Source organism: Coffea arabica, chromosome 11e, assembly GCF_036785885.1.
Source record: "Coffea arabica cultivar ET-39 chromosome 11e, Coffea Arabica ET-39 HiFi, whole genome shotgun sequence".
Lineage (NCBI taxonomy): Eukaryota > Viridiplantae > Streptophyta > Magnoliopsida > Gentianales > Rubiaceae > Coffea > Coffea arabica.
Window position 1 is genome coordinate 28,503,355 of NC_092331.1, and position 72,089 is coordinate 28,575,443.

At 38.1% G+C, this 72,089-nt stretch overlaps 4 protein-coding genes across 4 annotated transcripts; 1 reads left to right on the forward strand and 3 right to left on the reverse strand.

Annotated features, from left to right (window-relative positions):
- The first annotated feature begins 28,553 nt into the window (after nt 1-28,553).
- LOC140021253 (protein FAR1-RELATED SEQUENCE 12-like) lies at nt 28,554-28,904 on the forward strand. The gene has a single exon (XM_072072018.1). The coding sequence runs from the start codon at nt 28,554-28,556 to the stop codon at nt 28,902-28,904; it is 351 nt and encodes a 116-aa protein (XP_071928119.1).
- Nucleotides 28,905-33,481: 4,577 nt separating this feature from the next.
- Nucleotides 33,482-36,338, reverse strand: LOC140021254 (protein FAR1-RELATED SEQUENCE 5-like). The gene is made up of 6 exons (XM_072072019.1): nt 36,137-36,338; nt 35,526-36,025; nt 35,142-35,411; nt 34,383-34,457; nt 34,138-34,209; nt 33,482-33,553 (listed from the first exon to the last, which is right to left on the reverse strand). Exons 1-6 carry the CDS (start codon nt 36,336-36,338, stop codon nt 33,482-33,484), a joined length of 1,191 nt encoding a protein of 396 aa, XP_071928120.1.
- Nucleotides 36,339-36,347: 9 nt separating this feature from the next.
- On the reverse strand, nt 36,348-36,698 carry LOC140021255 (protein FAR1-RELATED SEQUENCE 12-like). Its single transcript, XM_072072020.1, has one exon. It carries the CDS (start codon nt 36,696-36,698, stop codon nt 36,348-36,350), a length of 351 nt encoding a protein of 116 aa, XP_071928121.1.
- A 32,985-nt stretch (nt 36,699-69,683) lies between these two features.
- LOC113718188 (uncharacterized) lies at nt 69,684-70,262 on the reverse strand. The gene has a single exon (XM_072072021.1). The coding sequence runs from the start codon at nt 70,260-70,262 to the stop codon at nt 69,684-69,686; it is 579 nt and encodes a 192-aa protein (XP_071928122.1).
- Between the last annotated feature and the right edge of the window lie 1,827 nt (nt 70,263-72,089).

A 72,089-nucleotide genomic window follows, 5' to 3' on the forward strand; every position in this document is an offset into this window, starting at 1 on the left:
CTTGACTGTTTTTCGGACGATGAGTTCGGACGATGACTAAGCCGTCGGACGTCCGACAGCCCCAACGGCTAGCTGACTTTTCATATGCCTTCTATCCGTTGGAAGTATTAATGAAGTCCATCTTTGGTTCCCTTCAAATACAAACGACTCTGAATCAGAAAGGAACTTTTGCACACTTTGTTTACAAGATCTCATGAGATATTTTAGCTAGAAAATAGTCTCCAAAGCTAGATTTGTTCTCCAAGTGGTGTGAATTTCTTGTGAGCTTTTCTCTTGTGGTTGAAAGTTTCATTAGTGTAGCTTTGTTGAGGGTTATCTGAGTGATTGTAAAACTTCTTAGCTTGACTAAGTGAGGCTTAGGGCAAGGAGGAAGTGCTCCCTCCATTGTACATCTAGTTGATCATCTTTCATCAAAGAGAAGTTGCTCAACCTAGTGATTGGTCTTCAAGTTTGAGGAAAGCTTGGTAGACAATCGGTTTGATATTCTATCTTATTCTTTTTGTTTAATAAAATTCTCATTGCTTATCTATACTTGTTTTTCGAATCAATATTGCTCTCTTCTTCTAATCTACTTGATTGATTATTACTAGAAAAGAAGGTAAATTTTTATTAAGCAAAAATTGCATAAATTTGATTAAGATTTTAATCAACCTAATTCACCCCCCCTCTTAGGTTGTCTTTGGGCCTTACAATTGGTATCAGAGCTTGGTCTCCTAGAGATTAAGCTCAAACGGCTTGGAGTAAAGATGACAACCTGTCATGCTATGTTTGTTGAGGGGTAATCTGTTACTAGGCCTCCCATGTTTAGTGGCTCCAATTATGTTAGTTGGAAAGAAAGGATGATTATCTTTATGCAATCTATTGATATTGAGCTATGGTTTATTGTGAGTGAAGGACCGCATGAAGCTAACTTTCTTGATACAGATACAGGGTTGCTTCGGCCAAAAATGAGAGCTGAAATGAATGCTCAAGATAGGACTAACCTCACATTGAATGCCAAGGCCATGAATGTTCTTTATAGTGCCTTAGATTCAAATGAATCAATTAGAGTGAAAGGCTGTAAATCGGCCAAAGAAATGTGGGATAAGCTAAGAGAAATCCATGAGGGTGGTGACAACGTGAGAGAACAGAAAAAGGCTATCTTGGTCACAAAATATGAATCATTTAAAATTGAACCTGTGACGGCCCCACCTCCCCCTAAGGCGAACCAGAGGGTTCGGCGGGCCGCCTGCCCAACTCTCGCCGGGACTCAGTCGTTCACAAATATACATCCAAGTCTCCAATAATTACATGCCACAAAAGCAGCGGAAACAATTCTCAACTATACATAAAATGATTCCAAATCAAAACTGTACAAAACATAGGCCATCCAATCACGTGCACAAGTACTATAAGTCCTTCCTTCGCCTTGAGCCCTGTGGAGGGGAATAAAATATTTTTGGGGTGAGCTAGAAGCTCAGCGAGTAACCAGCAAAATCATTAAGCAAATATATTTCACAATGTTGCATTTCGATGATGTCATGATTCAGAGATCAAATGTCCGTTTAGTGCTCTCGTGAGCCGGTGAAATCATAGCACTTGAACACCCAACGCTCAAATATTTCATTTAACATTAACTCACGAACTCACGAAAGTGGGAGCAACATCGGTGCTCCAGATAACCATGAACATGAACCATAAACAAGGTGGAGACGTTGGTGTCCAGCACAAGACTTTTCCAGAACTCATTGAAGCCAAATCATGTCATGAATTCACATGCAAGCACGCATGATATGCAATCGAATAATTAATGCAAGAAACATTTCACAAGTACTTTGGAAATAGTTTAGGGTCACTCACCTCCACGGCTCTGAAACCATCCATCATATAGCATTGCCTTGCTCAAATCCAAATCTTAGATCACAAACCCAATGCAACAAGTCCCTTCAAAGTTCGGACAGCATTTCCCCATAAATTCATCCTTTCCATCCTACAATCAAACCCAATCACATAGCAATTAACCACAATTGCTCAAAACCAGAAAACAGTTTTGACTTCCCTTTTGCGGTAATGGCACCAAAGGCGCTACGATTATCGGATGGAGGTCCAAGACCCATCGTTTCGAAGCTAAGAACCAGGGCTACAACAATGTAGAAGGTCACTCAGTCCAAATCCTAGCACAACTAGGTCAAATATGCAGAATACCAAACCAGAATCGTAATTGCAGGTTCCCAAATCACACAAAACTGTAATACGTCTATCTCAGCCAACACAGGTCCAAATGCCGAAATTCCAAAGGCATAAGTTAGCTAAGACATCCAGCTACATTTCCTCAGAAGACACCATCATCAAAATCCAAAGAAATTCCAGTCAAAAAGGCCAATTACAAGTGCAGTTCGTACATTCTGATCACCCAGAACAGCAACAGTAAAAACGGCATAACTCACTCTACACTACTCCAAATGCCCTGAAATTTTGCAGACACTTCAAACTCATCAATACCTACAACTTTCATGTTTTGAGCAAAGTCCAATTCGGCCTCTATCTATGACCTAAAATTTCGGACAGAATGTTCAACCAAGAACCCTAATTTTCCAGAAATTCTTCCAAATTCAAAATTGATTGCAATTTCCTATCATATGCACCTACTAGAGCTAAAGCCCCTTATTACCAACCATCAAAAACAACCACACCATCAAGATCATATGAAACCAGAAAATTCATCATAAAATGGAAAACTTCACCAAATCAAGCCAAACCAAGAAATAAATCATATATTCCAACACTCAAGCCACTTCTAAGCATACTATAACCATCATTAGGTGTAGTAGGGGGGGTTCAAGCATCACTTACCAAGTAACAAGAGAGAGAGAGCTATTGGTCACCTTAACCTTCCAAATAACTTCACCAAACAACTCACAAACACTACTTGAAGGTGTTTTATGGAGTACTTTCAAATTTAACCGGTTGAAGTTGAAGATTGAGCAAGATTATGAGGTAGAAAGTTGAAGGATTTTGTTCTTTTCTTGAACAAGAAATTCGGCCAAGAAGGAGGAATAAATGGTGAGTTTTTGTGGTAATTTTAAGATATTTAATCAATGGGTCAAATAAGTCCAAAAGGTGAATAGTTGTCATAAGTCATATCCAATATAATGGTGACACTTGTCACCTCATTAAATGCATTTCTATCCTTTTGTCTCTCCAATACAAATATCTTAACACTTTGTAAAATAATATCACTAAATACAAAATTCCAAGAAGTTGTCAAAAATATAATGCATTTACCGCACTTGCGGGTCCCACGTCCAAAATACGCTTTTAATTTCTCAAATACTAACCGATACTAGAAAAATCATTTGAAAACTATATTTGCTCATAAACTTGATCTGGGGAATTTTTCTAATCAAGAAAATATAGAAAAGGCGGGTTTTAGAAAATTAGAAAATTTCCGGGTTCTCAAACTCTTTTTTTTTTCGGGGCGTCACAATCTCCCCTCCTTAAAAGAATGTCGTCCTCGACATTCCCTCTTGTAATAATCAAGTCAAGACATCCCGCAAAAATCTCTCAAGAGTCAAATCAAACCCACAGTCCGGCATCCTAAACTTCAAGCCTAGGATACACTACAGAGATCTGAAGACTAAGCTCTGATACCAACTGTGACGGCCCCACCTCCCCCTAAGGCGAACCAGAGGGTTCGGCGGGCCGCCTGCCCAGCTCTCGCCGGGACTCAGTCGTTCACAAATATACATCCAAGTCTCCAATAATTACATGCCACAAAAGCAGCGGAAACAATTCTCAACTATACATAAAATGATTCCAAATCAAAACTGTACAAAACATAGGCCATCCAATCACGTGCACAAGTACTATAAGTCCTTCCTTCGCCTTGAGCCCTGTGGAGGGGAATAAAATATTTTTGGGGTGAGCTAGAAGCTCAGCGAGTAACCAGCAAAATCATTAAGCAAATATATTTCACAATGTTGCATTTCGATGATGTCATGATTCAGAGATCAAATGTCCGTTTAGTGCTCTCGTGAGCCGGTGAAATCATAGCACTTGAACACCCAACGCTCAAATATTTCATTTAACATTAACTCACGAACTCACGAAAGTGGGAGCAACATCGGTGCTCCAGATAACCATGAACATGAACCATAAACAAGGTGGAGACGTTGGTGTCCAGCACAAGACTTTTCCAGAACTCATTGAAGCCAAATCATGTCATGAATTCACATGCAAGCACGCATGATATGCAATCGAATAATTAATGCAAGAAACATTTCACAAGTACTTTGGAAATAGTTTAGGGTCACTCACCTCCACGGCTCTGAAACCATCCATCATATAGCATTGCCTTGCTCAAATCCAAATCTTAGATCACAAACCCAATGCAACAAGTCCCTTCAAAGTTCGGACAGCATTTCCCCATAAATTCATCCTTTCCATCCTACAATCAAACCCAATCACATAGCAATTAACCACAATTGCTCAAAACCAGAAAACAGTTTTGACTTCCCTTTTGCGGTAATGGCACCAAAGGCGCTACGATTATCGGATGGAGGTCCAAGACCCATCGTTTCGAAGCTAAGAACCAGGGCTACAACAATGTAGAAGGTCACTCAGTCCAAATCCTAGCACAACTAGGTCAAATATGCAGAATACCAAACCAGAATCGTAATTGCAGGTTCCCAAATCACACAAAACTGTAATACGTCTATCTCAGCCAACACAGGTCCAAATGCCGAAATTCCAAAGGCATAAGTTAGCTAAGACATCCAGCTACATTTCCTCAGAAGACACCATCATCAAAATCCAAAGAAATTCCAGTCAAAAAGGCCAATTACAAGTGCAGTTCGTACATTCTGATCACCCAGAACAGCAACAGTAAAAACGGCATAACTCACTCTACACTACTCCAAATGCCCTGAAATTTTGCAGACACTTCAAACTCATCAATACCTACAACTTTCATGTTTTGAGCAAAGTCCAATTCGGCCTCTATCTATGACCTAAAATTTCGGACAGAATGTTCAACCAAGAACCCTAATTTTCCAGAAATTCTTCCAAATTCAAAATTGATTGCAATTTCCTATCATATGCACCTACTAGAGCTAAAGCCCCTTATTACCAACCATCAAAAACAACCACACCATCAAGATCATATGAAACCAGAAAATTCATCATAAAATGGAAAACTTCACCAAATCAAGCCAAACCAAGAAATAAATCATATATTCCAACACTCAAGCCACTTCTAAGCATACTATAACCATCATTAGGTGTAGTAGGGGGGGTTCAAGCATCACTTACCAAGTAACAAGAGAGAGAGAGCTATTGGTCACCTTAACCTTCCAAATAACTTCACCAAACAACTCACAAACACTACTTGAAGGTGTTTTATGGAGTACTTTCAAATTTAACCGGTTGAAGTTGAAGATTGAGCAAGATTATGAGGTAGAAAGTTGAAGGATTTTGTTCTTTTCTTGAACAAGAAATTCGGCCAAGAAGGAGGAATAAATGGTGAGTTTTTGTGGTAATTTTAAGATATTTAATCAATGGGTCAAATAAGTCCAAAAGGTGAATAGTTGTCATAAGTCATATCCAATATAATGGTGACACTTGTCACCTCATTAAATGCATTTCTATCCTTTTGTCTCTCCAATACAAATATCTTAACACTTTGTAAAATAATATCACTAAATACAAAATTCCAAGAAGTTGTCAAAAATATAATGCATTTACCGCACTTGCGGGTCCCACGTCCAAAATACGCTTTTAATTTCTCAAATACTAACCGATACTAGAAAAATCATTTGAAAACTATATTTGCTCATAAACTTGATCTGGGGAATTTTTCTAATCAAGAAAATATAGAAAAGGCGGGTTTTAGAAAATTAGAAAATTTCCGGGTTCTCAAACTCTTTTTTTTTTCGGGGCGTCACAGAACCTCTTGAGGATATTGACAAAATGTATTGTAGGTTCAATGACTTGATCAAAGATCTCGAGGTGTTGGGCAAAGAGTATACCTTGGGAGAGAAGAACAGAAAAATTCTCAATGCATTGGGGAAAGAATGGAAAGTAAAGTGACTGCAATTGAGGAAGCTAAGGATTTAAATTCTGTGCCTATTGAATCTCTCATTAACTCACTAACCTCTTATGAGTTGAAACTGAAATCTAAAGTGCAGGAGGAAGAGGATGCTAGAGCAAAGAGAAATATTGCTCTAAAGACTACTCAAAGTGAAGATGATCCAGCTCACTTGGATGATGAAGACTCGGATGGTGATGATAATGATCTTGCTCTCATCACAAGAGGTTTCAAGAGAATCCTGAATAAAAGGAAGTTTAGAAAGGAAGGACCTAGCAATCAATTTGAAAATTATTCATCAAATGCAAGGAACAAAGGAAAACAAGAATTCAACAAGAAGCTAGTGGACAAATGCTATGAATGTGGACAGCCTGGACACTATGCAAACGAATGCCCCATAAAGAAAATGAAAGATGGGAAAGCTGATCGAAAGCCAAGATTCAACAACTTCCAGATTACTTGGAATGAATGCAACTCTGAAGGGGAAGTTGAAGAAGAGGAAGAATCAGCTCAAATGGCCTTCATGGCTATTGGAGATAATGAGGTAACTTCCATACACTCTCAATCTGAAAGTGATGATGAAGAAGATGATGATCTTGAATCCTTTGTTGAAAAGCTGCATAATGCCTTGAAGGAATCTTATGATAAAAACAAGCAGCTAAAACAGAAAATTACTTTTCTCATTCATGAAAATACAAGTCTTCTTCAACAAAATAAGCAACTAAAGATTGACAATGATTGTCTTGTAAGAGCCGGATTTAATGTTCAAAATGAGCTTGATAGAAAGACAAATATTTGTAGAATGCTGAAGGAAAGACATGGTGATTTGAAGAAAAGAATGGACAACTTGGATGAGACTTTGAAAGCAAGAAAACAAGATTTTCTCAAAAAGAACATGTCATCTACCTTTCTTACTGCTCATCAAAGAACATTAGCACGCAACAAAAATGCACATGGTTTCATTACATATAGAAGAAATGGATTGAGATATGTCAAACCAGTACATGTTAAGGACTCTTCCATTATGTGTGATTTTTGTTGTCAAAAAGGGCATTTGAAAGGAGATTGCTATGTGAAAAGAAATCTGAACAGAGGGATGAAATGCATGTGGTTAGTGAGATACAATGCTAACTATTGTAGACCCAAAAATTAAAAAGGGTACCAAACATTTTTCTCTTTTCAGGAAAAAGGCTCAATCAAGTCCAAATGGTTTATTGATAGCGGCTGCTCAAGGCATATGACCGGTGATCCCTCCTTGTTCATAAAGCTAAAATCAAAATCAAGTGGAAAGGTGACATTCGGTGATGATGTGAAAGCTAAGACAATTGGAATAGGTGATGTTGGTAAGAATGGTGAAACTTTTGTTCATAATGTGCTCTTAGTTGATAACTTAGGTTATAACTTGCTTAGTGTTAGTCAATTGTGTGATAAAGACTTGAATGTGTTGTTCAAAAAGCATGAATGCATTGTGCTTGATTCCAAATATAATGTTATGTTTAAAGGTAAGAGGTTTAACGACATATATATTGTGGTTCTTGATAAAATTGATTCTTCTAGCTTCAAATGTCTTAAAGCTTCAAATGAAGACCCTTGGTTGTGGCATAGGAGACTTTGTCATTTTAACATGGAATTACTAAAGGAAATTTCGAAAAAGGAGCTGGTTAGAGGCTTGCCTAAAATCAGTTTTGAAAAGGATAAAATTTGTGATGCATGTCAATTTGGAAAGCAAACAAAAGTTTCTTTTAAACCAAAGAAATGTGTATCTACTTCCAAACCATTAGAACTCTTGCATCTTGACTTATTTGGTCCTACTCAAATCACTAGCTTGGGAGGTAAGAAATACTGCTTTGTGATTGTGGATGATTATTCTAGATATACTTGGGTGATATTTCTTGCTCATAAGGATGATGCCTTCAAAAATTTCACTTCATTGTTTGCTAAAGTACAAAATCTGCTTGGCTTAAAAATTGTTAGGATTAGAAGTGATAATGGAACGGAATTCAAGTATTGTGGTTTTCCAGATTTCTGTGATCATAATGGCATAACACATAAGTTTTCAATTGCAAGAACTCCACAACAAAATGGTGTTGTAGAAAGGAAAAATAGGACACTACAAGAGACTGCTAGAACTATGTTAAGTGAATGTAGTTTGCCAAAATACCTTTGGGCTGAAGCGGTAAACACTGCATGTTATGTGATGAACAGAATCCTTTTGAGACCCATTTTGAATAAAACATCTTATGAACTTATTTTTGATAAGAAACCTACGGTTGGATATTTCAAAGTCTTTGGTTGTAAATGTTTTATTTTAAATTTAAAGGAGCATCTTGGTAAGTTTGAGAAAAAATCTGACGAAGGAATATTTTTGGGATATTGTGAGAACAAAAGAGGATATAGAGTCTTTAATAGAAGGACTCTTGTGATTGAAGAAGCCATACACATAACATTTGATGAAACTAATGATGATAATTCCAAAAGTTCGTGTGAGGATGATGATGTAGGTGTTCGTGAAGGAATGGAAAAGCTGAAAATTGGTGATGAAGGAATATCTAAACCAGCAGCAATGGAAATGATGGATGAAGCTCATAATGATCAAGAAAAGGGTGATGAAGATGAGAATGATGATTCAGTCAAAGACCTTCCCAAGGCTTGGAAATTTAGCCAAAATCATCCAAAAGATCTTATTATTGGTGATCCATCCGAGAAGGTAAACACTTGTTCCTCATCTAAGAAATTGTTGAACAATTTTGCTTTAGTTTCTCTTTTTGAACCCAAAAACATCAATGATGCTTTAAAGGATGATAACTGGATTTTGGCTATGCAAGAGGAGCTTAATCAATTTGAGAGAAATAAAGTTTGGACACTTGTTGATAGACCTCAAAATCAACCTATCATTGGTACAAAGTGGATATTCAGAAATAAATTGGATGATAAAGGTGCTGTTGTAAGAAATAAAGCCAGATTAGTTGCTAAAGGATATGCACAAGAAGAAGGAATTGATTTTGATGAAACATTTGCTCCCGTAGCAAGATTAGAATCTATTAGAATGCTTCTTGCTTTTGCTTGTTTCAAGGGTTTCAAATTGTTTCAAATGGATGTGAAAAATGCCTTTTTAAATGGTTTTATTGATCAAGAAGTATATGTGGATCAACCCCCCGGTTTTGAAAATACAAAATTTCCAAGTCATGTGTTTAAACTATCTAAAGCATTATATGGTTTAAAACAGGCTCCAAGAGCTTGGTATGAAAGATTAAGTGGTTTCTTGATTGAAAATGGTTTCAAAAGAGGTATTGTGGAACACCACACTTTTTACTAAGCAAGTGTTAAATGACCTTCTTATTGTGCAAATATATGTTGATGATATTATTTTTGGTGCTACTAATGAGTATCTATGCAAGGATTTTTCCACCACTATGCAAAGTGAATTTGAAATGAGTATGATGGGAGAATTAAATTTCTTCCTTGGACTTCAAATACATCAAGCCCTTGAGGGAATTTTTATAAATCAAGCAAAGTATACCAAGGAATTGCTGAAAAAGTTTGGCATGGAGGACTCAAAGCAAGTTGGAACTCCTATGTGCACTTCTACAAAACTTGACAAAGATGAAGAAGGTAATCATGTGGATGAAAAGTACTATAGAGGTATGATCGGAAGCTTACTCTATTTGACCGCAAGCAGACCTGATATTATGTTTGCTGTTTGCTTGTGTGCTAGATTTCAATCGTGTCCAAAAGAATCACATTTAAATGCTGTTAAATGAATTTTTAGGTATTTGAAAGGTACATTAGATTATGGTATTTGGTATGCTAGATCTTGTGAATTTGCTTTATATGGATATTCGGATGCGGATTTTGGTGGTTGTCGTGTTGACAGAAAAAGTACTAGTGGAACTTGTCACTTTCTTGGTAACTGCTTAGTCTCTTGGTTTAGCAAAAAGCAAAATGCAATATCTTTGTCTACAACCGAAGCAGAATATATTGCCGCTAGTGCATGTTGTGCTCAACTTTTATGGATGAAGCATACCTTGAATGATTTTGGATTGTTATATGACTGCATGCCTATATTCTGTGATAACACTAGTGCTATTAATTTGACCAAAAATCCAATTCAACATTCTAGGACAAAGCATATAGATATAAAGCACCATTTTATTCAAGACCTTGTTCAAAAAGGTGAAATTTGTGTAAATTATGTTTGTTCTAAAGATCAATATGCTGATATTTTTACCAAAGCTTTGCCATTAGATCAGTTCACTCATCTAAGATCAAAATTGGGAATAATCGAAAAATCATCTTAAAATTTCTCAAAATCTTCGGACGTCCGAAAGAAGATGAACGGACGTCCGATAATGTTCTTCAGCTATTTTTTCCAGAAAACACCTGTTCGGACGAAGCTGTCGGACATACGACTTCGTTCGGCCGTCCGACAGTGCAACGGATCACTTTTTAAAACAACTTTCTCCCTCATTTGCTTCAAACTCTTTTTTCTTCTATTTCCTCTCGGACGAAAAGTCTCTTATTTCTCACTCTCAAATTCATACCATTCTGACGCTCTCATTCCCAAATTGACTCAAGCAAAACTTTTCCTGATTGATTGCGATTCATTTCTCCTGATTATTTCATCGAATCGCACAATATTTCGTAAATTCCCAAATTTCCCTCAAAACCCTACTTTCTCATAACCGCTCTGTCAAATCTTGTTCAAGGATTTTTTGTCCCAAAATTTCTGTGCGACTCACTTCCCTACTACTGTGTGCATCATTTGCATCCTTCATTCCACACATTTCGCACAATGGTAAATCTAAGAGGAGGAAAGGTTACTGCCGAACGCAAGCATCCACTCAGGGATGAGGATGAGGATCTTCCTACGGTCAAACGCTCATCCAAACGCTTCAAAAGAGGAGCCATAAAGGGTCAAATGTCACGGCCTACTCCACAACCCACCTCTCAGCCTGCATCTGGACAGGGAACCTCTTCTCAACCGCCTCCAAAATCAGCCCCACTCCCTACATTTTTTGATGATGCTGCAAAAGACAAACACTCCTGGATATCCCAGAAAGGTGTCATCCCTCAACGAACTGTAAACTCTTCTGAATTTCGCCACATAGGTTTAGAATCTATTCTGAGTCTATTTGCTTTCCAGAAATGGTCACATCTCGTTTCTATGCCCAATGTCTATTATCCTGAAATGCTGCATCAATTTTTTGCCAATCTTAGGAAAGGCACTGACCAAACTGAGATCATGTCTAGGGTTAATGGGGTAGACTTAATCTTTGATTCTGAAATTGTGAATTCCATTTTAAAAACTACTATTGAACCCGGATGCAAGGATAAAATTGCAAACTTCTTTTCCTATGAGGAGCACCCTACTGCTGATAATCATTTTGATGGGGCTAAAATGTTGACTTATTTTAAAAGAAGTTTTTCCTCCCCTGCTGATGCTAAACTGAATGATCTTGCTCCTGTGAATCTAATTGCCTTTTCAATCATTTCAAACCTGCTTGTACCCACTGATGGTCATAGAACTGATGCAAACAAAATGGAGTTGTATCTCTTTTACTGTTTTCGAGAAAAAATTCGTATTGATTTTGGTTTTGTCATGTGCAAGTTTTTACTTCGCTATGCCACTGATTCTCGCAGAAAACTATCTTATGGAAAGTTTCTTCAAAAGATTTTTGAGTTTTACAAAGTCCCAATTCTAGGTGTTTGTCCCAAAGAAGCATCTTCTTATGCCTTTACCAAAGGATATTTTGAAAGGAAAAATCTTGTTTTTAAAGATAATCTGTGGGCTTATAAGGGGGCATCATCTAGTGATCAGAGGTCTAAGTCTGCACATGATCCTTCATCTGTTTCACTCACTTCCATTCATCCCAGGAAGTCTGCCACTAAGGCATCTTCCTCCTCCAATGATGAAGTGATTGAGCTCCTTCGTGAACTCAAACAACATGTTCTTCTTCTAGAACATGGTCTAATGCTCACCATGTCCTCTGAGCAACAAACAGCCTTCCTAGACAAAAAGAACCTTCTTTTTCCCCCACCTGTGGTTGAGGAAGTGTCCCATGACAAAGAGCCACACCCCACTGATCCCAGCTCATCAATTCCAGACCCTGGTTCATCAACTCCTGTGACTCCTCATGGCCCTTCCACAGCAGATAAAGGCAAGGCACCAGTTGAAGAGGCTGCTGAAGCTGATGAAGAAACTGAAGAGGAGGACCTCTCCCAATATCAGCTCTCTCGAAGAACTCCTGGATCCACATAGTTCACCATTTAGGACATTTGCATTTTGTTTGTCTATTTCATGTGTTTGTGGTGGTCAACAATGGATATGTGGATGACTTCAACATTTGGTTTTGATTATGTTTATGTTTCTTTTGGTACTATTTAATAGATGCTTAAGTATTTTGGAATGATGATTGTGTGGATGTAATGAAGTTTTTTGGTTTGCATTGATGAATGTGTGTGGATGAGATTGTTTGCCCTTTTGTGATGACAAAAAGGGGGAGATGACTTGATTGGTTGATGATGTTGGATTGATTAAATTTGGATTGGCTGATGGATTGAATTTGTAAAATGTTGGTTTTTGGCTGCTTTATTGTCATATTGTGGATAATTGTTTAATTCGGTTGGGCAGCCAAGTGAGGGGGAGCTTTTTCAAAATTTTTATGATTCACTAAGTAAGGGGGAGTTCTTATCTATTAAGAAAGGGGGAGTTTTTATTGCAATCATCAAATCTCATTTCAAACCTTTGTTTTGTCATCATCAAAAAGGGGGAGAATGTTATTCTTGGTTTTGATGATCACAAAGGTCTTTGAAATATTTATCTAACTCTCTTCAAATATAAGTGTTTTGCCTATCAAAGAATCAGGTACGAATATGTCATGAAATGAAAATCAACCAAAAGGAGAAGCAAAAACAGGACACCCATGTCGGACGTCCAATGGAATCTGTCGGACGTCCGAAAGGATGAAGAACATCAGGAAGGAGTTTCTGTCGGACGCACATCGATTGTGTCGGACGTCCTAAAAATTCCACAAAGTTTTGATGACTCTCTGCCAAGACTCTGTCGGACGCTCGCTAGGAAGCATCGGACGTCCTGAAGGATCGGACGCATGCTTCGGACGAACATCAATCTCATCGGACGTCCTAAAAATTCCTCGAAGATTTGATAACTCTCTGGACGGCGTTCGGACACTGAAGCTCGGACGATAAAATTCCATCGGACGTCCGAACAACAACTTGACTGTTTTTCGGACGATGAGTTCGGACGATGACTAAGCCGTCGGACGTCCGACAGCCCCAACGGCTAGCTGACTCTTCATATGCCTTCTATCCGTTGGAAGTATTAATGAAGCCCATCTTTGGTTCCCTTCAAATACAAACGACTCTGAATCAGAAAGGAACTTTTGCACACTTTGTTTACAAGATCTCATGAGATATTTTAGCTAGAAAATAGTCTCCAAAGCTAGATTTGTTCTCCAAGTGGTGTGAATTTCTTGTGAGCTTTTCTCTTGTGGTTGAAAGTTTCATTAGTGTAGCTTTGTTGAGGGTTATCTGAGTGATTGTAAAACTTCTTAGCTTGACTAAGTGAGGCTTAGGGCAAGGAGGAAGTGCTCCCTCCATTGTACATCTAGTTGATCATCTTTCATCAAAGAGAAGTTGCTCAACCTAGTGATTGGTCTTCAAGTTTGAGGAAAGCTTGGTAGACAATCGGTTTGATATTCTATCTTATTCTTTTTGTTTAATAAAATTCTCATTGCTTATCTATACTTGTTTTTCGAATCAATATTGCTCTCTTCTTCTAATCTACTTGATTGATTATTACTAGAAAAGAAGGTAAATTTTTATTAAGCAAAAATTGCATAAATTTGATTAAGATTTTAATCAACCTAATTCACCCCCCCTCTTAGGTTGTCTTTGGGCCTTACACTCTCTCTCTCTCTCATTCCAGCCGGCCACCAAGGAGAAGAAAACAACCAAAGCTCTTCAATTTTCTCACACCATTTCATCACTAAATTTCCACCAAACCACTTCAACTTTAACCACACTTTGCAATCTATTTGGAGAGCAACTCAAGCTACAAAAAGAGCTTCAAATCCACGGTTTTTCTTGAGCAAGGAGGACCGAAATTTCTGCCTTAATCATCTAAGAAAGTAAGTGACGATCAACCTTGCAAATCTTGACTTATGGAAGTTGTTTAGCATTTATGAGTTCCTAATTTCTTATGGGCAGCTTTAAATTGTTGGAAAATTAGTGAGTGGGCTCTATGAAGTCCCACTATGGCTTGATGGACTAATTTTGTGAGTTTTGATGTTAATACTATTGGATTAGTGCTTAAATTAGTAGAAATGAGTGATATTATGGATGAAAGCTCAAAGGAAGTGAAAGGGAGAATTTTTCCATTTTTGCCCCTGTGAATGCCGTGACCTTTAGAGCATTTTTTTGAAATTCTATTGACTTTTTTATGATGTATATATGTTGTATGGGTTGTGTGGAAGGTTTCCACAAAAAATTAAGTGATTTGGTTGGCCAAATATGGTGATTTCGAAAGTTCATTCAAAACTGGAATTTTTCCCGTATTGCACTGGCAGCTATAACTTTTTGCTCCGATGTCAAAATTGTGTGCTATTTTTGGTAATGGAAACTAGACATTCCCATATTTCCAATGGTATAAAATTCACATCCTGATTCCACCTGAATGATCCGAACTAACCTTGTAAATTTGCCTGTTCTGTTTCTCGTTTTACTGGAAGCTCTGTTTTGAGTAGCGAATTGATGCTCAAATGTGATCTAGTTGTGGACAAATTTTGAAAATGATTTCTTCTGAAAAATTGTAGCTTTATGAATCTAGTTTTCAATGCCACCAACCACACTCAATTCCAATTTGAATTGAGTGAGTTGTGGCCGAAGTTCGAAACTGATTCAGGGATTGAAAACCCCTTTTCGCTAGTTGATGCCTTAACCTTGATTGTGACTTGTTGTTTCGAAATTCTTGGTGTTAATCACCTACCAAACACATCTTAGATGTTTCTTAGACATTTTTTACCCAAATGAACCAGATTTGAGATGTTTTCATTGGCCGAATATTTAGAAAAGGAAAATTTGCATACAAAGACAGATTTGTCTTGGAAATTCGTGGGACTTTAGTGATTTTGTTAACCGACTTTCCGTACGTATTTTTCTATGAAATTTGACAGAGGAATAGCCCTTATATGGTAGTGTAATGCTACTAATTTTGGTGCCATTCCGAGTCCGTTTCAATGATCAACCAAAGTCCCAACTTTCGTGAATTGAATCTGGAATTTGGCCTAACGGTCTCATTTTTCAGTAAATTTGAGCCGCCATATCTTGGTGCTCAAAACTCCAATTCTTGTTCCGCTTGTTTTGTTTTAAACTATGATTGTAACTCTAATTGATTTTCAAATTTAAGAGGCTAGTTCAAATTCTGTGAATTTTTCCGAATTTCCAAAGTTGGCCAAAAACCAACTCCGAAACTGCCTTGATAGCCTAAAACAGTAACATTGAGCCAAATTTTGAATGACTTTCATTTGGAATCATGGAAAAGTGTCTTCTAGGAACTTTTAGTACTTTGGAAGAAGTTTCCAACGGTACCAAGTTTTTCAATTTTGGACTTGTAAAAAGTGAGATACAATTTTTCAAAAATCTCGTATCAAAGCTGAAATTTTCAAAACTTAAGGAAATGGAGTTTTTCAAATTCTCCTTTTCCCTTCGATATCACATGATTGTTTTACACTTGAATTTAGAGATGAAAACCAGATTTCTCTTGTGCTTTAAAACCCCGCATTTGAGCCTCGATTTACGAGTAAATAGGGCTCATTTTCATGAGATTTTCTTAGATTGTACTCTAGTACAATCTTCTTTGATAATTGGGGTTATGAGTGATAGATTATTATTAATTGCTCAGGCACTCAAGAGGACCTTCAAGAGGATCTCATAGGAGACCCCTAGCTTATCGCTTGTACTTGCTACTTGAATCACTATGTGAGTGCCAAGTGTGTAAAAACGTGTTAATTGCTTTGATAATAGAATATTTTGAAAATGCTGAGTCGAGTATGTACTTTATCACACTCGTTCTCATTTAAGTGAAGTGTACTTGAATTTTGTGACATGAAATACTTGAATTGCTTGAAGTGACTTGTTAAGTGAATTTAAATGAAGTGTTTAAGTGATTAATTATGCTATGGCTGCATAAGTCGATGGGAGTGAATCTCCTCGACTCTTAAGTGTCAAGTGGGGGATGCCCAAATCTCACTGGCTAACCCTGGACTCGAGCCGGCATGGGTTTGGTCGGGCTCCTTGGCGAACCATGAGAAAATAAAAAATTGACCTATTAAGAGGTCTTGCTGGCATACTGGAGCAGTATCGCCTCAAACAAAAGACAGGCGGGCCCGATACAGGGGTATGTAAGGTGAAAGGGGACATGATAAGTGAAGTTTTACGGACTAAACCTACCCAATTGACGGAGTGTCAACTCGTGGAGGTTTGTGATCGCGCAAGTGGAAAATAGCTCCTGAGAGCCCCTATATCCTTGAATTGTTTTTGTTTACTTTTCTCGCTCGAATTGTTATTTATTGAAATATTATTGCTCTATGTGTTATATTGGGATTTTTACTTGAACAACATGTCTGCATGTGTGTTCTTGGCCTCACGAGCGTTTCACTCACCCTGTAGTTTTGTTTTCCTTAACAGGAAAGGATCGGAAGTGAACCTCGGAGAAATCCCTTTTGAATGTACTTTTGTATTAGGGTTTTCAATGTACTTGGCTAGACTCTGGATTATTGCATATTTTGGGATTTGAAGTATCCTTTGTGAACTTGATGTAAGGATTGGATACTTGATGTATTTTGGAACTCGTGATGTAAGTTTGAATGTTATTTATGCGAGTGACCTTCCTTTCTTACTTTTTTCATCGTGATGGCTGGGATTTCATTAAGCTTGAACGGGATTTGTCTTGAGTCCTGGCGAGAGCTGGGCAGGCGTCCCGCGGATACCCTTTGGTTCGCCTTAGGGAGAAGTGGGGGCGTCACAATTGGTATCAGAGCGCTAGGTTAGAGATCTATTTGGGAGTTATACTAGAAACCTTATCTTTAGGACTTGAGATAGAATGACTAAGTCATACTTGAGGTGATACTTGGGCAAGTTAGTGACTAAGTTAGACATGCCGTAAATGACATCCGTGCGAGTTAGCGATTAAGTTTCTAACCCAAAAAGTGTAATTATTTTGCAGGGATGGAAAATGGAAACGGGACTCCGGCAGCTAATGGGAATGGCCATGCTAATGGTCATGTAGAGCCTCCTAGACCTATTTACTACCGAGCTCTAGGTGGGGGAGCTCGTGTACGCTACTCGCCTGCTAATAGGTACCCTCGATTTTCGTGCAAGTTGACCTTTGCCTACCCGAACCACTTTGTGCTAGCCTTGGACTACGAGCATCGTCAGTTGGTGAACGCCAACTTAGATTTACAGGCGGAAGTAGAGGAGCTGAGACAAATGGTTAGTGCTCAGGGCGAGAGGATCACTGAGCTTAAGGAGGTAGTGAAGGGCGAGATGGCTACTGCTGCGGTTACTGTGAGGTGCTCCAGAGGACTAGGGCTCGACTCACTAGGTTAGGTGAGGAGATCCGTGATCAGGCTTCCGGGATCCTGGCTGATGCTACTAAGCTGGTAGATGAGATGATGGATGTAGTCCAGAGCCCTGATCAGGAGGAGGATCAGGAGGAGGATCCTGAGGAGGAGATTCCGCCAGGTAGTCCTACTGTGGACTAGGTCCCTAGTGATCGAATCTTTTGACCCTTTTGACTGGTGTAGATAGGATTAGCAGGGGTGATGCTAAGTGCTGAGACAATTGTATTTTGCATGACTGTGTGGCCAACTTTTATGGCACTTGCTTTTACTATAGTCTTCTGTGACTAAAAGTACTCTTGTAGCACTTGTGTGCTATATTTTTGTGATTTCCCCCATGACTTGCTAATTGTATGGATCTTGACATGTTAATGAATGTAAATTATTGTTATTTCCGATGTTTTCGTGATTGGTTCTTGTTTTTCACTTTTTCTTGCATAATTGATTTATTTTTTGCACTAGGCACGCCTAGGATAATGGAAGGACTAAGAAGTGGTCGAGGCCATAGGCGAGGGACTGGACAGGCCCAACCTCATGGGGATGACCAAGGATCGGCAATTGGACCGACCCAGAAACAGAAAAATGTAGAGAAAAATCAAGTGGCTACTGCCATTAATAGGATGACTGATATCCTAGAACATTTAACGGAAAAACAAGGTCCTGGACCACTTAACCATCCTGGGGGACAGGATAGAGGAGAGGATAGAGCCTTTGAAAGGTTTTTGAAGTTTAATCCACCTAAATTTATTGGTGAATCCGATCCTGAGATAGCAGAGAATTGGTTGGAGAGAATGACCAATATATTCGCCGCCTTAGACTATACCAAGGATATACGAGTGAATTTTGTTGCATTCCAATTTGAGGGAGTGGCACGTGCGTGGTGGGATCTGATAAGGGGAAAGTGGGAGAGAGCTCAAACCCCTTGGACTTGGGAGAATTTCACGAGGGAATTTAATGAGAAATTTCTTCCGCCCTTAATCCAAGAGAAAAGGGAGGATGAATTCATCAAGTTGAAACAAGGGACCCTTAGTGTAGCGGAATATGAAGGGAAGTTCACTAAGCTTTCCAAGTATGCCCTTGAGTTGGTAATTAATGAGCGAAAACGGATAAGACGGTTTGTACAGGGACTTAATGTGGAAATCCAGGAGGGCTTAGCTGTAGCCCAAATCTCTACTTTTACTGAGACCCTCGAGAAAGCTCAAAGGGTTGAGAGTGCAAGAATGCAAGTAAGGGACTTTCACAATAGGAAGAGGAATGGAAGGAATAAGGACTGTTGGAGCTAGGGGAGCTTTATCCAGAGGAGGTCGTAGTGGTCCGATTCAAGCTAAGGGAGTGCCTTCTAGTGGTTCAGCCGTGACTCCTCAAGTTACTTGTGGGTACTGTGGTAAACCCAACCACTCTGAGAATGACTGCTGGAGGAAATCGGAGAAATGTCTGTTTTGTGGGAATGCCGAACACCAACTCGCAGGTTGTCCAAAGGCACCAAAATTGGGAGGTAACCCTCAGAGGTCAGAAAAGTCAACTTCTAAGCAGACCAGTGCTGGAGGGAGCCGACCTAAGGTACCGGTTAGGATTTATGCACTGGATCATCAACAGATACCTGATGCGACTGAGGTGGTTGAAGGTACAATTCCTATTTGCCACAGCTTAGCTAAGATTTTAATTGATCCGGGTGCGACTCATACTTTTGTAAACCCTAATTTCATGAGTGGAATAGACTTGAAACCAATTAAGTTACCTTATGACTTGGAGGTTAAAATGCCTACTGGGGATCAAGGTCTAATTGCTAATTTGGGGTATAGAGATTGTGAGATCTGGGTTGGAGAACGAAAATTATTGGCCGATCTGATAGGTTTAGCGATTAAGGGATATGATGTGATCCTAGGAATGGACTGGTTAGCCCGTTACAATGCCCAATTGAATTGTAAGATAAAAATAGTAGAATTGTGCATTCCGGGAGAGGCAGCCTTGAAACTGGACGTAAGGGGTAGATTAGCATCGTCTGCACTTATCTCAGGAATCCGAGCTAGGAAAATGTTAAGTAAAGGGGCTCGGGGATATTTGACTTTTCTAATCAATACTCCTAGTGACAAAGTGAGATTGGAAGACATGCCTGTAGTGAAGGATTACCCAGATGTCTTTCCTGAAGAGTTAGAGTCCTTACCCCCAGAAAGGGAAATAACTTTCAAGATTGATGTGACTTCGGGAGTAGCACCTATCTCTAAGACGCTATATCGGATGGTTCCAGCCGAATTGAAGGAATTGAAATTGCAATTACAGGACTTGTTGGAACGGGATTTTATAAAAGAGAGTGACTCACCGTGAGGAGCATCGGTCTTATTTGTTAAGAAGAAAGATGGGAGTTTAAGGTTGTGTATAGACTACCGAGACTTGAATGATGTTACTATCAAGAACAAGTACCCGTTGCCCCACATCGATGAATTGTTTGACCAATTGCAAGGGACGGTAGTATTTTCGAAGTTGGATTTGAGACAGGGTTACTATCAATTGAGAATTTTGGAGAAAGATATACCCAAAACTGCTTTCAACTCGAGGTATGGACTCTTTAAATTTGCCGTGATGTCATTTAGGTTAACAAATGCACCTGCTGCTTTTATGGATTTGATGCACAGGATCTTTAAGCCTTATCTGGACCAATTTGTGGTGGTGTTTATTAAAGATATTTTGGTGTACTATAAGAATGTGAAAGATCACGAGAAACACTTGAGAATTGTTTTGCAAACTGTGAGAGAACACCAATTGTATGCTAAGTTTAGCAAGTGTGAGTTTTGGTTAAAAGAAGTGACTTTCTTGGGACACATAATTTCTAAGGATGGGATTAAAGTAGATCCAAGTAAAGTAGAAACTGTTTCAAAGTGGAAATGACCGAAAAACCCTACTGAGGTTCAAAGTTTCATAGGACTAGCAGGGTATTACCAGAGATTTATTCAATTTTTTTTTAGAATTGCTGGACCCATGACTGAGTTGACCTAGAAAAGTGGGAAGTTTATTTGGAGTTCCAAGTGTGAAGAGAGTTTCCAATAGTTGAAAAGACGTTTGACAAGAGCGCCTGTGTTAACTTTACCAAATGGAAAAGACAGCTTTGTGATCTACACAGATGCTTCTAAGAAAGGATTGGGATGTGTTTTAATGCAAAATGACAAGATGATAGCATCTGCCTCTAGGAAATTGAAACCGCATGAAGAAAACTACCCGACTCATGATTTGGAATTGGCAGCTGTAGTGTTTGCTTTAAAGAAATGGAGGCATTACCTGTATGGAGTGACATTCGAGGTTTTTACTGACCACAAAAGTCTTAAGTATTTGTTTTCTCAAAAAGAGCTGAATTTGAGGCAACGTAGGTGGATGGAATTTTTAGAAGACTATGATTGCACGATAAAGTACCATCCACGAAAGGCCAATGTGGTGGCCGATGCTTTGAGTCGTCAAGTACAAGTGGCCGGATTGATGATTAAGGAATTACACTTGTTGGAAGAGGTTAGTTATTGGAATCCTCAACTTGAGCCGAGGAAAGTAATCCTTGGGAATATTGTAATGAATTCCACTTTGTTGGAATGTATTAAAAAGACATAAGAAAATGACCTTGAAATGCAAAAGTGGGTGGAGAAAGTCAAAAAGGGAGAAAAGTCGGATTTTACCTTGGGATTGAATAGTATATTGAGGTTTCGGAATCAGATAGTAGTGCTAAAGGATGAAGGGTTTAAGAAGGAAATTTTAGCAGAGGTACACCGATCGAAGTTTACGGTACACCCGGGAGGGAATAAAATGTACCAAGACTTGAAGAGTTTGTATTGGTAGGAGAGCATGAAAAAGGAAATTGTTCAATTTGTCCAGACTTGTTTGACTTGTCAACAAGTAAAAGCCGAACATCAGAAACCATCGGGACTTTTGCAACCTTTGGAGATACCGGAGTGGAAATGGGAAAATATCACTATGGATTTTGTATCAGGTTTACCAAGGACACAAAAAGGCCATGATGCTATTTGGGTGATAGTGGATAGACTGACCAAATCGGCTCATTTTCTGCCGATCAATATGAAATACCCATTGGAGAAGTTAGCTAAGTTGTATTTGGATGAGATTATCAAGTTACATGGAATACCTGTAAGCATTGTGTCCGATAGAGATCCAAGATTTGTTTCGAGGTTCTGGCAAAAGATGTAAGAGGTGTTGGGGACTAAATTGAATTTTACTACTACTTACCATCCTCAGTGTGAGAACCCGTGGATTTTCTTATTTTCTAGACTTTATTTTATTTAATTGCACGCTTTTCTGCATTTTCTTTATTAGAAAACTTTTCTAGATAATTTTTATGAGTAAATATAGTTTTTAGATTATTTTCTAGTATCGGTTAGTTTTTGAGAAATTAAGAGCGTATACCGGACGTGGGACCCGCTAGTGCGGTAAGTTTGATAAAATTCGGCCAACTAGGTTAAGTTTTGTATACTGGGTTTAATTTATTAGGTGTTAAGAGATAATTAGAGGTTACTTAAATGGATTGGTCTTGGAGAGACAAGAAGATAATCTCAAGCTTAAAGGGTGACAAGTGTCACCTTGTGATTGAAGGTTGGACTTTGACATTTGACCATCTTACTACCTTTACCAAATAAGTACCAAATTGATCCAAAATTACCTTCATTCTTCATCATCTTGGCTGAGCTTCACAAGGAGAAAAGAAAGGAAAGCTTTCATCTTGCTTCTTCATTTCTTTCTCCAATCAAACAATTTAACCGATTAAACTTGGATTTCTTCCATAAAACCTCTTAGTTTAGTGCTTGTAAGGTGATTAGTGAAGTGGTTTGGAAGGCTAAAGAGCTAAGTGGTCTCTTTTCTTGAGGTGATAAGGTGAGTAACTAAGAAACCTCTCTTTTCTACCTAATGATGTTTAATTGATGGCTTGTGGTAGTTTAAGAGGTGAAATTGTGGGCTAGTTCATGATTTTGGTTGCAATTGTTGAATTTTTCTATTTAATCATGATTTTTCTGTTTTCATATGATTAATATTGTGTGGCTATGTATGATGGTTGGAAATGATCTAGAATGAAGCTAGAATGCGTAAATTGTGGTTGTTTGCGGAAAATTTCGGCATTGAACGGAAAATTTCGGATTTAGGGTTTCAATTCAACCATTTTGCCCGGTACTGTTACTCATAGTTAGAGGCCGAATTAGCCTTGGGTTAAAACATGAAACTTGTAGATAATGATATTTTACAGTTGTCTACAAAATTTCAGCTCAATCGGAGCAACGTAACCTGTGAAAAGACCGAAATACCCCTACTGCCCTGTTTCTATCCGAAACTGATAATCAGCTTCTGTAATTGGTTATTTTGACTGGGAATACTTCTGATTTGATTGTTGATGTCTTCTTAAGAATTATATCCTTGTATCTTATATTTCAAATGGCTTTGGAATCACTTGAATTGGAGTTGTATGTGCTGAGATATGACTGAATGAATCAGGACTGCCACAGTAAACTTTGAACTGGAAAATCTGGGGTTGTTTTGGTAAATTTGACCTAGTTAGGGTGAGAACTGGACTAAGTAGTCTTCATCAAAGTTACATATCCCTGTCTCAGCTTCGAAATTCCATAAGATTCGTCTTAATCTGATAAGCGTAACTTAAGTTGCGATCGAAACACCGAGACACGTCAAACCTGCTTTTAGGCCTATTGTCTTTCAAATTGGTTTTCGGTTGCATTATTAACCTTGTGTTGTAATTGACTATATATGAAGGGTATTGTGACCCTAATTAGATGTTTTGAGAGGAGTGAGGGGTTTTGGAGTCATGTATGTCCTTAGGACCAACTGTTTTCTTTTATTCTTAAGCCGTCTTTTATTTTTCGTACTAGTATATAACTTGGAGAGGTATCTGACTAGTAATCGAACCTCATTTGTGCATCCTATTTACTCGGTTTTGGATGAAGAAATGTCAACTGTTTTACCTTTGTTATTCTTAGGGTTTCACGGTGATTAGGCCACTTTGGGTGGAAATTTTTGGAAGTACCTGTACTTGAACTGGTGAGTGTACCACTCCCCTCACTTGTTGCTTAACTTGATTTCTGCACTTGAAATCTGTGATCTGAATGATTGTACTATCTGTTTAATCTGTTTGAGACGAGGGTGTACTTTATCACACTCGTTCTCTTGTCTGTCTGTATGCCTCTTGACTATATGTAATCTGTTATCTGTATCTGAATCTGTTATCTGTATTTGAGTCTGTTCGGACGTCGTTTGGAGACTGGTATCCAACGACCTTTCTGTGACCTCTGAGCTCAACACCTGTGGCTAGTTACTCAAGTCGGGCCGGCAAGGGCTTGGTCGATTAGATAACGAACCACGGTAGTCTGTTTCAGGAATCTTTGGGTATTGAGACCCTTAATTCCGGTATACTCGAGTATTACCACTTCTGTTCTGTTCGGCGTTCGGGCCCGGTAGGGGTATGTTTGGTGGACGGAAATTGGTGTAAAGTGGGGTCTACGGATATGTTGGTTCTATGTACGTCAAGGGGTTCGGATCAAGTAATGCAAATGGAAATCTGGCTCCTGAGAGCCACCTGTATCCTTCCTATTTGAATCATTGTGTCTAACTACTTTACTTTACATCTGGCATGTGTACCTGATTTGTTTAATGTGAAATGTCATGATTTTACTGCTATATGTCTGGTACCTCATTGAGCGCAAGCTCACCCCTTTTTGTTACCTTTGTTTTCCTTACAGGGTTCCATGTTTTGAAACCAAGATTTTTGGAAGAAAAGAGTTGAGCTAGTTGTAGAACTTCTTTTGTTTATGCTCCTCTGTAACTGAAACCCTAATTGTAGTTTGTGCAGCGTGAATACTCTGGCGTGTATTTAGTTCATTGGTTCAAGACTCCGATGTAAATATATATGTATAAGTGTTTAATCGACGTCCCGTACTTTCGTATGGTTTGGTAAGCTCTGTTTAACCATTGGTGGTCTCCAATTGTTCGTTTTCGTTGAGTTTTCACGCGTACTACATAGGGTTTGTGTGAATTGACTCCGTAGTCCTGGCGAGAGTTGGGCAGGCAGTCCATCGAACCCTTTGGTTCGCCTTAGGGTGAGGTGGGGCTGTCACACTCAGACCGATGGACAGTCTGAGAGGACGATTCAAACCCTTGAGGATATGTTGAGGACTTGTATTTTTGATTTTGGGGAGAGTTGGAGTAAATTTTTAACACTGGTAGAATTTGCATATAACAATAGCTTTCACTCTTCTGTTCGAATGGCTCCTTATGAAGCACTTTATGGTCGGAAATGTAGATCTCTGATTTGTTGGGATGAAGTAGGTGAACGAAAGGTGTTAGACCCAACTACAATGCCTTGGATTGAGAAGGCTAATGAATAGTTAAATCAAGGTTGCCTTTTCTTGTCTTTGTTTGTCCGAATTGCTCTCCTGAAAAGGGATGACAAGTGGCGGCCTAACTCCCTAAAATATAGGAAGAGATGGCCGAATGTGTGGATAAGATGAATGGGCTAAGGACAACCCTAAAAAGTAGGAGAAGTGGTGGCTAAAATGTAGGGCTAGGTCTTTGTAGCGGGTTAGGAAACTGGGTTGGGAGTGTTTTGGGAATGGTTAGATCGGTAGGTTCTTTGGAAGTCAACCAATATTTGGAAATCAACCAAGATTTGGCAATCAATCAAGATATCATTCAAGATGTGGAAATCAATCAAGATATCAATCAAGATTTGGAAACCAATCAAGACACAACTCACTTTGGAAACAAACACAAGGAAAAAAAAAATTCTTTTTTTCGGATGAACAGTTCTGCTACAGTACTATGAAACAGTGTTGCTACAGTAGCAGCGGATGAACAGTACTACTACAGGCGTGAATAGTGCCGATGAACAGTATTCCGTGAACAGTCATTTTTTTTTTTTTTGCTTTTGATGACTCGACACAAGGTTACGACTTCACTTGGAAAAAAAATTTAATCGGAGTTAAATCCTTGAAAAACCTGTTTTCAAGAACGTAATCACACCAAAAAATTTCAACCTCGATCAATCACAGGATAGGTTAGACTCAAGTGATAAAATCAAGAAAACAAGAATCAAAATTTTTTTTTGTTTCTTTTAAATCAAAAGGTGGCTAGGGTTTTGTTAGAAAAATAAATAGAAAACAAAAGAAAACAAAAGGATATTAACCTGAAACAAGAGCCGAAACTCTGATACCAGATGATACGAACTTGACCCAACAAGAACCTGTCTTGAAGAACCAAGTCGATCAGGCAGCGGAAGGATCGATTTTGACCAGGTTATGGAACAATAACTACCTTGCTAGACCTAACGAGAACCCGTCTCTAGAAACCTAGTGGATTGGCTATTGGCTTGAAAGAACAAGATGATGTAATCATCTTGCCTTGAACACCACAAGTATCCAAGCTAAATACTTGATACAGTTCAAGAAGAAACTCAAGTTCCATCAAGGAACTCCATAAAAGGAGACAACTCTCTTTTTATTAATTCATCTTCAATATCATGTCCCTGAATAGTTAAATAAAGTTGGCTATTTATAGCCTTACAAGACTCAAAACCCTAATCTAAATTGGAAATAATACAAACTTCCTTATTTGACTTGACACAACTTCCTAAATAAATTTGGAAACAATTAACTACTTTCCTAAAACTATAATTCAATTAGAATAAGAAACTAATTGACTCAATTGGCTTAACTATGGTCAACATGACCTTAGCCTTTATTTCCCTTAATAACTCAAGACTAACTAACAAGTATTGCTGGAAACTTACTTAAATAAATAACAAGAAATAAGCATGACAAATCTTCAATGATTCTTGAACCCGATTGCACCATCAACCATCAATCGAATTTTCTTGAATTTGAAGGGAATCCAAATCTTCATGTTCTCATCAAAAGGATTTAGAGTTTGTGGTTGGAGATCTCGTATTTCTTAAGATTACACCTCTGAAAGCAAGTTTAATGTCTGGGAAAGGAAAAAAGTTACAATCGAGGTTTGTAGGACCTTATAAAGTTATCCAATGCGTGGGAAAGGTAGCGTATAAGTTGGAATTGCCACCGAGTTTGTCTCAGATTCATAATGTTTTCCACGTGTCCATGCTTAAGAAGTATCATCCAGAGCCTTCACATATTTTGCGACCGGAAAGTATTGATATTGATGAGACCTTGACCTATGAGGAGAAACCGGTAAAAGGATACGGGGCAGGAGCGGTCGTCAGGCCGACCGCTCCTGAACGGTCCTCTCACAAGCAAAAACATGAGGAGAAAAATGATCCACGTCAAGAAGGCTTAAGAAGGGGCAAAAACGACGCCGTTCCAAATTAAAAAATTTGGACCTCCAAACGGAATCAGACGGAGCAAACGGTAGAGTTGAAATTTTGAAAAGCAAATTGAAATTTTGAATTAGCCGCACAAAACGAAATTGAGGGAAGAGGCTTGGCGTACTCCGTCTGAAGATAGGGAGCTCAGTTTTCTTTTTTCAGAAACCTCGTATCTCAGTTTTCTTTCTTAGAAAACTGTAGCACAAAATTCAGAGAGCTGAAGGAAGAGGCTTGGCGTGCTCCGTCTGAAGATAGGGAGTTGACAGAAAACTCTTATCTTAGTTTTCTTTTCTCAGAAAACTCGACACAATTTCCGTCCGAGAGTGTTACCGAGAAACTGAGAAGAGACTTTGGTGACTGGGTCAGCAAATGTTGTATCCATTTTAAATGCTTACAAGGCTTGCAGGAAGGTAGAAGCAAACAGAGGAAATTCAACATGTCATAAAACACCAGATTCTGTCCTTCAACTTAATAGCAGAAGCAGCTGCACTCTCTGAATTTGGTGAAATGTAGAGTGTATTAGCAGACGAAGGTAACGTGACTGAACCATATAACTAACTGTGGCCAATTATTTGTCATCCAAATGCACATCTGTTAAATGAAAGATGAAATTAGATTCACTGAAGACATCATATGAAGATGATAGAAGAATAGTAAAATTGTACCGTATCTGTGTGTGTGTGTGAGCATTTAGCTTTTCAGTGATGAACTATAATGGGATAGTAGTCATCGGAAGACCCAGGGGTATGTATTGAAATCAAGCGGAATTAGTGAAAGATGAGAGAAATAAAGTCACATTTAACAAGTGAACGAATGTACATCCTGTTGTAAATTAGTTACAGGTTATAGGTACTGTATTACAATTGATATGAATCATTGTGCATCTAATAGTTGGTCCATACTCATGACACAATCTTAGTTTGCCCTTCTCTCCTGACCATGCAGTGTGTATATAATGGAGGTGCAGAATTAAATGAGGTAAAACAGAGGAAAAGACCGACCTATGTGAATAATAAATGGGTGTACCTGGTGTTGTAAGTAAATTACATGATGTAATAAATATATTACAATGAGTAGAAAATGCTTATTTGGCCCTCAAAATATAGAAATAGTAAAAAATACGGAGTTGGCTTAGGCGGTTGTCATTGACGAATGACATAAGGTCCAGTGAACAAAGTACCTAGAACCTAAATATAATCATCCGAGTGGATGTACATACAGTTAAAATATACTTACAACATGTGACCAACACATTACAATATGTATAACTTATTGTACACGGAGTTGTATTTGTACATACATAATATCGTTGTCTTAGAGTATAATAGGATTTGGTGTACGAGTATTTGTACAATATTAATCATATCGATGAACGTAATAATAGGATTTGGTATACGAATAATGTGTGTAACATAACACATTATGAATGGTAATATACATTTATGTTGTCGTTTATGTACATACCATTCATGAACTGCTGCAAATTAAGGTGTTTGATGCATAATTAGTAGGAGCAGAAGTAATGGATTGTAACAAATTGGTAGAAGATAGGACCCCTGAATTAGAAATGGAGTTCAATAGTGAAGAGGATGCGTACAAGTTTTACAACAACTATGCCTTTAAAACGGATTTTAATGTATGCAAAGACTATCTAAATAAAGACAAAAACGGTGTGACGACGTCTAGGAGATATAGTTACTGCAAGGAAGGTGTAAAACGCAAGTACGAAGGTGATGTGATGCCAAAAAGGACACGAGCGCCGACGAAAACAGGGTGTGGAACTAAAATGGTTATTGTGTTGCTTAGAGAGATAATGAAGTACCGTGTACATGACCTTATCTTAGAACATAACCATGAGTTGCACATTGCTTAATGTTCGCACATGATGCCATTACAAAGAAAAGTGAGTGAGGCTCAAGGATTCCAAGTTGAAACAAGCGAGGATGCTGGGATTTCATTGAAACAGAGCCATGAGTTTATGGGAAAGGAGGCAGGTGGGATGGAAAATGTGGGATATACTCGGGAAGACCTGAAACGATATCTTCGTACTCGACGGGAAAGGAGTTTGAAATATGGAGAAGCAGGTAACATGCTGAATTATTTTCAAGAGCAAACACTCGAGAATCCATCCTTTTTTCATGCCGTACAGCTGAATTGTGAAGGGCAGATAACTAATATCTTTTGGCCTGATGTTCGCGTTGACCATTTTATTTATTACCATAGAATTTAAAGTTATAGAATCTAAGCCAGCAGTACAAATATTAAATTAAGAACTTTCACTTAAATGTAGTATTGTATATGCATGTATTGTATTCCATTCTTGAGAGCATGTGGGTCATTTATGGATTGATAATGTCGTCATGTAACTGCAGGTTGAGTTAAATGAGCTGTATAACATTGCTGTTAGCAGCCAACGAAGAATATTAAAGATTGCAGAAATGCTCGCTTCTCAGCCAAGAGCAAAAGCTTCCACTTCTGGGCCTGAAGCATTGGACAAAGGAAAAAAAACCTATACAGGAGGACTATACAATGCACAAGAGTCCTGATACCGAAGAAGAGCTGGAATTTCAATCTGCCAAAGAAGGGGGCAACGATGAGGAGGATGATGCTGATGAATTTGATGCGGAAGGGTCTGAAGAAGTTGAGTATAATGCATTGCAGAGTGAAGAAGACGATGCTAATACGAGGACAAATATTGAAGCCATTCCAAACCTAGAGCTGAATGAAGATGTAATGGGCATGGAGAATCCAATTCCTACCTCATCAGTCGTATCCGATAACATCAGTCAGGGATTGCAACAAGGGGCCACCATGACAACAACTGAGCAAGGAAGCATTATACACCTTCAAGAGCAAGAGCATGAGCAATATAGGTCAAATGTCATAGAACTTGCCGAAAAAGATCAATCAACGGTGCAACCACCTTTGAACGCTAGTGCATCGACGTCACATCTACATCAGCTAGAAGCACCATGTAGGTTGCGATCATATGGTCGAAAGTGGAAAGGTTGGTACAGTTATAATATTCATAAGGTTCTAATTCAAATAACATGACTGTAACAACTATATACACACACGGTAACTCTGTTTATACCATCATGATGCTATGTATATGGGTCTGAATTGTCACTAGTCATCATTCAAAACTTGTAGGCATAGTGTTATAACACACCAATGTCAGCTGCATATAAAACGGACACGACAAACTGAATTGAGTATAATAATTAAGTATGACTTTATTTCAACCACATCCAGATAAGCCTAATGTCATGTTAAGCCAATTGGGAAGTTACAGTGTGTTTGAAAAACTGTTAGTTACATCGTGTTTGAAGATTGTTATAAAATAGTTATTAAGAAGTTACAGTGTGTTTAAAGATTGTTACGAAAAAAATTACTTGGGACGTTACAGATTAAAAATTAATACAAAACTCCATATTTAAAGACTGTTTACAGTGGGTTTATAGTTTGTTATAAAATTAGTTATTGGGAAGTTACAGTTTAAAAATTAATACAAAACTTCATATATGATGACTGTTAGTTACGAAGTGTTTGTAGGTTGTTACAAAATAGTTATTGGAAAGTTATAGTGCGTTCAAAGACTGTTACAAAATAGTTATTTGAGAAGTTGCAGTTTGAAAATTAATACAAAACTCCATATTTGAAGACTATTGGTTACGAAGTGTTTGTCGGTTGTTACAAAATAGTTATTGGGAAGTTACAGTATGTTCAAAAATTGTTACAAAATAGTTATTTGGGAAGGTATAGTTTGCAAATTAGTACAGAACTCCATATTCGTAAACTGTTAGTTACGAAGTGTTTGTAGGTTGCTACAAAATAGTTATTAGAAAGTTAAATGTTATTGAAAGTTGTTACAAAATACTTCATTGGGAAGTTAGAATGTGAAAACTAATACAAAACTCCATGTTTGATGATTACATGTTACAGTGTGATTGTAGGTTGTTACAAAATAGTTATTGGGAAGTTATAGTGTGTTTGAAAATTAATACAAAACTGTTTGAAGAGTGTTAGTTACAGTGTGTTTGAAGGGCGTTACAAAATAGTTATTGGGACAGTTACAGTGAGTTTGAAAATTAATCGATTGATGTTTCTAGACTGTTAGTTACATTGTGTTTGAATACTGTTACAAAATGCTTTACAATTTGTTACACAACAACAGATAAATTGTATGTGAAATGCATGTTCTTTATTTTTTAGGAGGTCCTGACGTTGAGATGAAGCACAAGTCTACACGTGCAACAAAGAAGAGCATCGTTCTGCGGTCAGCGGAGTTCATTCTACCTGCACCTGTGACAGTAAGCATGTACGATAAAAATGTGGTTGCATATGCATGGGACCCCAACAAAAATCCCAAGTAAGATTCTTGACAAAACTATTAATTCGATCTTGTGAGCCATTTTCTTCGATAAGTACGCATGTGGTTCATTGTAAGATGGCCCAGGAAAATAGTATGAAAATGGATGAGAATTGACTTCATTATTACATGTCCGTTTTTTGGAGTACGATTATTTTTTATTAGTAAATCGTTCAATTGTGGCTCGGATTTGATAGGGACATACTTATTCAAATGTTTCAATTCTCACTGACACGGCTTGACTTGAAGACACTCGAAAATGGCATGCATGTATCGAATCGGGTCAGTAGTTTATTATGTTTATTAAAAAAATTTGAGCGTCAATTTATTGATTGATTAGTGATACGTAAACGCAATTGTAACAGTCAATTACATGTTTTGGAAACCATTAGATATTGATTAGGTGGTTGACATGTTTGCCCTTCTCATGAATTGGGGTGGAAGAACTACCAAAAGTATGAAGTTTGAACGCTACATCGTTGAACCTCTAGCAGTTGTGAGTTTGAAATTTGGACTGTATCCTATTATGTGCTAAATTTTGTCAGCATCATATCTAAATTGGTATTACGAGCCAACGCACTATTACTGATGTCTTTTACACTGCTCATACTCGTCCATGTTATTGGTTGCAGGAAGGAATTTTAAAAATGGAAAAATTCAATAAGCTGTCTGATGCCAGCTTATCTGCCAGCTTATCTGAAGGGTAATAGCACAAACAAGAGAAGAGGAAAGGTTAATCCAATATTAACTAGTTGTATTATCACTAGTTGTAACATCGGGGAATATCTAGTTGGAATATTATTCAGTTTTAAATACAGCAGACGAAAAGCTGCTGATTGCAAATTCATTGGTTATAATGAATTGTAACACACACCTAACTGGTTGTAACACAATCCGTACATAGTGAAACGTACAGGTCACTGATGTGTAACTCTTTATACACGTGACTCTAAATATTGGTGCACAGGTCATTTCATTACAAAATCTGCATAATTTGTTTTATTGTCTGAACAGATTTGACATAGTTCAATGGCATACATCGAACTCTACAGTTTCTACTGCCATGACAAAATTGTTTGGCCTGGAATGCGTTGTCTAGGCATATTTTAGCACATTGTGAGGGTCCTGCGCACTGTAAAAGGGCGTGGTTGCAGTATTATATCCCAGTTAGAGAAAAATTTTTTCGTTTTATTCTTCACACTTTCCATTTTATTCTACTGAAGGGTGACAATGAACCCGTGCCTGAAATTTGTTATTAGTATTCTTCAATCCTCCTCTAACTTCAATTGCAGTGTCATCAATAGAGGGTTCACACAGAAATCAAATTCTTGGGTGCCAAAGAACAGCCAGTAGATTGCATGATGTTCAGGAAGATCTCGCTAATTTAATGAAATGTTCGAGAAGATCTCGCTACATCAATTGTTTTGGGGTTCAAATCGGCCATCTCTATGTTCTTATTAGATACTTACTAAAGTGTCTAAGAAATTTTATGTGTTGGGGGGAGGACTTATTGTTTGTACCGAGGGCAATAGCACATACAAGAAAAGAGGAAATGTTCATCGGATATTAACTAGTTGTAGTATCACTAGTTGTAATATCAGGGAATTTCTAGTTATAATATCACTAGTTTTAACTAGATATCCGAAAAACTGTCAATTGCAAATTCATTAGTTGTAATGATTTGTAAAATATACATAACTGGTTGTAACTCAAAATGTACATCGCGTAATCAAAATTTGTTGTATTTTAAATATTAGTTACCCTATTTTCAAATTAGTTCCAACGAAATATCATGTTCTTCTACGAAACTGTTACTTATTATGTGGTCAATGGGAACCAAGCCGAGCCATCAATTGTAACTTCATTTCTATACTGAAGGAGTAATACCTACTGATATAAGCTTGTGATACTATCCGTAATACTCATCCTTGTAATACAAAGATCCTCGTACATCAATGGTGCCTGTACAACCTCGTCAATAAGTTGTAACAGATTATTAATTGCTTGTAACATACATATGCAGAATTTTCAGGTTGGAACAGCCACTTAATGTCTCGTTCAAAAAGTATAGTTACACATCATTCATCAATCTCATTCTCGGGAGAGGCCACATCAACGCGTAGTTGCAATCCCTGAGTGTTATTTCCTCCCTGAAATGCGAAACGATGGCAAATCAGCAAATATTATTAATGAAACATACAATTAATGATATACGATATCCAAGTCTCCAATTAACAATATTACATAAACATGTGCTTTAATGATAAAAGTTTGTCACCTGCGGTGATGGTGCAAATACATGATATGCATCAACATCACAGTGTGTTGAAATTGCCGCACGCTCCTCTTACATTACGTAGTATAAGTAATTGGCTGTCCACAAATCATTACCAGTGCCTATATTGCTCACTTATAACGTTAAATTAGACTAGACATTATAACAAAAATGATATATCAGACCATTAAAATATCTCTGACGGCGTTATGGTTGAAAAAAATAGATAATCTGGGATGCATCCATTCTGTAGGGACACTTGCAGGAGGCCCCTGATTAGTCAAACGGTGGAGGTTCGCATAATAAAAAATAATATGTTATTAAAGCGAACAGACGTTAACTACATAATTTGCATGATTTGACAACGTTCGGGTGCCCACAATTACAATTAAAGAAAAAAAGATAGTTCTACTACACGAATAAGAAGGTCTTTATTTTAACTACTAAATATATGCATACCGTTTCACTTTCATCGATATCAGGAGCAACAGCGTTTGGAGGGCCATTCACTGTCTGACTCATTGAATGGGTCTACGAGTTTCGTATGGGCCAAATCATTGTATAAGACAAATAAAATAGGTATATCAGGAGGGATGACGGCCATAACAACATTATCACACAATGTAACATCAATGTAACTATTTATGCTGTTAGAAACATCTAAATAAAAGCAACAGTCATGTCCATTTTATACTAATCGAAACAGAATCAGTAGATGAACAGCATCCCATAAACATGTATTCCTCAAATGAAACAGATGTCGGCTCCGATTCTGAGACCTACAGTATTGACACGGCAATAATATTATTTCATAATTAATGGTACCTAAACTTTAGTTAATAGTATAACGATAACTTAGTTTTAGCATAAATGTTCCCCAAGTACCAAAATTTGATCCATACCGTAGTCTGTGTAGTCCTTGACAGTCTAGATTTTCTTTTTACTCTGTCAAATTTATCAACCCAACTTCGCATCATTCTACTTTTCTTCCCACCACCTCATTTTTTAATGCCTCTTGCGACTACTGCCTCTCTCATTTCATTTACAATTTCAATTTTATCCTATTTCTCGACATTCAGATTTTTTTGATTTTGCAAAGGTTGCTCTTCGCTTTCTGAGAGGAAGAGTTCAACTCTCTTTGCCAAATCGGATGTGACAGTGATTGCTATTTTACTGGTGTCCTCCGACATTGCTGTTCGAGTTGCGACCTTAATCATGGCTGGAGCGAGCTCCCGGTAACGAGTTGAAATGATTGCTTTTGGATCAGCTATAATTTCCCATCCTTACCGATCAAAACAGTCTCCAGCTCGAGCTCTTCTTGTCCATCGTCTCTTAACGTATTCAAGAGGAATTGTCTTTATGCCTACGGTATCAAACACCTTCAATGAGTGTCCACACAAAATTCCTTCATTCTCGTATTTTTTGCAACTACAATGTACACTTAGATCATTCCGATTGAATACCACTATTCTTTCAGATCCTCCATCATATCTCATGACCGCAAACTCTACAAACATCCCTGCATCTTGTTGTCTCAATATAACCATAGCTGTTGACTCGCCATATTCATTTTGGAATGCAACAAATACGGTGGGTGAATACGTCTCTGCTGCATGTACAAGCACAGGTGTTTGCCTCAACCCAACCATAGGGAGCTTTTGCCTCATTTCATATTCTGCGATGAGTTCATTATGTCTCTTATCATCAATCACTCGATTGAAATGTCTAAAGAACTGCACAAGATCATGATCCAGTTTCAAATGATTTTTAATTGCTACATTTAGGCTTTCGCTAAATTGGGTGCTTTGCATTCCCGCGGTCTATCTTTCTTTCATCATACACCTTACCCACTTATCACGAATTCGATACAACTCGAAAAGCCATTTATTATTTTCAAGATTGTATTTTTTCACCATCGCCTCCCACACCCTATTGAACTGTTCCACTTCTTCAAACTCATACATGCAGGCACCAAACATGTATGGAAGATCACTATTTTTCTTGTAATGATTGCCAAGATGTTTCATAAAATTACGCCTTATGTGAAACGTATATAGACCGTGAAATGTTTCTGGCATGACAACTGAAAGAGCGGCTGCCATGGCGTGATCTTGATCGGTTAATATGGTATTTGGACGCTTTCCGCACATTACTTTTAGAAATGTACCAAATACCCATTTGAAAGAATCTATAGTCTCATCATACATAAGGGCAGCACCGAATATCACAATTTGCCTATGTTGGTTAAAACCCACAAACACTCCAAGTGGGTGGTATTCTTTATTTATTTTGTAGGTTGTGTCGAATGTGACTACGTCTCCAAAAAAGTTGTAATCAATTAACATTCCTACATCAGCCCAAAAGATATTAGTTATCTGCCCTTCACAATTCAGCTGTACGGCATGAAAAAAGGATGGATTCTCGAGTGTTTGCTCTTGAAAATAATTCAGCATGTTACCTGCTTCTCCATATTTCAAACTCCTTTCCCGTCGAGTACGAAGATATCGTTTCAGGTCTTCCCGAGTATATCCCACATTTTCCATCCCACCTGCCTCCTTTCCCATAAACTCATGGCTCTGTTTCAATGAAATCCCAGCATCCTCGCTTGTTTCAACTTGGAATCCTTGAGCCTCACTCACTTTTCTTTGTAATGGCATCATGTGCGAACATTAAGCAATGTGCAACTCATGGTTATGTTCTAAGATAAGGTCATGTACACGGTACTTCATTATCTCTCTAAGCAACACAATAATCATTTTAGTTCCACACCCTGTTTTCGTCGGCGCTCGTGTCTTTTTTGGCATCACATCACCTTCGTACTTGCGTTTTACACCTTCCTTGCAGTAACTATATCTCCTAGACGTCGTCACACCGTCTTTGTCTTTATTTAGATAGTCTTTGCATACATTAAAATCCGTTTTAAAGGCATAGTTGTTGTAAAACTTGTACGCATCCTCTTCACTATTGAACTCCATTTCTAATTCAGGGGTCCTATCTTCTACCAATTTGTTACAATCCATTACTTCTGCTCCTACTAATTATGCATCAAACACCTTAATTTGCAGCAGTTCATGAATGGTATGTACATAAACGACAACATAAATGTATATTACCATTCATAATGTGTTATGTTACACACATTATTCGTATACCAAATCCTATTATTACGTTCATCGATATGATTAATATTGTACAAATACTCGTACACCAAATCCTATTATACTCTAAGACAACGATATTATGTATGTACAAATACAACTCCGTGTACAATAAGTTATACATATTGTAATGTGTTGGTCACATGTTGTAAGTATATTTTAACTGTATGTACATCCACTCGGATGATTATATTTAGGTTCTAGGTACTTTGTTCACTGGACCTTATGTCATTCGTCAATGACAACCGCCTAAGCCAACTCCGTATTTTTTACTATTTCTATATTTTGAGGGCCAAATAAGCATTTTCTACTCATTGTAATATATTTATTACATCATGTAATTTACTTACAACACCAGGTACACCCATTTATTATTCACATAGGTCGGTCTTTTCCTCTGTTTTACCTCATTTAATTCTGCACCTCCATTATATACACACTGCATGGTCAGGAGAGAAGGACAAACTAAGATTGTGTCATGAGTATGGACCAACTATTAGATGCACAATGATTCATATCAATTGTAATACAGTACCTATAACCTGTAACTAATTTACAACAGGATGTACATTCGTTCACTTGTTAAATGTGACTTTATTTCTCTCATCTTTCACTAATTCCGCTTGATTTCAATACATACCCCTGGGTCTTCCGATGACTACTATCCCATTATAGTTCATCACTGAAAAGCTAAATGCTCACACACACACACAGATACGGTACAATTTTACTATTCTTCTATCATCTTCATATGATGTCTTCAGTGAATCTAATTTCATCTTTCATTTAACAGATGTGCATTTGGGAATCTGGTGTTTTATGACATGTTGAATTTCCTCTGTTTGCTTCTACCTTCCTGCAAGCCTTGTAAGCATTTAAAATGGATACAACATTTGCTGACCCAGTCACCAAAGTCTCTTCTCAGTTTCTCGGTAACACTCTCGGACGGAAATTGTGTCGAGTTTTCTGAGAAAAGAAAACTAAGATAAGAGTTTTCTGTCAACTCCCTATCTTCAGACGGAGCACGCCAAGCCTCTTCCTTCAGCTCTCTGAATTTTGTGCTACAGTTTTCTAAGAAAGAAAACTGAGATACGAGGTTTCTGAAAAAAAAAACTGAGCTCCCTATCTTCAGACGGAGTACGCCAAGCCTCTTCCCTCAATTTCGTTTTGTGCGGCTAATTCAAAATTTCAATTTGCTTTTCAAAATTTCAACTCTACCGTTTGCTCCGTCTGATTCCGTTTGGAAGTCCAAATTTTTTAATTTGGAACGGCGTCGTTTTTGCCCCTTCTTAAGCCTTCTTGACGTGGATCATTTTTCTCCTCATGTTTTTTCTTGTGAGAGGACCGTTCAGGAGCGGTCGGCCTGACGACCGCTCCTGCCCCGTATCCGTGTTGCTACAGTAGCAGCGGATGAACAGTACTACTACAGGCGTGAATAGTGCTGATGAACAGTATTCCGTGAACAGTCATTTTTTTTTTTTTGCTTTTGATGACTCGACACAAGGTTACGACTTCACTTGGAAAAAAAATTTAATCGGAGTTAAATCCTTGAAAAACCTGTTTTCAAGAACGTAATCACACCAAAAAATTTCAACCTCGATCAATCACAGGGTAGGTTAGACTCAAGTGATAAAATCAAGAAAACAAGAATCAAAATTTTTTTTTGTTTCTTTTAAATCAAAAGGTGGCTAGGGTTTTGTTAGAAAAATAAATAGAAAACAAAAGAAAACAAAAGGATATTAACCTGAAACAAGAGCCGAAGCTCTGATACCAGATGATACGAACTTGACCCAACAAGAACCTGTCTTGAAGAACCAAGTCGATCAGGCAGCGGAAGGATCTATTTTGACCAGGTTATGGAACAATAACTACCTTGCTAGACCTAACGAGAACCCGTCTCTAGAAACCTAGTGGATTGGCTATTGGCTTGAAAGAACAAGATGATGTAATCATCTTGCCTTGAACACCACAAGTATCCAAACTAAATACTTGATACAGTTCAAGAAGAAACTCAAGTTCCATCAAGGAACTCCATAAAAGGAGACAACTCTCTTTTTATTAATTCATCTTCAATATCATGTCCCTGAATAGTTAAATAAAGTTGGCTATTTATAGCCTTACAAGACTCAAAACCCTAATCTAAATTGGAAATAATACAAACTTCCTTATTTGACTTGACACAACTTCCTAAATAAATTTGGAAACAATTAACTACTTTCCTAAAACTATAATTCAATTAGAATAAGAAACTAATTGACTCAATTGGCTTAACTATGGTCAACATGACCTTAGCCTTTATTTCCCTTAATAACTCAAGACTAACTAACAAGTATTGCTGGAAACTTACTTAAATAAATAACAAGAAATAAGCATGACAAATCTTCAATGATTCTTGAACCCGATTGCACCATCAACCATCAATCGAATTTTCTTGAATTTGAAGGGAATCCAAATCTTCATGTTCTCATCAAAAGGATTTAGAGTTTGTGGTTGGAGATCTCGTATTTCTTAAGATTACACCTCTGAAAGCAAGTTTAATGTCTGGGAAAGGAAAAAAGTTACAATCGAGGTTTGTAGGACCTTATAAAGTTATCCAATGCGTGGGAAAGATAGCGTATAAGTTGGAATTGCCACCGAGTTTGTCTCAGATTCATAATGTTTTCCACGTGTCCATGCTTAAGAAGTATCATCCAGAGCCTTCACATATTTTGCGACCGGAAAGTATTGATATTGATGAGACCTTGACCTATGAGGAGAAACCGGTAAAACTTCTGGATAGGAAGGTGAGAGAATTGAGGAATAAACGGATACCATTGATAAAAGTTCTTTGGAGGAACCACAGGCTAGAGGAAGCGACCTAGGAGGTTGAAGAAGCAATTCGAGAAAAGTATCCAGACCTATTCGCAGATCAAAGTAAATTTCGAGGACGAAATTCTCTTAAGGGAGAGAGGATGTGAGGACTCGGAAAATTTGTTTATTTTAAACTCCTAATTCTAGCTCATTTAATCATTTATTTGGCCAATTGCCCCGAATATTATTTTCTAACCTTTTTAGACCTAATTACATGGATCTATAGCTTAATTATATTTTTAAAATGACTTGTTTCAAAATTTAATTTTTGAAAGCTCATTAAGTGAGAATAGTGAATGCGCGTTTGGAAGCAATAACCGATTTGAGAGTACAATGAACCTGGAAAATTGGAGACTTGTACATTAGTCTTAAAATAGGTATTTTTATGTTTAAGTGTTCACGTGTTAGATAGTTATACTATCGTTATAAGAATTTCTTGAAAATTTCACTTTATTGCGCACAAATCGGAAGTATGCGTTTTTACGCGCGCGATTAATTGAGGGACTTTAAACCTTTATTTTTAGACCATTAAGAGTGAATAATAATAGTATGAATGTAAGTGCATTAGAGGTTTAGTGCACTAGTGCAACAAACCCGAGAGGGATCGAGCACAAAACGCGCGCGTGCGCGCGGGAGAAAGAGTTGACTTTTGAATTAATTAGAACCACACATTTTATCTTCTCTTGGATGCTTCATTTGCAGTCAAACACTCTCTCTCTCTCTCTCTCATTCCAGCCGGCCACCAAGGAGAAGAAAACAACCAAAGCTCTTCAATTTTCTTGCACCATTTCATCACTAAATTTCCACCAAATCACTTCAAACTTTAACCACACTTTGCAATCTATTTGGAGAGAAACTCAAGCTACAAAAAGAGCTTCAAATCCACGGTTTTTCTTGAGCAAGGAGGACCGAAATTTTTGCCTTAATCATCTAAGAAAGTAAGTGACGATCAACCTTGCAAATCTTGACTTATGGAAGTTGTTTAGCACTTATGAGTTCATAATCTCTTATGGGTAGCTTTAAATTGTTGAAAAATTGGTGAGTGGGCTCTATGAACTCCAACTATGGCTTGATGGACTGATTTTGTGAGTTATGATGTTAATACTATTGGATTAGTGCTTAAATTAGTAGAAATGAGTGATATTATGGATGAAAGCTCAAAGGAAGTGAAGGGGAGAATTTTTCCATTTTTGCCCCTGTGAATGCCGTGACCTTTAGAGCGTTTTTTTGAAATTCTATTGACTTATTTATGATGTATATATGTTGTATGGGTTGTGTGGAAGGTTTCCACAAAAAATTAAGTGATTTGGTTGGCCAAATATGGTGATTTCGAAAGTTCATTCAAAACTGGAATTTTTCCCATATTGCACTGGCAGTGTTTTTCAAACAGCTATAACTTTTTGCTCCGATGTCAAAATTGAGTGCTATTTTTGGTAATGGAAACTAGACATTCCCATATTTCCAATGGTATAAAATTCACATCCTGATTCCACCTGAATGATCCGAACTAACCTTGTAAATTTGCCTGTTCTGTTTCTCGTTTTACTGGAAGCTCTGTTTTGAGTAGCGAATTGATGCTCAAATGTGATCTAGTTGTGGACAAATTTTGAAAATGATTTCTTCTGAAAAATTGTAGCTTTATGAATCTAGTTTTCAACGCCACCAACCACACTCAATTCCAATTTGAATTGAGTGAGTTGTGGCCGAAGTTCGAAACTGATTCAGGGATTGAAAACCCCTTTTCGCTAGTTGATGCCTTAACCTTGATTGTGACTTGTTGTTTCGAAATTCTTGGTGTTAATCACCTACCAAACACATCTTAGATGTTTCTTAGACAATTTCTACCTAAATGAACCAGATTTGAGATGTTTGCATTGGCCGAATATTTAGAAAAGGAAAATTTGCATACAAAGACAGATTTGTCTTGGAAATTCGTGGGACTTTAGTGATTTTCTTAACCGACTTTCCGTACGTATTTTTCTATGAAATTTGACAGAGGAATATCCCTTATATGGTAGTGTAATGTTACTAATTTTGGTGCCATTCCGAGTCCGTTTCAATGATCAACCAAAGTCCCAACTTTCGTGAATTGAATCTGGAATTTGGCCTAACGGTCTCATTTTTCAGTAAATTTGAGCCGCCATATCTTGGTGCTCAAAACTCCAATTCTTGTTCCGCTTGTTTTGTTTTAAACTATGATTGTAACTCTAATTGATTTTCAAATTTAAGAGGCTAGTTCAAATTCTGTGAATTTTTCCGAATTTCCAAAGTTGGCCAAAAACCAACTCCGAAACTGCCTTGATAGCCTAAAACAGTAACTTTGAGCCAAATTTTGAATGTCTTTCATTTGGAATCATGGAAAAGTGTCTTCTAGGAACTTTTAGTACTTTGGAAGAAGTTTCCAACGGTACCAAGTTTTTCAATTTTGGACTTGTAAAAAGTGAGATACAATTTTTCAAAAATCTCGTATCAAAGCTGAAATTTTCGAAACTTAAGGAAATGGAGTTTTTCAAATTCTCCTTTTCCCTTCGATATCACATGATTTTTTTACACTTGAATTTAGAGATGAAAACCAGATTTCTCTTGTGCTTTAAAACCCCGCCTTTGAGCCTCGATTTACGAGTAAATAGGGCTCATTTTCATGAGATTTTCTTAGATTGTACTCTAGTACAATCTTCTTCGATAATTGGGGTTATGAGTGATAGATTATTATTAATTGATCAGGCACTCAAGAGGACCTTCAAGAGGATCTCATAGGAGACCCCTAGCTTATCGCTTGTACTTGCTACTTGAATCACTAGGTGAGTGTCAAGTGTGTAAAAACGTGTTAATTGCTTTGATAATAGAATATTTTGAAAATGCTGAGTCGAGTGTGTACTTTATCACACTCGTTCTCATTTAAGTGAAGTGTACTTGAATTTTGTGACATGAAATACTTGAATTGCTTGAAGTGACTTGTTAAGTGAATTTAAATGAAGTGTTTAAGTGATTAATTATGCTATGGCTGCATAAGTCGATGGGAGTGAATCTCCTCGACTCTTAAGTGTCAAGTGGGGGATGCTCAAATCTCACTGGCTAACCCTGGACTCGAGCCGGCATGGGTTTGGTCGGGCTCCTTGGCGAACCATGAGAAAATAAAAGTTTGACCTATTAAGAGATCTTGCTTGGCATACTCGAGCAGTATCGCCTCAAACAAAAGACAGGCGGGCCCGATACAGGGGTATGTAAGGTGAAAGGGGACATGATAAGTGAAGTTTTACGGATTAAATCTACCCGATTGACGAAGTGTCAACTCGTGGAGGTTCGTGATTGCGCAAGTGGAAAATAGCTCCTGAGAGCCCCTATATCCTTGAATTGTTTCTGTTTACTTTTCTCGCTCGAATTGTTATTTATTGAAATATTATTGCTCTATGTGTTATATTGGGATTGTTACTTGCACAACGTACCAGCATGTGTGTTCTTGGTCTCACGAGCGTTTCGCTCACCCTATAGTTTTGTTTTCCTTAACAGGAAAGGATCGGAAGTGAACCTTGGAGAAACCCCTTTTGAATGTACTTTTGTATTAGGGTTTTCAATGTACTTGGCTAGACTCTGGATTATTGCATATTTTGGGATTTGAGGTAACCTTTGTGAACTTGATGTAAGGATTGGATACTTGATGTATTTTGGAACTCGTGATGTAAGTTTGAATGTTATTTATGGGAGTGACCTTCCTTTCTTACTTATATCATCGTGATGGCTGGGATTTCATTAAGTTTGAACGGGATTGGTCTTGAGTCCTGGCGAGAGCTGGGCAGGCGTCCCGCGAATACCCTTTGGTTCGCCTTAGGGAGAAGTGGGGGCGTCACACACCTGGACTTGAGCTCATTCTTGGATGTATCCCGCTTAGGTCTCTCGGATCTCTCCTCATCTTCACTAGCCGAGTACTCCTCATAATTTGCTCCTTTGGTGCCATGGTTACCTCGGTTGCGAGATCTAGATCGAGAGTCTCTTGTGAAGCTCTTTGAGAGCTCGTCAAAGCGGGTGTGCATCGCCTCCATTTATTGCTTACTGATCCACTTAAGCTCATTTTTCATAGCAGTGAACATCAATGAGTAGTCAGTGGTCGGTTGAGCCTGCTCCATGCCTTTCGCCTTACCTTCAAAAGGTTAGTGAACAAGAAAATAGGACAAACATAACCTTACTTCACTCCCTTAGTGTTTCGCTCACCCTCGTATTTTCACTCAAAGCACTCTAATGATCTTACCAAGAATTCCTTACCTGTCGGCTTGAGTAGTTGAGGAATGCCGCACAAAAGTCCAATATTTGTCACCAATTATCCACAAAGGTAATCAAGAATGCAAGACATAAATGCGGATGCAAAAGGAAACAAGAATGGATGCTTTTGGAAGTGTACTAGTGACGGACAGAAATGGAATGGTGCACTAGTGTGAAAGGGAAACAACCGAAACCCTAGTTCCTAAAATGTAGGAGCGTGTCCAAGTGGAAGTGAAAGAAGTACCCAAGCTACCTACTTAGTTCCCTAAGTGATTTTGGAAACTAGTTAGCTTTTGGAAACCTTTTAGAAAACCCCTTCTTTCTTAACAACTTTTAGTAGCTTCCAAATTCCTTTCCAAGAAGAATTGCAAATCAGATTTTATCTCCTTCCTAAACCCTTTCACTCAAGTTAGTTGGGACTCTATTAAACCCCAAGGAAATCCGACACTCACACACTCAAAATCAGATTCGGATTTGATTTCCCTTGTACAAATACTCAAGACAGTTTCGGACCTTTCTCACAACAATGGAGAATCAACAAGGTGATGCACACAACCCTCCTCGATCTCCCCAAGATGTTCCCAAGAAGTTCACACCAAGGCCAAGGAAATCCTTCACCACCGCTAGAGAGTACAAGAAGATGTACACTCGAAGAATGAAACAAACTTCCAAGAAACAAGATATTCAAGAACTTGAAGAAGTGGTGGATCAAAACTTTTGACTCTTTTCTTTGTTTAATTTTCTGTTTTGGATTGGAAACAAGATGTAAGCAAACTGATTTTGGCAATAAGAATTCGACTTTTCTTTCTTGTTTTGCTCTTGCCACCCGACTCCTCTTTCTTTCTTTTCTTTTCATTTTTTTTCCTTTTTTTTTTACTTAACAAATGACACAAACACTTGGCCGCAAGAAACAAATAGATCTATCAAGTCATGGCTTCATCATTAGTCTGTCCTTTCTTCTAAACGTATGAGCTGACAAATAGATCAAATATACTAACTTTAACATATTATTCATGTTCTCACCCTTTCCTGCTTCTTGTTATCAATAATTGTTATATCCACAACTTGTAAACATGTTACGAAAAATATTTCTTTAGACTCATAAACTGCAACGACTCACCATAACATCATTGCCCTAATAATCACCACCTACTCCATATATTACATTTCTCTGAATTCCACTGCAAAATAATTCATTTTCTTATTTCATCCATCTAAGCCTTGCCTTAATAGTTAAAACACCATTAACCTGAGTCTTGACTTACACTTCTCCATTGATAGACGTTTATTTTATACTGACTACCATGTATAATCATCCCAACGTAGTCAGGGTGACAATCGTTCAAGTGCATTTACTAATCCAATTACCCCATTAGTAACACTAATCAAAATTCCTTAGTAAATTGTAGATCTACTGCATCTAATATCAAATCAAATAATATGATCATTACTTAAGTACATCAATGGCTCTTAAGTATTCTAAATGATCTCAAACATTTCATACATTGGCTTTTCTAATAACCTAACAACTAGTTATCTTTATCCTATTGGACATTAGCCCCAAATAATCCTCCAATAAAATTTAAGGAGCCACAATGTCATCGAGAACTCACCTCGCATGGCAAATTCGTCAAACTTATCTCACCTCAATTTTGAAAACTCTCCTCAAGGTTTAGAGCTGTTCACAACTGCATTGTTCTTATTTAAACTACGATTTCACTCAAATTCTAAGTCTTAACCTATATTTTGGGTAAGAGATGGCATAGATTCCATTTATCAATGAACGACTAGTAAAATTATTCATCTTAAAAACAGAATTGGCACTAATCTTCAAGATCTCACTATTGGCTCTTCACTTTTAACTTTCAAAAGCTAGACTTGGTCCTTTCGATTCTACTTTGCCAAATTTAATCATGCTTTCTAGTCCCATCATAATGCAATATACTAAATTCTTCATAATTTGCAAATACACCATTGAATGAAATATCTGGTACTCAGGTACAAGAATCTGACAATAGGATAATTCACAGCTCAGGCTGGCCAGTCCCAAGAGTAACTCACCTATATTTGAGATTCCTACCCGACGTACATATCTAATTCCCTTAATAATAGTAATTAGTTCAACACTAAATAGGCCATTCCCCACAGTCCGACAACCCTCTCCCTTGGGCGTACCCCAGGGTTTAGCGGACCGCCTGCCCAGCTCTCGCCAGGACTCACTCACTCACTTCACATATAATAGGTTATAATCTCAAGAGTAAAAGAAATACCAGTTTCAAACCTTGGAACATACATGTACTTTCATTTCTATTTCAAACATTCGTACAATTCCACATATATCAAAAGATATGAGTTTCAGATACATTCAGTTCTAATCGAGCACTAGCACGAGTACAATCGTAAAATTCAAAAACTACTAGACTACGCTAGCCTGTACCAGTCTCACGCCTCGTTCGTACCCCCTGTAAGGAAAACAAATGGCGTGGAATAAGCTAAAAGCCCAGTGAGGTTCCAAATAGCAAGTTGACCAATATTGAAAAGTACAAATATCACGTAGCAAAATAGTGAGCATATCAAGTTCATGAAAGTGAGCAATAACATTTCAAATAGCAAATGTCAAAATGAGCGAGTGAAAACTCTTTTTGTTTTCCAAAAGAGCAATAACACTTCGAATAACAATCAATGTATAAGGATACAGATGGTTCTCAGGAGCCAAATTCCCATTTCTTCACTAGAGCTTGATCAAGTATTAGTTGACACTCCGTCAACTTTCAAGTAAAGTAACTAGTCCAGTAGTACACCACTTAACCCCAATCACCGTCCACCGACCAAACCCCTTACCGGGCCCGAACTCCACAATAAATACTGGTGGTAATACTCGAGTATTCCGATTAGTCGAGGAGATAATACTCCACTCGACAACACTAGATACCCATGGTTCGTTATCTAATCGACCAAGCCCTTGCCGGCTCGACTAGATTAACTAACCAGTAGGGTTTGGGTCCCCAAGAAGTCGATGAGATACATCTCCAATCGACTGAATCAAGATAAAAGTATGGAAACGGGAATGAGAGGTACCTTCTACTCGAATCGAGTGTGGTACATACTGCCGCTCAGTACTTACAAGTCACACACAAGTATATCAAGTCATTTGCAACCAGAAACGAGTACATATCACATTAGGGCAAGTGCGATAAAGTACACTCTTGCCCGATTATATCAATCACATATCATTCGATCACATTGGTCAAGTATTGAAAATAAGTGTCCAGTTCAATCAGGTATTTGGAAGCACTCACCAAAGATTTAGTGCTTGTCAAAATCACTCTCAGTTGTAACTCCTTGTTTGTAGTCCAAATCTGTGACAGCCCCACCTCCCCCTAAGGCGAACCAGAGGGTTCGACGGGCCGCCTGCCCAGCTGTCGCCGGGACTCAGTCGTTCACTACATTCCTCAAACAGATTACAAGATAAAACTCAAATATTACATCAAATTCTCCTATAAATAATTACATATCAAAAGCGAAGCGTCCATGCTTCCACTGCGCCACTCTGATCCACGATCCAACTATTATACAAGAGGAAGTCCAAATTCAAAGTACACATGAGATAATTCATCCGATCACAGGAATAAGTACTACAAGCCTTCCTTCGCCTTGAGCCCTGTGGAGGAGAATAAAATATTTTTGGGGTGAGCTAGAAGCTCAGCGAGTAACCAGTAAAATCAGTAATCAAATCGGTTTAACAATAGTTCATTTCAATGATGTCATAAATCAATGATGTCATAATTCAAATGATAAGTCCAGAAACAATTACAACATTTACAAAACATTAAATATGGAGTATAAATAATTCAAGAAACATTTACAATGGAAAGCGATAGTAACATTCATGAAAAGGATACGGGCCCACATGGAGCCAAATATTCGCGCGCTCGCTCGTTCTCCTGCCATTTCCCCTTATTCCTCCAATTATTTGAAATTTTCATTTTGTGAATAAACCCTCATTTGTTCGTTCATTTGTTCATTTCATTCACCCTCTCCTGGACATTGTCCAGGCTCCACCAACCTCCACCAACCTACAAAGGTAATACTCGAGTATACCAAAACGTTCACCCAGGTCACCATATCGCCCGACCGAGTCCGCTTCTGGCTCGAGTCGATCGGTAACAAGGGGCAGTGGCCAGTTCAGCCAAAAGGCTTACATTCATGCGCAACTAGCATTTAATCATTAATCATTGAAAATTTCACATTTATTTAGGTCGAGTGCGATAAAGTACACACTCGCCTAGAAAACTCGTTTTTACAATCATTGAAAGCACTTAACACATTATCAATCAATAATAACAAGCCAATAAGTCAAGGAAATATAACAAACCAGGAACACTCACATGCAAGCACGCATGATATGCAAGAAAACAGTTCAAAAGTAAATAATGCAGGAAAACAGTTCAAAAGTAACTTTGGAAACAGTTCAAAAGTAAATAATGCAAGAAAACAGTTCAAAAGCACATAATGCAAGAAAACAGTTCAAAAGTAACTTTGGAAACAGTTCAAAAGTAAATAATGCAGGAAACGGTTCATAAATAACTTTAGAAATAGTTTGAGGTCACTCACCTCCATGGCTCAGAAATCATCCATCATATAACATTGCCTTGCTCAAATCCAAGTCTTAGATCACAAACTCAATGCAAACAAATCCATTCAAAGTTCGGACAGCACTTCCCCTGAATTTGCTAACTTTTCCCGCCATCATGGCTTCATTATTTCCTCAGCCAGTCCCAAAGTCACACGAAATAGAAATTCTTCACAACGGCCGTTCAATAGGCTCCCAATAGTACAAGTACAATTCAAGCTCTAGAGTAAACCAGGAAAAATCCGGAAATGATTTAGCTTTAACCCTGAAAAAAATAGTTTTTGACGTCATTTTGCGGTAATGGCACCAAAGGCGCTACGATTGTCGGATGAAGGTGAAAGATACACCGTTTCGAAGCGAAGAGATAGGGCTACAATATTTCAGAAGGTCACTCAACCCAGTTTCGAGTGTAACCAGGTCAAAAATGCAAGATAGTACACCAGAATCACAAAAACAGATTCACAGAACGCATTCTAGCGGAAACATCATAAATCAGGCTACCTAAGTCCAAATCCAGAAATTCCAAAACCAGATGAAAGCTAAGAAACATGGATACATTTCATCAGAAGACCTAAAAAACCAATTCGGAAGCAATTCCAGCCAAAACAACCAATTACAGGCGCAATTCTTACATTCGGATAAAACCAGGACAGCAAGGGTAATTTCGACTTTTCTCATTCTACACTACTCCGATTGACCTGAAATTTTGTAGGCACCTATAAAATGTCATTCCCTACAACTTTCATGTTTTAAGTCAAGGCCAATTCGGCCTCTAACTAGGAGCTATAAATTCAGGCAGAATGTAATCATCATAACCCTAACTTTCCAAAATTTCTTCCAAAACAGAAATTGGTTGCAATTAACCACTTTTCCCACCTCCTAGAGTCATTATATGCCATTTCCAATCATCATAGATAGCCACACAATCATGCTCATATTAAAACAGAAAAATCTCCAAAAATAATAAAACTTCATCGCTTCAACCACAAATCAAGAAATAATCCATAAACTTGCATCTCATACTACCACTAATCATGATTTAAGCATCAATTAAGGGAGGAGGGTGGTTCATCTTAGAAACAAGAGAGAGGGAGCAATAGGTCCTCTTAGCTTTCCAAATAACTCCACAAATCAACTCACTAACACTAATTGAAGAGGTTTTATGGAGAAATTGCAAGTTTCAATGGTTGGTTGGATGGATTTGAGCTAAATGGAAGCAAAACTTGAAGAGTTTCTTTCTTTCTTTTTGAGAGAGAGAGTCGGCCAAAGAGGAGAGAAAAATGGTGAATTTTTGGTTAATTTTGTGATTTACTTGGTCAATGGTAAGAAAAGGAATAGTAGTCTTACAAGTCACTCCAATCAAATGGTGACACTTGTCACCTCATTTAATGCTTGTCTAACTTTTGTCTCCCTCATACCAATCCACTTAGCATCCTCTACTTATCTCTTAACACCCGATAAATTAATTCCAGTATCCAAAACTTAACCTAGTTGGCCGAATTTTTCCGAACTTTTCGCACTAGTGGGTCCCACGTCCGGTATACGCTCTTAATTTCTCAAAAACTATCCGATACTAGAAAAATCATCCAAAAACTATATTTACTCATAAAAAGTATTTTCCCAATTTCTCACATCAATAAAATGTGGAAAAACGTGCAATTAAAAAAAAATCGAGTACTTTAAAACAAAATTACAAGCTCTCACACTTATACTTTTCGGGGCGTCACAAAATCTGCGATACAATATCATTTAAAAACTTAAAATCACTAGGGTTCGAAACTTAAGAGTTTCGCTTTAAACAGATCAAGTAAATGAAACTCGTTTAGATAGAATTCATGTTACGTATCAAACTCTAGAAAATTCATGCTCGCTCTTTTGGTGTTGCTAAAGAAGCAACTAAAACTTTTGAATTCGCATTTGAGTCTAAAAGACGAGGAAACTATATTCCGAGTGGTCACCACTTTCATTTTTCCAAGGGTACGAGTTTCGGCCAAATTTTAGCTTATATACCTTTAATAAAGAAGACTCGAATACCATAGACAATCCTAGTTCAATTCAACCTCAAATCTTCGCTCAAACCGCGAGTACACACGCCTAACCTTTGAGTGAAAATTTGGGCAGCATGCCCTTTGTATTTAGCTATTTTCCAGCCATTTATGACTTCATTATTTTCCTCAACTTAGCCCAATTCAACATATAGGCAAGCTCAACACAATAGCTATTCAACTAGACTCAATATTATCCAATTACAAGTCAATTCGAGCAGTGCAACCATCCAAATCAAAGCTAGAAGTTAGAAACTAGTTTTAAAGACAAATAGCCACATAGTAGGTTTGACATCTCTCGGCAGTCACAACTGAAGCTATACTTATCGGATTGGGGTAAATTTTATGGCGTTTCGAAGCTAAGACAGATACCTATATTTCCTATGAAGACACCAACACCCAGTTCTTGCATCTTCAAGGTCAAAAATCGTAATCTCAGAGAAAACAGAAGACTGTCAGCTAATCTGGGTATTTGGGCAGTCAGGGGTATTTTAGTCATTTCATTCTCTACAGTTCTCCGATTGAGCTGAAATTTTACAAGTAGCTAGCTAACTCAATTCTTAAAAATTTCATGTTTTGAGCAAAAATTGATTTGTTCTTTATCATTAACGAATATTCAGTTCCAGTTGGGTCCAAAAACTGGGCAGAATCACTAACCCTTGCTGAAATTCATTAATCTTCACCAAAACTAGAGTATCATCCAATACAATTCAAGATTCAAGTCATCTGTCCAATAAAATGCAACATAAGAGAGAGAATAAGAGTTTCTTAGCTTAATACCTTCAAGCTCAAACTAAGTCGAGTGCGATAAAGTACACTCCCGACTTAGAAAGCGAGGGACAATTGAAAACACTTCACAATGAATCACTTAGCAATATTCATAATACATACACATAAACAGTTAACACATAATTCAGATAACACTCACCAAGGATTCAAATGACTACTCTCGAGTCTCGAGTTGGTTTCCTGGTTCACGGCTACTTCCTAGTACAAGTTAATAAGTTCAAAGTAAATATATAATTTGTAGTCGATCATTTGTTATTCTTTTATTTAAACTTATTAAAATCAAGTTTGACCTTAAAATACAACTATAACATTCTCAATATTTATTTATCATTTTATTTTCGAAACTTATTGACTTTATTATTTTTAAACCATGAAATACCTATCTTTAAGTTTATAAACTTGTATAAGGTTTAAACTATTATACTTTCTCAATCCAGTATTAATTATGGCTTATAGATACTCCATACTAAGTTCTAGGTTGTTTGTGAATTAAATTTTGTTTCACAACCTTAACTTCTCAAGTTTTATAGTCTCTTAAATATTATAGACTAATTTAAGTGATTAGGAGCCATTTCGTGTATATAGCCATAACAAATTACCTTAGAGTTTCTAAAACATTATATAAGTCTTAATCTCATTACCAATTCAACCATTCAACATAATTCAACAATATTACTTCAAAATCCATTAGGTTTGGTAGCTCTAAAACAAGGTTAACGTACATATATAAATTTTAAGATCTTATAAGACATTTGAGCTAAGATTAAATCATTTCATTCTAATCTTAATAATTAAAGCTGATGGAACTTTTATTTCTTCCCTTTTAGACTGAACTAGACTCTAGTGTGCATGTTATTCCTATTTGTTCCACTTCACTAGCCCTTCGAGTTTTAAATTCTTTAAAGTATTCAAAACAAGGTTAAGATGCTACAACGGATATATATATATTTATATGTATAGTTACAACAAACTATCTTAGAAATTTGTTCAAAAACTTCAAGGAAAGTTCATCTCTTCCCTGGTTCGGCCAACAAGTATAATTTCCAGCAATATCATTCAAATTGTTCAACAAATCTCCATCTTTTGCTTGCTTGAAACACTAAACACGTAGCTCATAATTTGCCCACCCAAACTTGAACAAATAACACACAATTCCAGAAAAGAATCCCACCAAAAGCCTCAACTAATTTGGCCAGCAACACATTACAATTTCCAGCAGTATAGCAATTTAACATATGGTGTTTTCTCCATAATTTTCTTCAGTTTTAACTCCAACTCATCATGCAAAAGATGATTCTCCAACTATAGAGTAAACTTGATCATCCATATTAAATTTTACAGCCAGAATTTCAAAGGAAAACTGATCTGAAGTCTATTTCTCTCTCTCGGTCAAGCTGTGGTTGTTTTGGACAGCAATCAGTTTTTAAACAAGAAATTTCTCCATTAACTACTTCAGTTCCCATTCAACTCCAACATGCATGCTAAAACTAAAAAAAATTATGCAAGGTATTCAGCTTCAACGTAGGAATTTGGAACCCAAAAATCTGTCAAGAAAATTGGAAAATTTCCTTACTTCATCTCTCGGCTAGCTAGACAGAATCACCGGTTAATTCTTGCAAATTTTTCACTCAAGCTAACAACTCTGCACTAGTTACGCAGATAAGACAAGGAAATAACACATGGTTTGAGCTTCTAGCAGAAAGTTACTCCATACATTCGGTTACTAAGCTGCAAATTTCAGTTTCTTCCTCTCGGATGAAGCTGAAAAATTCCAGAATGTTTCTTCCTACGGTCTCAACCCAAAATTCCATCTTTTCCCAAGTTTCTTCAACTAAACTTCCCATAATACATAAGGCTAACGTATTACATGCATTTCCTGTCATTAGTTTCCATTTCACAATGATCACAGGCTGCAACTCAAGCAACTTACATTCGGTTCCTACAACTTCAGTCTAGCTCCCATCTTTTCTTCCTTCTTATTAGAATTCCCCTCTGTTAAATCTTATTAATCCTTGCTAAAAACTAACATGCAGCCCATATTTTTAGTTATATTCAAGAAATAAAATAGGTGGTTACAAGATTCTTACCTTCTCCATTAAATTTTAATAACAGCAGATTGCTCCTGCTCCTAGCTTCAGTTTCTCCTAAAATTGCAGCAGCTTTCACTCTTCCTCTCGGTTGAAGCTAATTAGAGAAGAAACTAACAAAGTTTCTCTTCCTATCCTTCACTTTAGCTCTCAATTTTGGTCGGTTAAAGAATGCAGAAATGGGAAAGCTATTAGGATGCTCTGTTTTCTCTCTCGGTTGTTGCTGCCTAAGGAAAAATTGCAAAGTTCTCTCTCTCACTCTCTCGGTTGGTACTCCAAATGAGCTGATCACTCACTTCCTCTTCAATCGGTGGTGATAATTCCAAAGCTCTCCACTCAGCTTCTACTTAGTTCTAGAACTCAGGTATCCAGCTGGTCGCATGGTAAATTAGCTAGGACGAAGGGTTAGTTAGGTCATTTGATATCCACTTATTTGCTTACTAAGAGCTGTGGTTTTATTAACTCACACATTAACTCCTAACCTCATTTGTATTTCCTTAATCCATTAGATTCTCACACATTTGGTTTTATAGGAAATTAACTAGACATGTAGCTCGTTCAACTATGTGACGCCCCGAAAAGTATAAGTGTGAGAGCCTGTAATTTTGTTTTAAAGTACTCGATTTTATTTTTTTTTTATAATTGCACGTTTTTCCACATTTTATTGATGTGAGAAATTGGAAAAATAATTTTTATGAGTAAATATAGTTTTTGGATGATTTTTCTAGTATCGGATAGTTTTTGAGAAATTAAGAGCATATACCGGACGTGGGACCCACTAGTGCGAAAAGTTCGGAAAAATTCGGCCAACTAGGTTAAGTTTTGGATACTGGAATTAATTTATCGGGTGTTAAGAGATAAGTAGAGGATGCTAAGTGGATTGGTATGAGGGAGACAAAAGTTAGACAAGCATTAAATGAGGTGACAAGTGTCACTTGGCTATTGGGTGGACCATTTGACTACTATTCCATGTCTTACCAATTGACTTAAATAACTAAAAATTCACCAAAATTCCTCATTTTTGTCTTCCTCTTGGCCGACTTCTTCAAGGCAAGAAAAGAAAGAAAACTCTTCAATTTTTGGCTTCAATCTTGCTCAAGTTCAACAATCTAACCATTTAATCTTGCAATCTCTCCATAAAACCTCTTCACTTAGTGTTTGTGAGTTGATTTGTGGAGTTATTTGGAAAGCTAAGAGGACCTATTGCCCCCTCTCTCTTGTTTCTAAGGTGAGTTGTGAAGAACCACCCTCCTCCCTTAATTGATGCTTAAATCATGATTAGTGGTAGTATGAGATGCAAGTTTATGGATTATTTCTTGATTTGTGGTTGAAGTGATGAAGTTTTATTATTTTTGGGGATTTTTCTGTTTTAATATGAGCATGATTGTGTGGCTATCTATGATGATTGGAAATGGTATATAATGACTCTAGGAGGTGGGAAAAGTGGTTAATTGCAACCAATTTCTGTTTTGGAAGAAATTTTGGAAAGTTAGGGTTATGATGAATACATTCTGCCCGAATTTATAGCTCCTAGTTAGAGGCCGAATTGGCCTTGGCTTAAAACATAAAAGTTGTAGGTAATGACATTTTAGAGGTACCTACAAAATTTCAGGTCAATCGGAGTAGCGTAGAATGATAAAAGTCGAAATTACCCTTGCTATCCTGGTTTTACCCGAATGTAAGAATTGCGCCTGTAATTGGTTGTTTGGCTGGAATTGATTCCGAATTGGTTGTTGAGGTCTTCTGATGAAATGTATCCCTGCTTCTTAGCTTTCATATGGTTTTGGAATTACTGGATTTGGACTTAGGTAGCCTGATTTATGATGTTTCCGCTAGAATGCGTTCTGTGAATCTGTTTTTGCGGTTCTGGTGTAGTATCTTGCATTTTTGACCTGGTTACACTCGAAACTGGGTTGAGTGACCTTCTGAAATATTGTAACCCTATCGCTTAGCTTCGAAACGGTGTATCTTGTACCTTCATCCGACAATCGTAGCGCCTTTGGTACCATTACCGCAAAATGAGGTCAAAAACTATTTTTTTTAGGGATAAAGCTAAATCTTTTCCGGATTTTTCCTGGTTTACTCTAGTGCTTATACATTCTTATGGAGCCCTATTTTGGTGGTTTTTGGAATTGGTTTATGACTTGTAATCGAGTCTTATTGTGCTTGTTGGAATATTTTAGAGCTTGAATTGTACTTGTACTATTGGGAGCCTATTGAACGGCCGTTGTGAAGAATTTATATTTCGTGTGACTTTGGGACTGGCTGAGGAAATAATGAAGCCATGATGGCTGGAAATGTTAGCAAATTCAGGGGAAGTGCTGTCCGAACTTTGAAGGGATTTGTTTGCATTGAGCTTGTGATCTAAGACTTGGATTTGCGCAAGGCAATGTTATATGATGGATGATTTCTGAGCCATGGAGGTGAGTGACCTCAACCTATTTCTAAAGTTATTTATGAACCGTTTCCTGCATTATTTACTTTTGAACGGTTTCCAAAGTTACTTTTGAACTGTTTTCTTGCATATCATGCGTGCTTACATGTGAGTGTTCCTTGTTTGTTAAATGCTTCTTGACTTCATAACTTGTATTATTGATTAATAACGTGTTAAGTGCTTTTAATGATTTCCAAAACGAGCTTTCTAGGCGAGGGTGTACTTTATCGCACTCGACCTAAATAACTGTGCAATTTTCAAGGATTTAATAATTGAAATGCTAGTTGCGCATGAATGTAAGCCTTTTGGCTGAACTGGCCACTGTCCCTTGTTACCGATCGACTCGAGCCAGAAGCGGACTCGGTCGGGCGATATGGTGACCTGGGTGAACGTTTTGGTATACTCGAGTATTACCTTTGTAGGTTGGTGGAGGTTGGTGGAGCCTGGACAATGTCCAGGAAAGGGTGAATGAAATGAATAAATGAACGAACAAACGAGGGTTTATTCACAAAATGAAATTTTCAAATAATTGGAGGAATAAGGGGAAATGGCAGGAGAACGAGCGAGCGCGCGAATATTTGACTCCATGTGGGCCCGTATCCTTTTAATGAATGTTGCTATCGCTTTCCATTGTAAATGTTTCTTGAATTATTGATACTCCATCATTGATTTATGACATCATTGAAATGAACTATTGTTAAACCGATTTGATTACTGATTTTACTGGTTACTCGCTGAGCTTCTAGCTCACCCCAAAACTATTTTATTCCCCTCCACAGGGCTCGTGGCGAAGGAAGGCTTGTTGTGATTTTATTGTTGTGGAATTCCTCTTGTGTAATAATTGGGATCATGGATCAGAGTGGCGCAGCGGAAGCGTGGACGCTTCGCTTTTGGATATGTAATTAGTGGAGAATTTGATGTAATATTTGAGATTTATCTTATATTTGTTTGAGGACTGTAGTGAGCGACTGAGTCCCGGCGAGAGCTGGGCAGGCGGCCCGGCGAACCCTCTGGTTCGCCTTAGGGGGAGGTGGGGCTGTCACAAACTATAATATATTCAAATCACACAAATTACGGTATGCATATCATATATTTATTTGATTCATATAATTTTTTTAATTTTAATTGTAATTTATTTTATTATGTTTTTGACATCATTCTAGGATATTTCTAAATTCTCAATTTATAGAATAAGTATATTTAGTCATTTAATTTGACCAATTATTTGTTATCTATAATATTTTAAATGACGAAATAAGGGTAATAATGGCTAAGTCTATTCAAGATTTTCTCGAGTTACCACACTTAGAATGACACAAAAATTGGTATAATTCAACTCCTATCGGAGGACTACTCCTCTATCAAATTTCATTTGAAAATTCACAAGGGAAGGTAGTTAACTAAACTACCAAAATTCAAGAAATTTCCAAGGCAAATCTATTTTCTTGCTTTCCTTTTCTTGTCAAACACTTGGTCCAATAAAATCAACTCAAATCTGACTCATTTGTGAAACAAAGGTCTAAGAAACATCCAATATAAATTTGGTAGGTGATTGACCTCAAAATTTTCAAAACAACAAGTTCCAAGTCAAGCTAGGCCATTCGGCTAGCCAAAATTAGGGTTTTCCAGATTTGGTACAGTTTGGGAATTGGACTATATCTCACTCAATTCAACTTGAAATTGAGCATGGTTGGTGGCATTGGAAAATAAATTCAACAGGCTACATTTCATCAGAAGAAGTCGTTTTGAAATTCAGTTGGCAAATAAGAGAAAATGGAGCCACAAGTTGCAGCTTCTACAATTTTCTCGGTTGCACTGACAAAACAGGGCAGTCGACTTTGATTAGTCACTACAGATGACTCACTTCGAATTAAAAGGTGCATGACACACCGTTAGAAAACTACGGATGTCTAGTTTCAAATGCCGCAAATGGTACTGATTTCGGCATCCGAGAAGAGAGGTATGATCGTTCAAAGGTGCTCTGTCCAGAACACCCGAACACTTTTTCCAGATTTGTACAAATTTCAAAATTTCAACTTTTACCCAACCAATTCACATGATTTTTGGTGGAAACTTTCCACACATCCTACACAACATATCTACATCATATTAAGGTCATTTGAGCATCAAAATTTCGGATTAAAGCTTCGAGAAAAATAGGGAAAAATCCGGCCTCTTCCTATACAATCTTCCTTTGGTTTTCCTTTCACTTTTCTAACTTATATCCACTTGATTAACACATAATTAACACCAACAACACTCATAATCACCATATCAGTCCAATATATCTATTGTGGGATTTCATAGAGCCCACTCCAACATTTAAACTCAATCCACAACAATAACCATGAAGCTACAAGCTTCCTAGCAAAATTTAACCAACTAGAACTAAGATTAAGAGACCGGATGATTACCTTCTACTCCTTGGTGTAAAATCAGAAATTTTGCAACTCCAAGACCCAAGAAAAACCATGAGAAAGATGCTTCCTTCCTAGTCCAAGTGTGTGACAGCCCCACCTCCCCCTAAGGCGTACCTAAGGGTTCGGCGGACCGCCTGCCCAGCTCTCGCCAGGACTACGGAGTCGATTTACACAAACCCAATATAGTACGTGCGATAGGACCCAAAGAAAATGAACAATCGGAAACTACTAAGGTGAGAACATGCCCACCAAACCATAAAATCATAGTCTCAACGGAACACATTTAATAGACAAGGTTAAACACTTATACATATATGTACATTGGAGTCTTGAACAATTTAACATACAGTGCAATCCGAGGTATTCGTACTACACAAAATACAATTAGGGCTTCGTTTTCAAAAGAGCAAGTACAATTAGGGTTTCCAACCATTGAGGAGCAATACAAAATATCTAAACTAGCTCAACTCATGCTTCAAAGTCACAGTTCCAAGAAGTGGTTCCCTGTAAGGAAAACAAAGGTAACAGGAAGGGGTGAGCTTTCGCTCAATGAGGTACCAAACATATAGGGGTAAAATCATGGCCTTTCACGTTTAACCAATCAGATACATATACCAGATATAAAGGAAAGCAGATTAGACACAATGATTCAAAGGGAAGGATACAGGTGGCTCTCAGGAGCCAGATTTCCATCTGCAGTACTTGATCCGAACATGTTGACTCTCCGTCAACGTAAATAGAATCAACATATCCGTAGACCCCACTTTACACCAATTTTCCGTCCACCAAACATACCCCTACCGGCCCCGAACGCCGAACAGAACAGAAGTGGTAATACTCGAGTATACCGGAATTAAGGGTCCAATACCCAAAGATTCTTGAAACAGACTACTGTGGGTCGTTATCTAATCGACCAGGCCCTTGCCGGCTCGACTCGAGTAACTTGCCACAGGTGTTGAGTTCAGAGGTCACAGAAAGGTCGTTGGATACCAGCCTCCAAACGACGTCCGAATAGACTCAGAAACAGATAACAGATTACACACAGTAAATAGGCATATGGACAGACAAGAGAACGAGTGTGATAAAGTACACCCTCGTCTCAAACAGAACAAACAGATAGTACAGTCATTTAAATCACAGATTGCAGGTGCAGAAACCAAGTTAAGCAACAAATGAGGGGAGTGGTACACTCACCTATTAAGGTAAAATAACGTCCAGAATATCTTTCCGGGTAACACTCTCAATCACCGATGAACCCTAAGGTTAATCAAGAGAAAATATTACAGTTCCTCCAACAAGAGTCAGGTGAATTGAAGACATTTCAAATACCACTAGTACAAAGTATAAATATGATTTTGGAAGTGAAAAGAGTACATTTAAACCGAAGGACATGAGTAAAATATTTGGAAAACTTATGCTCGCTCGAAAAACTTTGAAATATCCATTTGAGTCGAAGAAAGGAAGAAAACGTATTTCTATTAGTCGTAAATTTCATTTTTTCCAAGTATACAAGTTTCCGCCAGATTCGAACTTATATACCTCGAGAAAAGAGGACGCAAATATCCTAGATGGTTCATATGGTACTCACTCTCAAATCGTTACCTAATCCTCGAGTGTAAATTTGGACAGCACGCCCTTTGTATTTATCTATTTTCCAGCCATTTATGGCTTCATTATTTTCCTCAATCAATCCCAAAGTCATACACAATATAATCTCATTTCAATAGCCGTTCAATAGGCTCAAAGTAGTACAAGTATAAATTCAAGCTAGGACAATGTCCGGAAATGAAGTTTATGTCCTAAAACTAAAAGACAGTTTTGACGTCATTTAGCGGAACGGACACAACTGGGGCTACACTTTTCGGATTGAGGTGTAATTTACACCGTTTTGAAGCTAAGGAAAAGGGCTACAATGTTGAAGAAGGTCACTCAGTCCAGTTTGCAATGTATCTAGGTCAAATTTACCAAAACAATCCCAGATTTTCCAATTCGAAGTTTACTGTGGCAGTCCTGATTCATTCAATCATCTCTCAGCATATACAATTCCAATTCAAGTGATTCCAAAGCCATTTGGAAGATAAGATACAAGGCTATAAGTCTTAAGAAGACATTGACAACCAAATCAGTAGTATTCCTGGTCAAAACAACAAATTACAGAAGCTGATTATCAGGTTCGGACAGAAACAGGGCAGCAAGGGTATTTCAGTCTTTTCACAGGTTACGTTTCTCCGATTGAGCTGAAATTTTGTAGGAAACTATAAAATATCATTCTATACAACTTTCATGTTTTAACCCAAGGCTAATTCGGCCTCTAAATAGGGGAAATAGTACCAGGAAGAATGGGGGTTAATTGAAACCCTAATTCCGAAATTTCCTTTCAAAGCGGAAATTTTCTGCAAATAGCCACAATTTACGCCTTAAGGCATCATTCTAAACCATTCCCAACCATCATCCATGGCCACATAATAATAAACATATAAAAACAGAAAATTCATGAATAAAATAAAATTTTCATCAATCTCCACCAAACATCATAAAAGCTTCCACTAAAACATCTCTTTAGCCATCACAAGTCATGAATTCACCATTATTGGAAACAAAAAATGAATATTTACACACCATACCTTGATAACTCACAAAAGGTAGTAGCTTAGGTCTCTTGCTTCCAAAACAACTCCACCAACTTCCTCAATCCTACCTAGCTAGAAGGTTTTATGGAATAATTTCAAGTTTGGATGGTTGGATTGCAAGATTTGTGCAAGAAATGGAAGTTGAAGGTTGAAGCTTTCTTTCTTTTCTCTCCATATGGAGTTCAGCCAAGGAGCTTGTAAAGAAGATGAATTTTGGGTCAATTTTTGGTGATTTAGTAAAGGTGATAAAATGGTCAAAGTCCAAGCTCCAATAAAAAAGTGACACCTAGCCCCCTTTTAAGCTTAACCTTATCCTCTTGTCTCTCTAACATTAATCCTTTTAGGTAAGTCCTAATTATCTCTTAGCACGTAGTAATTTAATCCCTGTATACGAAACTTAACCAAATTGGCCGAATTTTATCGAACTTACTGTGACAGCCCCACCTCCCCCTAAGGCGAACCAGAGGGTTCGGCGGGTCGCCTGCCCAGCTCTCGCCGGGACTCAGTCGCTCACTACATTCCTCAAACAGATTACAAGATAAAACTCATATATACATCAAATTCTTCAATAATTACATGTCAAAAGCAAAGCGGAAATAATTCTCAATTATACATAAAATGATTTCCAAATCCAAACTGTACAAGATATAGGCCATCCAGACATGTGAATAAGCACAACAAGTCCTTCCTTCGCTTTGAGCCCTGTGGAGGGGAATAAAATATTTTTGGGGTGAGCTAGAAGCTCAGCGAGTAACCAGTAAAATCATTAAACAAATATATTTCACAATGTTGCGTTTCGATCATTTCGATGATGTCATGATTCAGAGATCAAATGTTCGTTTAGTGCTCTCGTGAGCCAGGGAAATCATAGCACTTGAACACCCAACGCTCAAATAGATCATTTAACATTAACATTAACATTAAGAGGGAGCCCCTTCTTGAGCTCCAGATAAACATGAACATGAACCATAAACAGAGTGGAGACGTTGGTGTCCAACACAAGACTTTCCCAGAACTCATTGAAGCCAAATCATGTCATGAACTCACATGCAAGCACGCATGATATGCAATCGAGTACATAATGCAAGAAACATTTCACAAGTACGTTGGAAATAGTTTAGGGTCACTCACCTCCATGGCTCAGAAATCATCCATCAAATATCATTGCCTTGCTCAAATCCAAGTCTTAAATCACAAACTCAATGCAAACAAGTTCCTTCAAAGTTCGGACAGCACTTCCCCTGAATTTGTTAACTTTTCCAGCCATCATGGCTTCATTATTTCCTCAGCCAGTCCCAAAGGTACACACACACCAACAAGTTCATCCAATAGCCATTCAGAAAGCTCCAAGTAGTACTAGTACAAGTCAAGCTAGGGAAAAGTCCGGAAATGAAAGTTAAGCTCAAAACCAGAAAAACAGTTTTGACGTCATTTTGCGGTAATGGCACCAAAGGTACTACGATGGTCGGATGAAGGTGCAAGATACACCGTTTCGAAGCTAAGAGATAGGGTTATAATATTACAGAAGGTCACTCAACCCAGTTTCGAGTGTAACCAGGTAAAAAATGCAAGATACTATACCAGAATCACAAAAACAGATTCACAGAATGCATTCTAGCGGAAACATCATAAAGCAGGCTATCCAAGTCCAAATCCAGAAATTCCAAAACCAGCTGAAAGCTAAGAAACAGGGCTAAATTTCATCAGAAGGCCTCAACAACCAATCCAGAAGCAATTCCAGCCAAAACAACCAATTACAGGCGCAATTCTTACATTCGGGTAAAACCAGAACAGCAATAGTAATTTCGACTTTTATCTTTCTACACTACTCCGATTGACCTAAAGTTTTGTAGGCACCTCTAAAATGTCATTCCCTACAACTTTCATGTTTTAATCCAAGGCCAATTCGGCCTCTATCTAGGAGCTAAAAATTCGGGCAGAATGTTCCTTCACAAAACCTAATTTTCTGAAATTTCTTCCAAAACAGAAATTGTTTGCAATTGTCCACTTTTTCAACCTCATAGAGTCCTTAAACATCATTTTCAATCATCATAGATAACCACACAACCATGTTCATATTAAAACAGAAAAATTCCCAAAAATTATAAAACTTCATCAATTCAACCAAAAATCAAGATATAATCCATAAAAGTGCATCTTATACTACCACCAATCATGATTTAAGCATCATTAGAGGGAGGAGAGGGGTCCTTCTCAACTTACCTTAGCAACACAAGAGAGAGAGCAACAACTCACTTAAGCCTTCCAAACACCTCACTATCACTCCCTTAAGTGTTTCTATGGAGCAAAAACAAGATTCAATGGTTGATTTGGTAGATTGGAGCAAGATTGAAGCAAAACTTGGAGAGCTTTTCTCTTTCTTTTTGTCCTTGAAGTAGCCGGCCAAGAGGAGAAGAAAATGGTGAATTTTTGGTAAGTTTTTGATTTATTTAGTCAAATGGTAAAACATGGAATAGTAGTCATACAAGTCAATTCAATAGGCAAGTGACACTTGTCACTTTAGTTAATGCATGTCTATCATTTTGTTTCCTCTCTCACCAATCCAAATAGCACCCTTTAATTATCTCTTAACACCCGGTATATTAATTCCAGTATCCAAAACTTAACCTAGTTGGCCGAATTTTTTCGAACTTTTCGCACTAGTGGGTCCCACGTCCGGTACTTAGAGAAAATCACTGCTCATTGCAACTGGTCAAACAACTTGTCAATGTGTGGCAAAGGATACCTATTTTTCACCGTGACATCATTCAAGCCGCAATAGTCGATACACAGTCTAAAACTACCATCTTTCTTTTTAACAATTAGAACAAGCGCTCCCCAAGGTGATTCACTTTCTCGAATAAACCCTTGCCCTAACAAATCCTGTAACTGCAATTTTAGTTCCTTAAGTTCGGCAGGGGCCATTCGGTATGGTGTTTTTACAATAGGAGCAGTTCTAGGCACCAAATCGATCTTAAATTCTATTTCTCTCTCTGGTGGCATCGACTTCGACTTGTCAGGAAAAACATCAGAAAATTCATTTACCATTAACATATCTTCCAGTTTCACCTTATCTCCAAGAGTATTAATCAAGAAAGCTAAGTAACCCTGCACGCCCTTACTTAATAATTTTCTGGCTCGAATTCCCGAAACAAGTGCAGATGAGCCTAGTCTACCTCGTATATTCAATTTTAGGGTTGCCTCTCCGGGTATAGAGAACTCCACCACCTTAGTCTTGAAGTTCAACTAAGCATTATAACGAGCCAACCAATCCATGCCTATAATCACGTCATACCCCTTGAGATCCAAACTTATCAAGTCTACCACCAACTTCCATCTCCCTACCCAAATCTCACAATTTTTGTAAACCATGTTGGTAATTAGCTTTTGATCCTCAGTAGGTGTTCTAACCTCCAAGTCATAGGGTAATTTAACAGGACTTATGTCAATACCATGCATGAAGGTGGGATTCACAAAAGAATGGGTTGCCCCAGGGTCAATTAAAAACTTATCTAAGCGGTGGAATAGAGGGATCGTACCTTCCACTACTTCAGAGGACTCAGGGGCTCGCTGATAGTCCAAGGCAAAAATCCTAGCTGAGGCTTTCAGTCAACTCCCACTAGTAGTTGGTTGTTTAGAGTTTGACTTCTCTGGCTGCACACCCTCGTTCCCTTCACGGAGTTTAACAGGACAAGCTGCAATCTGATGCTCAAAGCTACCACAACGGAGACACTTCTTCATTTTTCACCAACAAGCATCCTCGTGTGGTTTGTCTTACCACAATATCCACAGCTTGCTCGAGGAGCCGGTGTCGGACCTCCTTGGGAAACAGACCTCTGTTGGCCTCTCCTGTTGTGAGCTCCTCTAGATGGAGCTCCTCTCGGTGTCCCTGAGATATAAACTCCACCCGTACCTCTTCCAAACTTAGGAGGCAGTATATTCTGATCGCCTTATCTGGTAGTACTGCTAGATGCACCTCGTCTCTTTGCTTGAAAGGTCCGAACTTGAAATCAGGTCTGTTTCACTCGTTGAGCCTTCTCCAACGCATCTTTAAACGTATCAATTTGGGCTGCAGCTAAGTCTTTCTAGATCTCAACATTCAAACCTTGTAGAAATTGCCTTATGCTTTTATGCTTATTAACCACCAGTTCCAGAGCAAATTTAGAGAGTCTGGTGAACTGGGTCTTATATTCCGCCACACTTGAAGTGTCTTAGCCCAGTTTGATAAATTCATCCTCTCTTTTCTCCTGAATTAAAGGTGGAAGGAACTTCTCGTTAAACTTCTTTGTGAAGTTAAACCAAGTGCATGGAGTTTGCCCCCTGTCCTATTTTGCCCTTACTACGTTCCACCAGGAATGGGCCGCACCTTCCAACTGGAAAACAGCGAAAGTTACTTGTCTTTCATCGGTGTAGCGCAATGTAGCAAATATATCCACCATTCTTTCAAACCAATTCTTGGCAATTTCGGGATCTGGTCCTTCAAGAAATTTCGGAGGAGCGAACTTTTGGAACCGTTCCAGGCCCTGTCTTCACCTACTTCAGGGTTCCTTGGCTAGTTACCAGGTACTTGACCTTGCTGGTCAACCAATCGGGCTAATAAATAAGTCATACGAATGGAAGTTGTAGCAACCTGGTCCCCTCCATTTCTGGGTCCTTGATTCTGATTGGCTACAGACCCTTGTTCCTCTTCCTGATCTTGGGTTTGCCTGGGTCCATGCCCACAGCCCCGACCACATTGTCTTCTACCCTCCATTATTACTCACTAGGTTAGGGTTCAAATTTCATAACTAATAGTTTGAGCAAGTTTTGGGTATACAATATGTACTTATTCACAATCGAAAGTTAAAGAAACATGAAGTCGGAATCACGATAAGCAAGGGAAAACACAAAGCAGTTAAATGCCAATTCAAACTAAAGTCAAGTCAAAGTCAAGGTCAAAGCCAAAGTCAAAGTTAAGTATTATACATTCAAAGGCTCATAGCAGTCATTTACAAGCTAACAAGGCCAAAAGTATCAAGTACGAGTCTCAAAAGTACAGACACAGTTCATCAATTCATATCATGCAAAAGCCAAAGTAAATAGTCAAAAGAAAACTGTGCAACCACCAAGTCACCACATCCCCTATCCTTTCTATTTACAAAGGTCAAAATCACCCAAAATAGTAACCTAACAATCAGGACTCAGTCCACCGCGGGACTAGCTGACCCCCTATCCTGGGCAGGTTCAGCTCCTGCCTTGCCTCTGATGTGGGAAGCCTCATCGCTCACATCTCCAAGTAGGTCATCACAAATATTTAGAATGGACTCCGCTCTATTCTTCACTTTCATGGCCCCCTTAACCATATGCTCTTGAGCTTCTCCAAGCTGCGCACAGAGGTCATCAACTCTTTCTTGACCATCAACCACATCATACACAAGTTCTTTGATCCGATCGATTTGCATCTTAATAGTTTCCTTTAACTGATTCACTTCAGCTTCAAGCTTAGTATTATCCTTCGCTGGAGCCTTTCTCTCCTCCACCACAGCCAGAACTACTGTATTGGGATAGGCATAAGTATGGCGGCACTCACATCGCCGATGGCGGTTAGCTGGACTCCAATGCACGACAGCTCCTCCTAGCCGAATCTGGTATCTAATCATAGGTAATGGGGCAGGGGGCTGCGTGCCAACCTGACTATCGCTTGGACCACTATGTCCGTCCATCCTACACAAAGTGTAGATAAAACTTAAGTACTCTTAAGGGAAAATGATCAACTATAATCCTCAAGTCAAAAATTCCTAACACGCTCAGGCCAATTCAAACCTAGGCTCTGATACCACCTGTGACAGCCCTACCTCTCCCTAGGGCGAACCCTAGGATATCAGCGGATTGCCTGCCCAACTCTCGCAGGGGCTCGGTCGATCAAAGAACTAGCAACTCAAGAAAACTGATGAAATATCTTCAAAGCAAAGAGTGCAAACCCTAATGGAAATATAATTGCCACACCAACTTTCCAAACTTAGAATATGGACTAAATGTCAAACTTACCACTCCATACTTAATTCACATAACATACGTCGAGCTTATAAATTCAAACTTACAAGAGTCAAAAGTAAGGTCTTCTAACCAAAATTAGTACAAGCCAAAAATGCAAGTTCAAGACAAAATTTAAACTATGAAAGTTCTTGGCCATAATTCCATCCCCGATCTGTTAAGAAAAACAAAAGGAATGGGGAGAATTAAAACTTAGTGAGGTTCCAAATAAACACGTAAGCACATGGCCAAATAAAGGCGTAATGTAGACAAGTAAGCACCGTATTGTACTATAACAATTTAATCACAGTTCAATTCAAGGATACGGGATGGCTTCCAAAAGCCAAATCCACTTGAGTTTGATCATCCGAGAATCCGTTGACTCTCCGTCAACGTTTGCATTTAAGAATACAATGTTCGTAGAACACCACTTTCCCCAATTCCCGTCCACCAGTCAACCTCCTTACCGGGCCCGAACACCACAAACAGTAAGTAGGTAATACTCGAGGATACCAGTTTTCAATTTTCAGTAAACAGTTCTAAGGGTTTATCGGTTTTCTCGACCAAGCCCTTGCTGGCTCGATACAACCGACTCACCTATGAGGTTAGGTACCTAAACAGTAGCTGTAGTTGACGTGGTATCACCCAAACAACTCATACACAGTCATATATAGAGAAATCACATCTCATAACAGCAGTATACAGAGCCTCAGTTGAATCGAGGGAGGCCGAGTGCGATAAAGTACACGTTCGCCTCAATTTTTATCTAAACAATGTTTGGCTCAAACAGTCGCAAATCAAGTATTCAGATATTTCACATAGACAGTTAACAAGTAGTGGAATACTCACCTGTCAAGCAATACAGTGATCAAACATCAAGTCCTTTGGTTACGATCACCTCTGTTTCCCAATTCTAGGGTAACGAGTGAAATCGTTAACAATCTAGGTTCATTTCCAACCCAAATGTGCGTTCATTAGGTGACTAAGTGAGTAGTTAAATCTACTCAATTCACCACGCAAGTTAGGCCCAAAATGCAGTAAAAGGTCATAAGAAAACAAGTTTGACAAGTGCAAGAAAGTTGGGCAAAAGAAAATTTTCATTCAAGTTCAAAGTCTTCTTCGCGGGTAAAACAGTCGTGCCCGCGCAGTCACGGGAAAATGGCCACGTCTTACTGTAGGAAGGTCGGAATCAGGTGCCGTTAGTGGCGTTGGAAACTAAACTAATAGAGCTTTCCAATGGTACCAAATACACACTCTACTTCGTCTCCTATTAGTACCAGTGATTTGGGGAAATTGGCTGATTTTCCAGTTCTGATCAGCTCTAAAACCCTAGCAAAGCTACACTAGTTCTTGTTCCTAACATCACTTGTTTTGGTTCAAATTCATCCAAACCAATTTCTTAGGGTTCATATACAGGGGAGCAAGTTATCTAGTACCATTGGAGCTCAAAATGCAATACACATAAATGATTAAAAGAGTCAAAGCAGTCTAGCCACAAAAAGAAACCAAAACAATCCATTTCTTACCAAAAAACAACCACTTGTCTTGTTTAATTTCCATTTAAACTCCCACCAAGCCTTAAACCAATGTTTATTCAAGTTTCTTAGCCTTAAATAAGGTACAAATGAACCACAAAATCAAGGAGAAACCTCTCCTACAAAACCGGTCAACCAAGAGTAAACAAAACAGTCCACTAATTCACTTATCTCACCAACCTTCATCCTTTCATTGTAGTTTACTTAAACATCATACCAAGTGTTATCATTAACTCAAAAAGGGTTTGTTAATACTTCAAGAAAAACCATGAACAAAGCTAAAACATTTCATCAAACACATGGTATGCCAACCAACCAACCCTATTACCACTTGTTTAGTTCAAGAAGTTTCACCACAAATATCATCCAAACAACTTCTAGTTTGCCATCAAAACTTAAAACATATGATATAACACCATAAAACTAAGATTTAAAGATCATTTACCTTTCTTAAGTGAGGCTTGAATCACCAAAGCAAACCACCAAAACTAAAGCTCCAAGCTTGCAACACACACTAGGGTTGAAGGTTGTTCACTCCACTAACTCAATCTCTTTCTCTTTTGGTTTTTGCTCAAGATCAAACTAGGGATTTAAAACAAGAAGATGGAGCTTTATTCCTTCCCTTGGAAGCTTCAAGAGGTTCGGCCATAAGGAGGATAAAATGGAGCAAATTTGGTTTAAATTTCCTCTAATCCTTTGGTCAAACAAGATGTGTGATTAGGGTTTGGCCACCTGGCCCAATCTTGGCCCTTTCTTCCCTTAATCTTTTGACTAATGATGTTTCTACCCTCCAAATATGCCAATGCCTATTTAACACCCCTGAACTATCATATAAAGTCCCAACCACTAATAAAAAGACATTTGGTGAAAGTGTACGTGTTGAAATAAAATAAAACCAAGTCAAGGAAATGTTTTAATTCAAGTAAAAGATAATGAAATGCAATGCAAGGGAAATGTTATAATGCATGTAGAATGCAATGTAAGGACATGTTATAAGTGATTTAAATCTTAGGGCAAGGCATATAATTTAGGAGAATTATGTTTTAAAGTGAGGGTTCTCACACTCTCTCTCCCTTAAAGAATTTCGTTCTCGAAATTCTCACCTTGATCACTGAATAGCTCAGGATACTTTGTACGAATGTCCTCTTCCACTTCCTAAGTAGCTTCCTCTACCTCATGATTTCTCCACAAAACCTTTACCAAGGGTATTTGTTTAGTCCTTAATTCCTTTACTTTTCGATCTAAGATCTGTACCGGCCTTTCTTCGTAAGTCAGCGATTCATCAATGTCAATTTCTTCTGGGTTCAGTACATGAGTGGGGTCTGGATGATACTTCTTCAACATAGAAACGTGAAACACGTCATAGATCCTGGATGGACTTGCTGGTAATTCCAACCGGTAAGCCATATTCCTTACTCGTTGAAGAATTTCTAAAGGTCCTATATATCTCAGTTGAAGCTTCTTTCCTTTTCCCGCCGTGAGACTTCGAAGTGGTGTGACCTTTAGAAATACCTTGTCTCCAACTTCAAACTCCAAATCCTTTCGTCGATTATCGGCGTAGCTCTTCTGTCGACTTTGCGCTGTCTGAAGCCTCTGATGTATCACTTTCACCTTCTCATACGCATCCTCGATCCATGGTACTGCAGTTGGGTCTAAAACCTTTCTTTCTTCTATTTCATCCCAGTATATTGGTGATCGGCACTTTCTTCCATAAAGAGCTTCATACGGTGCCATTTGTATGGAGGAATGATAACTATTATTGTACGCAAATTCGACTAACACCATATACTATCCCCAGCTTCCACCAAAATCCAAGATACAAGTCCTTAGCATGTTCTCAAGTGTCTGAAAGGTTCTTTCTGATTGTCCATCAATTTGGGGATGATAAGTAGCACTAAAGTTCGACTTGGTCCCTAAACCTCCTTGTAACTGTTGCCAGAAATGAGACATGAACCGTGGATCTCTATCAGAAACAATGCTTACTGGAATACCATGCAATCTCACTATTTCATCCATGTATAGTTGGGCCAATTTCTCCAAGGAGTATCTCATATTTATAGGCAAGAAATGAGCAGACTTGGTTAACCTGTCTATTATTACCCAAACGGCGTCGTGACCTTTCTGGGTACGGGGTAACCCTGATACGAAATCCATGGTAATATGTTCCTATTTTCAGTCAGGGATTTCAAGAGGTTGTAGAAGACTTGAGGGTTTTTTATGTTCAGCTTTCACTTACTGGCACATTAAACACTTTTGGACAAACTGAACAATTTTTTTTTTCATTTTATCCCACCAATACAGTCTCCTCAAATCCTGATACATTTTATTGCTTCCGGGATATACTGTATATTTAGATCGATGTGCCTCCTCCAAAATCTCTCTTTTTATCACTTTATCTTGCGGTACCACTATCCGATCACGAAATTTCAAGATACCCCCGGAACTCACATTAAAGTCTGAGATTTCCCCTTTTTGCATTTTTTCTACCCATTTTTGCACCATCTAGTCATTTTTTTGAGCTTCTTTAATTCGGTCCAACAGATTAGATCTCACCGTGATATTGCCGAAGATTACTCTTTGTCGGTCCAACCATGGATTCCATTCACTCACTTTTTCCAACAAATTCCATTCTTTGACCATTAATCCAGCTACTTGAACTTTTCGACTTAAGGCATCTGCTACAACATTGGCCTTCCCCGGGTGGTAGTTAATTGTACAGTCATAATTCTCAAGAAATTCCACCCTTCGACGTTGTCTCAAGTTTAGCTCCTTTTGAGAGAATAGATATTTCAAACTCTTATGATGGGTATAAACCTCAAAATTCACCCCATATAAGTAATGCCTCCACTTTTTTAAGGCAAAGACTATAGCGGCCAATTTCACGTTGTGAGTCGGGTAATTCCGCTCATAAGGTTTTAATTTCCTAGAGGCATAGGCAATCACATTTCCATTCTGTATTAGAACACATCCCAATCCTTCTCTTGAAGCGTCCGTATATATGGTGAAGCTGTCTTTCCCATTTGGCAAGACTAAGACTGGCGCCGAAGTCAACCGTTTATTTAATTCCCGAAAACTAGCTTCACACTTAGAACCCCAGACAAATTGGCCATGCTTTTTTGTCAGATCGGTTAAAGGCCCAGCTAATTTGGAGAAATCTTTGATGAACCGACTGTAGTACCCGGCTAAACCTAGGAAACTACGGACCTCAGTTGGAGTCTCTGACTGTTTCCACCCAGATACGGCTTCTACTTTCACTGGATCCACAGAAATGCCATTTTTAGATATACATGCCCTAGAAAAGAAAATTACTCCAGCCAAAACTCGCACTTGCTAAAATTGGCATATAACCGATGCTCTCTTAAGGTTTGCCAAACTATCCTCAAATGCCATTCGTGATCCTCTCGAGTCTTAGAATACACCAAGATATCATCTATGAACACCACGACAAATTGGTTCAAGTAAAGTTTAAAGACTCGATGCATCAAATCCATAAATGCAGCAGGAACATTTGTTAAACCAAAAGGCATCACTGCAAACTCAAAATACCAATATCTAGAATTA

Bases quoted from the DNA above. Each gene is read 5' to 3' on its own strand.
- LOC140021253 (XM_072072018.1), top strand. From the start codon at position 28,554: ATGGATTGTAACAAATTGGTAGAAGATAGGACCCCTGAATTAGAAATG.
- LOC140021254 (XM_072072019.1), bottom strand. From the start codon at position 36,338: ATGATGCCATTACAAAGAAAAGTGAGTGAGGCTCAAGGATTCCAAGTT. The intron at 34,458-35,141 runs GTATTCAATCGG...TCAATACTGTAG, and splicing joins GAGGATCTGAAAGAATAGTG to GTCTCAGAATCGGAGCCGAC. The intron at 34,210-34,382 runs GTTTCGATTAGT...CGAAACTCGTAG, and splicing joins GCTGTTCATCTACTGATTCT to ACCCATTCAATGAGTCAGAC.
- LOC140021255 (XM_072072020.1), bottom strand. From the start codon at position 36,698: ATGGATTGTAACAAATTGGTAGAAGATAGGACCCCTGAATTAGAAATG.
- LOC113718188 (XM_072072021.1), bottom strand. From the start codon at position 70,262: ATGGCACCGTATGAAGCTCTTTATGGAAGAAAGTGCCGATCACCAATA.